General features: G+C 44.5%; 3 protein-coding genes across 3 annotated transcripts; all 3 read right to left on the bottom strand.

Annotated features, from left to right (window-relative positions):
- Positions 1-1980: 1980 nt before the first annotated feature.
- LOC118593833 (PRAME family member 12-like) lies at positions 1981-3574 on the bottom strand. Its single transcript, XM_036203425.1, has 3 exons — positions 3485-3574; positions 3085-3324; positions 1981-2883 (listed from the first exon to the last, which is right to left on the bottom strand). Exons 1-3 carry the CDS (start codon positions 3572-3574, stop codon positions 1981-1983), a joined length of 1233 nt encoding a protein of 410 aa, XP_036059318.1.
- Positions 3575-9173: 5599 nt separating this feature from the next.
- Dppa2 (developmental pluripotency associated 2) lies at positions 9174-18327 on the bottom strand. Its single transcript, XM_036203121.1, has 7 exons — positions 18220-18327; positions 16746-16872; positions 15464-15612; positions 15319-15372; positions 13245-13506; positions 10450-10645; positions 9174-9372 (listed from the first exon to the last, which is right to left on the bottom strand). Exons 1-7 carry the CDS (start codon positions 18250-18252, stop codon positions 9288-9290), a joined length of 906 nt encoding a protein of 301 aa, XP_036059014.1. The 5' UTR covers positions 18253-18327; the 3' UTR covers positions 9174-9287.
- Positions 18328-33141: 14814 nt separating this feature from the next.
- Positions 33142-43813, bottom strand: Dppa4 (developmental pluripotency associated 4). The gene is made up of 8 exons (XM_036203226.1): positions 43781-43813; positions 42575-42588; positions 40267-40355; positions 39289-39452; positions 39149-39199; positions 37562-37869; positions 34971-35174; positions 33142-33175 (listed from the first exon to the last, which is right to left on the bottom strand). Exons 1-8 carry the CDS (start codon positions 43811-43813, stop codon positions 33142-33144), a joined length of 897 nt encoding a protein of 298 aa, XP_036059119.1.
- Between the last annotated feature and the right edge of the window lie 26899 nt (positions 43814-70712).

Here is a 70712-nt window from a genome sequence, read left to right as displayed (position 1 = left end):
CAGCAATGTCCAAAGGAAGATTGTTTGGTGACAGAGACAGGCATGTTAATCCTGTGGTAATTTGGAGCCAGGCAGGCCCTAAGGCTGACGTCACTGGACAGAGCTCCAAGTCAGTATAATAGATGGGTGCTATTATGGGTCAACGCTGATGGATGGGATTTGCTCAGAATAGCACAATGCACCCAGCTCTTGGGGGACAGTGAACATTTGTCATTAGTGATTAATCCTTCGAAAAGTCCATTTCGAAGAAGCTAACAGGGCTCTCTTTTGCAAGTCTTTTTCCTTTGAATATCAGGTGCAGAAGAGGCATCCATTCAGAAAATATTTACTTTCTTGTTCTATGTAAAGTTTCCTTCAAGGCCAGGTGGTAGTGGTGCACACCTTTAATCCCAGCACTTGGGAGGCAGAGGCAGGGGATCTCTGTGAGTTCCAGGCCAGCCTAGTCTACAGAGCAAGTTCCAGAATAGATTCCAAAGCTACACAAAGAAATCGTGTCAAAAAAAAAAAAAAAAAAGATTTCTCCAAGTATTTAAATCATGAACTGCCTGGTAGATTAGTCCTAGCTCTCAAGCCTAACCTGTAATCCACTTACTTTCTTTTCTTCTTTTTTTTTGGAGCTGAGGATCGAACCCAGGGCCTTGCGCTTGCTACTGAGCTAAATCCCCAACTACTTCTCCTTCTCCTCTTTCTCCTCCTCCTCCTTCTTCTTCCTCTTCTTCTTTTGAGACAGTGTTTCTCTGTGTGGCCCTGTCCATCCTGGAACTCACTTTGTAGACCAGGCTTACCCCAAACTCAGAAATCCACCTGCCTCTACCTCTCAAGGTCTGGGAACAAAGAAGTGTAACACACATCCCCCCCCACACAGATTCACACACTTCTTTTTCTCTCCTTTTGTCTTTTTCTTTCTTTTGGGAAAGAGTCTAGTTCTTATTTTTCATTTTATTTTATTTTCAGCAAAGTCTTACTCTTTAGCCATGGCTAGCCTGAAACTCACTATGTAGATCCAGCTGGCTTCAACTTGAAATGATCCTCTTGCTTCTGTCTCCTAAGCTCTGAGATTGCAGGGGTGTGCCACCACACCAACCAAATTTCTCCTATAAAGACATACTCTGCTGGTGTTTTTAGATGACAGCTTCTATAAATGTCAGAACAGTCCCTGAAGAAGATTAGACATTAATATATAACATATTCTAAAACAGTGAATGGCTTCTCAAAGGGCTCAGGAAATGCAGGTGAGTTTTAATCTTTTTAAAAGATTTATTTATTTATTATGTATACAGAAGAGGGCCCCAGATCTCATTACAGATGGTTGTGAGCCACCATGTGGTTACTGGGAATTGAACTCAGGAACTTTGGAAGAGCAGTTGGTGCTCTTAACCTCTGAGCCATCTCTCTAGCCTGGTGAGTTTTAAAGCATGTAATATATTGCAAGTGTCTAGGAGGGTTAGTAAAATTTGGTGGCCTTGAAGATGAGATATCAGTGATACTAAAAAGAGAGCCCTGTTATGGTTACACAAACTGAGGTGTTCCGTTATTGTTTGTGCTCATTTCTAGTGGTTATTCCCATAACACTCGGAAGGTGAAAGCAGGCAGACCAGAACTTCGTGCTCCGATTCAGCTGCTTGTTGAGTTCCACGCCATACTGAGCTACAGAAGACCCTGTATCCAAAACACAAATGGCTGGGTAGTGGTGGTGCAAGTCTTTAATCCCAGCACTCAGGAAGCAGGAGGGAGGTGGATCTCTTTATTTACTTTAGAAGAACCAACTTTTATTTAACTCTTAAGTCACTTGTCCCCATGGTCCCATTGTTCTCCATGTCAAGGTTCCCCTTACAAACTAATGAAATGCTATATCATATTCCTAATCCCCTCTCACATAATGTTCTGTGTATATTTGATGAGACACCCATCATTTGGACTTCACCTCCCGGTGCCCAGAATGGACCCTGCTCTATCCACCCACAAAGATAAGTCTGGTCTCTAGTCATAATACACAAAACAGGCACCAGCAGCAAAGTAGACAGATTTGGCCTGCCTTATGGCCCTGAGAATATCCATGAGCTCAGAACAATGACGGGCAAATCTATGCTTGAGAACATGACCCGTGTCATCATAGCTCTCCAAAGGGGCGGGGTACATCTCCAGGAGCAGCTCGCTCAGATTTGCTGTGTGGCGGAAAAGGTCATGAAGGACAGCCATGGATATGTCATTGTCAAGGAAGTTGATCTTACTGAGCTGGGTACACTGGTTTAAGACAGGCAGGATGGCACTGAGCTGGGAGACCTTCATTCTGCAGCCTTCCAATTCCAGGGTCTTCAGAGTGGCTGCAACTCTCTCCAGAAGAATACAGAGGGGCCCAGTACTTAAACAGGACAATACCACACTGCTGAGGTTCAGGTGTGTGAGCTGATGTAGGTTCAGACTCAGGGGTAGATGATTCAAGTCTGCCTGTGAAAGCTGGGAGTGAGTGATGGACAGAGTCTCCAAGGGGGTCTTCAGGCACCTTAGCAAGGTTTCCAGGTTGTCTTTCAGAAAGTAAATGCCATTCAGATAGAGATGCTGGAGACAGTCCAGGTTGGGGAACTGAGGACCAGGCTCTGTGACACACTTCTTCATGTCTGGTAGAGCAGAGTTACCACTGAAAGCAGTCTGGCGGATTCCCAGGAGAGGGAGTTTGCAAAGATTTCTCAGCTGCGCCAGGCAATGTGAAAACCAGGCCTGGCTTCCCTGTTGCCACCAGGAATTCAGTTCCAAGTCCTGGACACAGTCTCTGTCTAAAGTGTTCAGGATCCCTATGACAGTGTAGACGTGTGATGCTCTGATCTTCAGCTCCCTGCAGTACAGTTGCACTGAGCCTTTTCTCCACCTGGCCTCCTTGAGATGCTCCCCACAGAGGTCAAAAATCAGCCAACACCCTCAAGGGCTGCTTCACCCCACACTCTGCCTCCTGTTCCTCTGTAGCGTCTTTCTGACTCAGGACCCGTGGAGTTAGCTGACATCTATGCCTCCAGTCTGTTCATCCCAGAAGTCCTGGTGTATATCCTGCAAGTCAAGCACTTGGAGTTTCCACCTCCTGGGGCGCACCTTCTGGGTCTCCAGAAAATCCAGTGCATCCACCACAGCCTTCAAAGTCTCCATGTGGGAGATGGTTGGCAGGGCCCCCATGGAGAGGCAGTGAAAGGGCCAGGCTGCCACCATGGCCCTCACAAGGTTGGTCTGTCTGCCGGTGATGGCCTCCTTGAACAGTGGCGGGAAGAGCTCCATGGGCAGGTCCTCCAGAGCAGAGATGGCCAAGGCCTCATCCTTCAGGAGCCACTGCACTGCCTGGTGCAAGAATGTGTCATGGGCCAGGTCACGAATCCTTGTAGATCCTCAGAGTCCAGAATCTTGAAGAGGCCAGAGGCTGGCTGTGGTGGCTCTTCTGTTCCCAGCAAGGCCAGAGAGTGACTCAGGCTCCAGGACTTTCTTCTCCGGCTCCTCTGACCCTTTCATAGGACTTCCCACTCTCACCTCCTCTTTGTAGTCCCACCTCCCAACCATGAGCTGCACTCTGATTGGTGGATTCCATCTCCATCCTGTTGATTCTATTTGAAATTTGGCATTACGTAGATTGATTGAATCATGTCTCAGTGTGGGAAAGAGAAAGATCCCAGGCTATTGTCAAGGTCAAGGGATCTTCTGTGGTACCTCTCCACAAACTCTGAGTTCTAAGATTTGTTTAGTTGATGATTTAGGAGTTTCTTTTCAGAGAGGGTCTCACCATAGTTTATGCCTACCTGAAATTTACTCTGTAGCCTTAGCAGACTTCAAACTCTCAGAGTCCCTCTACCTCAGAATCTGCCTGTGAAATAAGATTATGGAAGAGAGTGACTACCCTCTGTTTGTTCTATGTAGTTCTCATTATGAGTCAGCTCTAAAGTAATCTATTTCTAACAGACCGACCACATAAACCTAAAAACACCATAATCAAGAGGCCTGTGTCCCTGTCAAAATCATGAGTCTGTCTGGATTCAGAATCTGAGTTGGAGGCTGTAGCAAGCATCTGCTGACACAGATACTAATTGACTGGAGCCAGGTGATGGCACACACCTGTAATCCCAGCTCTCAGGAGGCAGAGGCATGAAGAGCTCTGAGTTCAAGATCAGCCTGGTCTATAGAGTGAGTTCCAGGATAGTTAGAGCTACACAGAGAAACCATGTCTCAAACAAACAAACAAACAAACAAACAAACAAAAAACTACCCCAAAGGGTGGGGCAGTGAAGGAGTAGGCTGGAGGATAGTTGGAGTCCGGGAGAGTGGAGGCAGGCCCTGGGTGGTAGATTTCCATAAGTAGAGTACTTGCAGAGCTTGCATGAGGCCCTGGGATCCTTCCTCAGCATAAACCAAAGTCCATAAACCAGGCTTTGTCCTTGTTGGCAGCAAATAGAAGGAGGCTATTTCTGCATACTGAGAAATAAAAGCCAAGGGACAGGTCTTTCATTAGGGGGATCAAGAGCACACAGCTGCACACATGTCTCAATGTGTTGGAAACAAAATGGTGTGCAGTTGGGTCAGACCACATGGGCCTAGATTGACATGGAGAACATGGGACAGCTGAATGTGGAGTCATAAAGCCTCTACAAGAATTGGAGTTGTAAACTAAAAGTCAGATCCTGGGGCCTGGATGCAATCCTTCTACCCTCTTCCTTAGTCATTAGCCAGTTCCCAAGTTCCTGGTCAGGACCGTCAGGTGACTATAGGGATGCAAAGGTCCTGTGAAGTCTGAGCTCTTGTCAAAGTAAACAGAAGCCATTCTGACACCCTGCGGGGCTTCTGTTACATCCCAATTGTTACATCCCAATTGTTACATCCCAATTGTGTGGCTTCTGCTTGTACAAAGTTGTCAACCTCAACTGGCATCTCTTTAAATTAGAGGCCGGCCTAGTCTACAGAGTGAATTCCAGGACAGCCAGGGCTATGTAAAGAGATCCTGTCTCAAACAAACAAACAACATACAACAAAAACAAACAAACAAAGCAGAGAGGTGCAGGCAGGGGGATTGCTACAAGTTCAAAGCATGTCTGGTCTTCACAGCAAATTCCAGTTCAAACATGGCTGTATAGTAAGATATACTGTCTTAAAAGAGAAAGAAAACAGGGGCTGGAGGGATAGCTTAGCGGCCAAGAGTGGTGGCTACTCTTCCAGAGGGTTCGGGTTCAATTCCCAGCCCCCACATGGCAATTTACAGCTTTCTGTAACCCCAGTTCCAGGAGACCCAATGCCCTCTTTCTGGCACCAGGCATGCATGTGGTATACAGACATACATGCAGGCAAAACTCCCACACACTGCTGGGGGTGGCGGTGCACGCCTGTAATCCCAGCACTTGGGAAGCAGAGGCAGGCATATCTCTGAGTTTGAGGCCAATTTGGTCTACAGAGCAAGTTCCAGGACAGCCAGGGTTACACAGAGAAACCTTTGTCTCAAAAACACAAAAGCAAGAAACAAACTGAGTTAAAAATAGGGAATTATATTCATATATGGATATCAAGTGACTTACCAAGTCACAAAACTGTATATAAATTCCCACATCATTCAACACACCAACAGCAGAGGTTTAGTTCTGGCATACTCAGAGGTGAAGACTGTGGCTACAGTTTTTGTTTGTTTGTTTTGTTTTTGTGTTTTGTTTTTAGCTTACAAGAAATGAAGTTGTGTTGTGATGTCTTTCAAACCAACTTTGCTTTGTCTTTTCTGTCTCCAGCTTAGTCCCCATCCACCCCATCCTCAGGGCCTCCTTCCCACAGGGCCTCCTTTTCACATTCAAGTTAAGCACTTAGGCTTTTGCAGCAGGCCTGTGTTTGTTTCACAGCCTCCACATGGTGTCTGGACAGCCTGTAACTCCAGCTCCAGGATTTCCGAAGCACGCCTTTAGCCTACATGAAAAAGTATAGATTTTCTTTGGTTTGTTTGGTTTTTAATCTTTCTGAGACTGGAGCACCCACTTGATATAAATAGGAAGTGTTTTGTCCTGGTCATATTTCCTCAAAACTATGACATAGTATTTCTTTTCTTTTCTTCCCCCCCCCCCCCCAGACAGGGTTTCTCTGTGTAGCTTTGCGCCTTTTCCTGGAACTCACTTGGTAGCCCAGGCTGGCCTCGAACTCACAGAGATCCACATGCCTCTGCCTCCTGAGTTCTGGGATTAAAGGTGTGCGCCACCACCGCCTGGTCTTTTTTTTTTTTTTTTAAGATTTATTTATTATGTGTACAGTGTTCTGCCTGCATGTATACATGCAGGCCAGAAGAGGGCGCCAGATCTCATTACAGATGGTTGTGAGCCACCATGTGATTGCTGGGAATTGAACTCAGGACCTCTAGAAAAGCAGTCAGTGCTCTTAACCTCTGAGCCATCTCTCCAGCCAGACATAGTATTTCTTAGAAGATATCAGGACCACTAGCAGAAGAGTCTGAGAAGTTGGAGGCTAGTCTGTCTACATGGTGATTTCCATGCCAGCCAGGGCTTCAGAAATGAGATCCTATGTCAAGAATTAGGTGAGGAAGAGAGGGACTTGGAGGGCAGAGGAAGGGGTAACCATAATCAGGATGCATTATGTGACAAAGAAAGTCTATTTTCTTTTCTTTCTTTCTTCCTTCCTTTCTTTCTTTCTTTCTTTCTTTCTTTCTTTCTTTCTTTCTTTCTTTTCAGAGCTGAGGACCGAACCCAGGGCCTTGTGCTTGCTAGGCAAGCACTCTACCACTGAGCTAAATCCCCAAGCCCCAAAAGTCTATTTTCAATAAAAGGAAAAAAGATTAAAAAGTAAGATTGAAGGGTTGAGGATTTAGCTCAGTGGTAGAGCGCTTGCCTAGCAAGCACAAGGCCCTGGGTTCGATCCTCAGCTCAAAAAAAAGAAAAAGAAAAAAAGAAAGAAAGGTAAAATTGATGCCAAGAATTTGTATCCAGCATTGTTGGAAGCATCTTTGCTAACTAACTCCACAGCCCTAGAAGAGTGAGAGTGGGATTGGAAGAACTGAATCCAGTACTAGATATAAAGCAAAGAACAATCAGACTGCAACCCACAGAACCACGGAGGCTACATAGCAGGGGGGACCCTAGGAAGACTGTGGCTTATAAGTTTTGGTTTTACTCAATCAATGGGTAAGCCTCAGTGAAACATTTCATTATTAGGCTAAGAATTTGTACTGTATCAAGCTGATAAAAGAAAAAAAGAATGAATGAATGAATGAATAAATAAATAAATAAATAAATAAATAAATAGAACTGAATCCAGGCTTTACTTGGATTTACTTGAGTTTTGTTGCTTGCATTCTTGAGAGAAAGTCTCAATAAATAGCTCAATCTGGCCTTTAACTCACTGTCATTCTCCTGCCTCTGTTTCGCAAATGTTAGGATTGCAAGTGTGAATCACTAGACTAGCGGAAGGCACTTTTCTTTTCTTGAGACAAGATCTCCCGTAGTCTAGAAAGGCCTGGAATTTTTCTGTGTGGTCAACCTTGACTCCTGACCTCCTACCTCCACCTGCTGAGTGCAGGAATTACAGGCATGGTCTGCCATGTCAAAGTTGAGGCAACTTTTGAAGCTAGAAAGTTAAGTATAGGAATCCATGTGTTTCAAAGACAATATTTAAATGGTGTCCTATTTAAAAGGTCAGGAAAAGCCAGATTATTGACATTCCAAGGAGAAAGATGGTGTTGGGAGTACTAACGATGTAGTTTAGCTGTTAGAATGCTTGGCTACCTGACACAAAACTAGGGGTGGAGCTCTGTCACCATAGAAACTAGGTGCCATGACTCACACCTGTAATCCTAGTACTCAGCACTCAGGAAGCAAAGCAGAGGCAGGAGGATCAGAAGCAGTTTATGAGACCCTGTCAGAGACATCCACACCCATGCTCTCAGGAGTGTCTTATGTTCTTTCTAATCGCTTTCTTTCTTAGCCTTCATGCTTAAGCCCACATTAAAATATATTTAATAAACACCCAGCAAAAGAAGCTACTTACCCAATAGAGAGCATGCCTGAAATAGAATTATTTGGGGGTGGGGGGGTGAGGTGATCTCATTGTAGCCCAATCTAACTTCAAACTCACAGTAATCCTCCTGCCTCACCTCCCAAGTGCTAAAATTGCAGGCATTAGCCATCATGCTCAGCTGGAAATAGAATTACCCTTTGAATAATCACTTGGAGAAAATAGTAGTTGAGGCAGCAAATAGCTAAGGGAACCAAGGACCGTGTGGTTTAGGGCAAGAAAACTCTAATTTCTTAGATACATTATCAAAATTATCAGTAAAGGGATAATTGCACCCATAGACTTCTTTTGTAGAATTCTCTATGGAACATGAATTACAGATATTAACAACCTGGTTGGACACCATGAAATGCACCAATATAATCACTGTCTTGATGAAATACACTATTGAAAAGACAAGGGATATTTCTAATGCATAGTTAAATTACAATGAAAGGCCTGACAATCATGTCTCAAATAATAAACTCTGGAAACAGAGTTCACCATCTTTAACCATCGGGGAAATGCACATTAGACGAAACTCATCCCATTTGGAATGGCTACCAGCCCGAAGAAAAAGGACAACAAATTCTAGAGGTGGGAGGGGAGAGGACCCTTCATATTCTGCTGGTGGGAGGGCAGATCTGTGACACTATGGAAGGCAGCAGAGGTTCCTCAATCCAAAACCAGAACTATCATGACTCAGGTAGCCCACTTCTGAACACATACCTGAAGTATTTCATGTCCATAAACCAGAGAGACTTGTCCATCCCTGTTTACTGTCACATTTAATCACAATAGCTGGGAGATGGAAACAGCCTCAAGGTGCAGCAAATGAGTGGATGGAGGAAATGAGGTACACACACACACACAGTGAAGTGTTATGATTATTTTTTTAAAAAATGGAAGATTGGGGATTTAGCTCAGTGGTAGAGCGCTTGCCTAGCAAACGCAAGGCCCTGGGTTCGGTCCTCAGCTCTGGGGGAATAAAAAATGGGGCCTGTGAGATGGTTCAGTGAATAAAAGCACTTCTTTGCTGTTCTCTGAAGTTCAGTTAGGCACTTTCTGTAAATAATGAGACTAAGTTGCTTGAAGACTGGGAATTTTATTTTGTTATAAGACATCTTTCCACTCAAATTGTTCTCTGGACCCCGTGAACAAGATAGCATTGAGCAAGTCCAACCCAGGGATGGATGTCCAGTTTCTGCAGAGATGGATGTCCAGTTTCTTAGCCATTGTAGGGCTCTTCCTTTCACCTCAGAGCAGAAGATCTTGACATCGGTCTAAGGTGGCAAATTTGGAGACAGCTTTTTGTATTTCTTCGCAGAGCGTTTCTCGCTTGCAAAATTTCTCAACATCTTCCGATTGCTGTAAGAGAAATGTGCGAAGGTGGTCAAAAGTTGCTAGGGGGAAGATCCAAGACTTTTCCCTTAAACAAAGATAAAAGTTGGGTGTGGTGACACACACCTTTAATCCCAGCACCAGGGAGGGAAGGCAGAGGCAGGTGAATGGATTGTAACTGAGTTTGAAGCCAGCCTGGGACCTTGTCTCAAAACCCAAACAAACTGAACAAATAGAGTAAAGAATGCATTTTATTTCAGGAGCCCCTGAGACGGTTTTCCTGACTCCTGGGAGTGATGAGTGATGAGCCATATACAGTCAAGTTGGCCCGCACTCTCAGGGTTCACATGTTTTGTACTCATGGATAGATGTTGAATTCTAGAGTCTAACACAGGGCTGGCATATATCCCTACAGGAAAAGCTGCCTGCCAGGGATTCTGAGGACCTGATTTCGATCACTTCTGTCTGCCATGACGCTTGTGCCGTGGCGTGGCATGCCTGTGTAACCCGATCCCAAACAAAAGAAATGAAACTAAAATCAAAAGCAGTATTTGTAAAACCAATCAATATATACTTTCTTTGGGTCTTTGTAGCCATCAAGAATGCCTCTCTACCAATCAGGACAACAGGGTGTCCTTGCTCACCCCGAGTTTCCCACAGCTACTCCAACCACAACTTCTTTACTCACTTCTTTTTCAGCATGGATTGTTCTATTTTTTGTACCTCCAAGAAATAGACACCTAGTAGGTACTAATGTTCATGCAGTCTCATATAGGCTGGCCTCTATGCCCATACCTCTGGTTTTATGCTGTGCTGGGGACTGAACCCAACCCAGGCTCTTATTTATGCTCAGGCAAGCATTGTGTCCACTGAGTTACATTCCCAGCCACTTACTCTAGTTTTTGGACTACTTGCCTAAAATTAAAGTGAAGCTAAGGTCTCCACTTGTCAGGCATGTTGCTATCCCCGCTTTCACCCGATTTATGTGGCAAATAAGATAACAGGGTGTTTGCTTTTTGGTTTCTATTTGGTTATTCAGAAGAAATTCACCTAAATGTCTTGCTTTTTCTGTTTCCTATGCCTAGAGAGATACTTGGGAGTTACCTGTGGACGCATTCAGGACATAACAGATTGTCTTCCACTCCTGGGGTTGGGAAAACACAGGCTGGTAATAGAAAGAGACAGATCATCCTCTGGGGAGAGTCTGGAACCCAGGCATGACCGGCGTGCATCTGCAGGTAAACCCAGCCTGCCTTATCTGCAGGGAGCATTCTGCCGTGGACAACACACCACCTGCATCCTGAGAAGTAGGAACAAGCAAATAGAGGGGAGGGAAGGTCAAGACAATGCTCCATGATCTCTCAGAAAACTACTCTTAAATTGGCTATCTTTTTTTTTTTTTTTTTTTTTTTGCCAGAGCTGAGGACCCACCCCAGGGCCTTCACGCTTGCTAGGCAAGCACTCTACCACTGAGATAAATCCCCAACCCCAAATTGGCTATCTTATGGTCTGCTAAAAATCAAATGCATTATGATAGCTTATAAACTGTCAAAACTTTCACATAACGTGCACAGGGAAATTTAAGTATTGAGAAAAAATAAAAGGAAATTGAGTGAGATGCATAGAAAACATGCCAGATGACAGTTTCTAAACACAAATTATGGAGTCCAGAGGAATCTTAGATACTTTGAAGAATCCTTTGTGCTCAAGATTTTGCTAAATGGTTCACATAATAATATATTATTGAGACTTGTATTCCACTTTCTTTCCAATACTAGAGATTAAATTCAGGACCTCATTCCCACTAGGCAACATTTTTACCACTGTGCCAAGCTTCCCAAACCCTTGCTTTTCCTACAGGGGAGATAGCAAGGACTTATTATTAAATACCATTTTCCCCAATAAACTGACCCAGGTATTCTCACACAGACCACTTATCTATAACAACTACATTGTATTGATCTGACTTAAGGAGCCATAACTGGTAAATCAGGGGGGGAAATTGCATACACGAAATTGCCTCAATGCATACATGCATACATGCTTTGGAAAAAATGCAACCAAGAAAGTGGAAGACCTATAAAAAGACTTTTAAGGCCAGGCAGTGATGGCTCACAACTGTAATCCCAGCACTCAGGAGCAGAGGCAGGTGGATCTCTGTGAGTTTGAGGCCAGCCTGGTCTACAGAGCTATTCGTTCCAGAGAAACCCTGTCTCGAAAAACCAAAAAAAAAAAAAAAAAAAAAAGAAGAAGAAGAAGAAGAAGTCCTTTTAAAAAGCCTGAAAGAATTTAGAAGAAGACTTCCACCACGGCCCTAGACTGGGAAAAAAAAATTGTAAAAATGGCTCTCACCAAAAACAAACTAGAGATTCAATATACTTTCCAAATTTTTCAATGTCATTCTTCACAGAAACAGGAAAAAAAATTCTAAAACTCACATGGGAGCACAAAAGGACCTGGAGAGCCAATACAATCCTGAACAAAACAAATAATGCAGAAGCATCTGATTAAGATAGACTACAGGCTGGGCGGCGGTGGTGCACACCTGTAATCCCAGCACTCGGGAGGCAGAGGCAGGTGGGTATGAGTTCGAGGCCAGCCTGGTCTACAGAGCTAGTCCAGGACAGGCTCCAAAGCTACAGAGAAACCCTGTCTCAAAAAACAAACATAGATCCCGACATAATAAACCCAGGAAGCTATAGCCACCCGATTTTGACACAGATGCCACAAATACGCATTGGAAAAAAGCGTCTTTGCTGAATGGTTCCTGAAAAATCAGATAGCCACATGTAGAAAAGATCTGCCTTTCTGTACAAAAATCAACTCTGTATAACAAAATTAATATCTAGAATATACAGTGTTCACTATTACCCACACATCTTCCTTTTAAACAAGGTCTCCCTATATAGCCTTAATTGGCCTGAAACTCACTAGAGACTGGCCTCAAGTTCATAGATAGGTCAGCCTGCCTGTGCCTCCCACATGCTGGGATTACATACAGATGCACACCACAAAGCCAAGTTTTATGTGGTGATAGGGGTGTAATTCAAGGCTTCAAACACACCAGGCACTCTACTGACTGAGCTGCATTTCCAATCCCTATGAATGCCTAGTGTAGGAAAGGAAGGTACACTTTATTCAGGCTGATATCACATTATTAAGTTCCCCTCTTGGATACTGGAATCCCCATATTTACCAATGAGACAGTGTCATTAGTCCAAGTAAGATTTTGGTATTCATCAAGAGGAAAACATAAGCCAGGCAGTGGTAGCTCACGCCTTTAATCCCAGCACTTGGGAGGCAGAGCCAGGTGGATCTGTGAGTTCAAGGCCAGCCTGGTCTACAGAGCTAGTCCAGGACAGGCTCCAAAACTACACAGAAAAAGAAAGGGGGGAAAAATAAAAGGAAAAAACGAATTCCTATGTGAATCAATTTTAGAATTCATGGCAGTCATTCTCAACCTATGGGTCATGACCCCTTTGGAAATCTCTATTTCCAAACATTTCTAAAAGTAGCAGAACTCCAGTTATGAAGTAACAATGAAAATAATTTTATGATTAGGGGTCACCACAACATGAGGAACTGTATTATTTAAGGGTCACAGTGTTAGAAACTTTGAGCCCCAATGATCTAGTTTTGCTTCATTTTGAGATGTAGTCTGATTACCCAGGTTAGTCTTGAACTCACCATAAAGTGAAGAATGATCTTGAACTACTGACCCACCGGCCTCCACCTCCCAGGTGCTGGGAACACACATATGCACCACCCTACCCTGCTGATCTTCAGACTTGTATTATAATATAACCCCGGATACTTTCTAGCCCTTCTGTCCCATGCTGATGTTAACTAAGCAGGCTTCTCAAGCAAGAGCAGTCCTCACACCTTGCTGATGGTCTTACCAGTGGCTGGGGGCAGAAAGGCCTTTACATTAGAAGGAAGAGGTTGTCGGTTCACAGTTCTAGGCTGGGTGGCTCTCATGGCTATCCTTCCCCAGGCTGCGAATACGGACTCCCTTTCTGAAGTTATCACTTCAACTATACCGGTCTCCTCTCTCTGCCTACTACTCTTGAGATTTTCAGGCTTGGATCCTTTCGTGACAACAGTCTTGGGTTTCCTGGGAAGAGGCTTCAGTCTGGCTTCAAGAGATGTATCGGGAATGTGCTGAAAAAGAAATGCACCAGTATTCAAAACGGCTTTTTGCAGAAAGGACTGGTTATACCCTAATTTCACCCTGGCTTGAGCAAGTATGCAAATTTTAAAACGATACTCTCTATTGTGTGGGTTCAGCAGGGAGAAAACTCTGATGTTAAAAGCTTAGATCCGGCCGGGGCGGAGGTGGCGCACGCCTTTAATCCCGGCACTCGGGAGGCAGAGCCAGGCGGATCTGTGAGTTCGAGGCCAGCCTGGGCTACAGAGTGAGTTCCAGGAAAGGCGGAAAGCTACACAGAGAAACCCTGTCTCGAAGAACAAAAACAAAAAAGCTCAGCTCCAGAGAAATGGCGAGCACAGAAGATTGGGAAGATCACTGGCCTGGAGGGAGCATTCCGGCAAACTGCTAATAAACATTTGTTTCCCCACAAATGCCTATAACCACAGCTCCTAGGGGGAGTGCCAGATACAGGGAGAGAGACACTGCCCGCTTCAAAAGAGTAGGCACATGGATAGGACACCAAATGCCCTCCTCTGGCCTCCATGTGCACAGGTACATGGATCTGCACACAGGGGAAAAAAAAAAGGAGATACAAGCAAGATCATAAATTCAAAGCCAGGCTCTACTACATGTTAAGATAGCAAGGTCCAGGCACTTAGTTGTGGGATTTGGTGAAGGTGCTTTGTGTTTTGTCTATTTATTTGAAACAGGGTTTCTGTGGATCGGTCCCGACTGTCTTGGGAACTAGCTCTAGGCCAGGCTGGCCTTGGGAACTCAGAGATCTTCCTGTTTTTGCCTCCCTGCTGCTGAGATGTGTGCCACCACACCCAGCTGGTGGTTTGTTTTTTTGTTTCTAGTCTCCCTCTGTAGCCCAGGCTGGCCTTGAACTTGATGTCCACCTTCCTGTCTCAGTCTTCCAAGTGATGGGATTACAGTTGCTGCCCATCCAGCTCTTTTTGGTGTGAGGCAATAGTAAAACGGTCTTCTTGGCCTAGAATCTACTATGTGGCCAAGATAGACCCTCTTGTCTCCAGCCCCCAGTTCTGGGTTCTTAGTTTTGTCATATCCAACTGTAGCACCCAGTTACAAAAACAAAAAACATGGTAAGATGGAAAGTTGTTGTGTAGTAGACAGGGGGCTTGAGTGCTTTTCTAAACAACCCTACTTTGACTGCACTCAATTCAATAAATCATGTGGGGCCTAGTGGTGCAGGCCTATCATCCCAACAATTAGTACCTATAATCCCGGCAGTTGGGGGTCTGGAGTAGCAGTTTTCAGAGCTCAATAATCTTAAGCTACCTAGGGAGTTGTAGGGCAGCCTAAGACACTTGGAGATCTTATCAAGACAAACCGCTAAATGTAGTGCCACACATCCTTAACTTCAGCATGAAGAAGGCAGAGGCAGGTGGATCTGAGTTCCAGGCTGCCCAGGTAGCAGCACAGTGAGACCTTGTCTCAAAAAACAAACAAGCCGGGCGGTGCTGGTGCATGCCTGTAATCCCAGCACTCAGGAGGCAGAGCCAGGCGGATCTCTGTGAGTTTGAGGCCAGCCTGGGCTACCGAGTGAGTTCCAGGAAAGGCGCAAAGCTAGAGAGAAACCCTGTCTCAAAAAACAACAAAACAACAAAACAAAACAAAACAAACAAAAACCACACACACAACCAAATATGTAGTGGAAAATGGGAGGTTGAGTTCAACCACACATTTGGTCCCTCTAATGTCAGTAACCATGCCTTAGAGGAGAAAGGTTACATGCATATAGAAGTTTTAGTGAGCCCACAGGGAGAGCCCACCTCCATTCCATCACCATATCCATTACTCACGCATTGCTGTTTCGAATATGAGTTTTTCTGGAGTCTCTTGTAAACGTCAATTTTCTAAGGAAATGAAGAGAAAATAGTTAAAACTCCGACCAAGCTCCACATACTTAGTCGGTAGAGCACAGAATCCCAGTGTGAGGGCACTCACCTTCCCATCTGTACTCAGGTGGTGATAGCGACACCATTCCCGAAGAGTGTTCCGGGACACATCATTAATGGGAGGTAGCACAGCTGGCAGGTGGGGCCCTTGTAGGGATACTGGAGGTTTGCTAGCCTCAGAAGCTGGCTCGGGGGGCACTGAGAAGAGAAGAGACAAAGCAATAACTAATACAGGTGACTGCTCACAAGCCAGTTTGCACCTGTAAAAATGAGGAATGGGGTTGGGGATTTAGCTCAGTGGTAGAGTGCTTGCCTAGCAAGCACAAGGCCCTGGGTTCGGTCCTCAGCTCCACAAAAAAAAAAAAAAAAAAAAAAAAAAGAGGAATTCACTTGACCAAGATCACACACTCCTTAAAACAGGGGACCCAGAACAGCAACCCACCCTAATATTCTAACTGCTATGCTTTCTTTTCTTAAGATTTTGTCTTATTATGTTTGTGTATGTGCCAATGTGCATTCTAGACAACTCAGGTATTTGTTGTTGTTGTTGTTTTTCCTTTTTCTTTTGTTTTGGTTTTTTTGGTTTTTCAAGACAGGGTTTCTCTGTAGCTTTGGAGCCTGTCCTAGACTAGCTCTGTAGACCAGGCTGGCCTCGAACTCACAGAGATTCACCTGCTGCTGCCCCCCAGTGCTAGGATTACAGGCATGTATCACCACCACTTGTTTTGTTTTTATCAAGTCAGGGCTTCTCTGTGTAACAAACTGGTCTACAAACCCGGAGATCTATCCGCCTGCCTCTGCCTCACATGGGCTGGGATTAAAGGTGTGTGCCCCCACCGGCAACACCTATTTCCTACCTTAAATAAGACAGCTCGTGGGGCTTAGCAACTGAGCTAGGTGAAATTTTCTCCTGGGGAATTACAGTGAGGTTGAAGAAGCCTGCTTGCCTGCCTGGCCTGGTGGTGCAGGCCTTTAAGCCTTTAGTCCCAGCACCAGAAAGACAGAAATGGGGGATTTTTTTCTGTTGAGTTTGAGGCAAGCTTTATCTTCATAGAAAGCTCCAGGCCAGCCAAGGCAGCACAGTGAAAAATTAAGTCAAATAAAATGAAGTCTACTTTCCTTGGCTTTCCAGAGGCTTACTGAGAAATCTACCTCACATCTACATCTACATTGTTTTCCCCAAGATTATTCTTCTTTTTTTTCTTCTTCTTCTTCTTCTTCTTCTTCTTCTTCTTCTTCTTCTTCTGGTTTTTCGAGACTCTGGAGTGCTGGGGTTAAAGGCATGCACCACCGCCCCCCAGCACACCCAGAATTCTTCCGTTTGACAATACCTGCTGGCTGGAGGCCTATGGGTGAAGAAAAAATTGATTCGGTCGACAGTTCAATGGTGGGTTCCTCCGTCACTGGGACCAGCGTTAAAATCACATTTTCTTCGTCAATTTCTTCGTTACAGAAGCTCTGCAAAGAGAAGCAGTGAGGGAGTCCGCATACTTACAAGACAAGCTTAATGAAGTCATTGTTTATCTACCATCTGTGTCTGGGTGTTAGGAAAGCAAGATGCCCAGAAGGTGGAGGAGTGTGGCCACTGTGGGGGGACTTTCTATACCAGGGTAAGTAATCTCAGTTGTCCTCTTTTGCACTGATATATACCTAGTCTCAGAAAAGAAATGACTTAAGCTGGGTGGTGGCGCACGCCTTTAATCCCAGCACTGAGGAGGCAGAGCCAGGAGGATCTCTGTGAGTTCGAGGCCAGCCTCGAAACCTGTCTCGAAAAACAAACAAACAAACAAAAAAAAAGAAAAAGAAGAAGAAAGACATGAATTAAGACTATGGAGCAGTGACACTTCCTTGAGGAAGTTCTTGAACATTCTACAGACCGTGTCACACCCCTCCCCTTCAGGAGAACTCTCCTCCTCAACCTCTTTACTTCCAAACTTGATTTACTGATTTTCTTTTTTACATTTATATAGCATCTTTTCAAAGTACTCCAGACACAGATTTACTTTTGCTACCTAAAAAACAAACAACAACACCCTTTACTTCCAAACTTGAATTACTGATTTTTTTTTTTTTTACATCTGTATAGCACCTTTTCAAAGTACCCAAAACACAGATTCACTTTTGTGACCTTAAAAACAAACAATCAAACAAAAAGCAATGCCAGGCATGACATATGCCTTTAATCCCAGTACTTGGGAGGCAGAAACAGGCAGATCTCTAAGTATGAAGCCAGCCTGGTCTACATAGAGTTCCATGACAGCCTGGGCTACACATCAACAAAACAAAAAGTAGACATCACCCCACTCTGGGGATGAGGTCTAAAAGCAGTAGTGAGTTGGCCTGGCTAATTCTGCCTTGTAGCTTGTTACAGTGGCCCCTATCTGGCCCAGGATCACTGAAACCTACATCCACCTGGCATTAGAGATACCGGGAACTGGTTACTTCTCATTAAAAAAAAACAACAACAAGTCTACTTAAATATATATGTGTTTTTAAACGTATAAGTTGTCAAAATTTTTCACTTAATTTTAGTTCACCCTTCCTAGAGATTTTTAATTAGCTACAGCATTTTTTGTCGAAGACAAACTTACAGGTTACTATTTCATCTAGGAAACAGTTTCACTTTGCTCCCAGGAGATACATAGTGTCAAACATGTGGAAAGAAAGTAACAAGCAAAGAGGCTCCCAAGATGGAGGCTTTGAACCCGAATTGATTCCTCCAAGAAGGAAACAAAAAGTGAGACCTGGAAAGACAGCGGAAAAGAACTCCCGGAGAAAATGAATTCTCTTAGAAAGAAAGGTTACCTTGTTGTAAGCATCCTGGCTGCACTGTGCCATTTCCACGCAGACTTCAGGGGAGACAACAAAAGCTGCAAAAGTAAGGATGTCTGCAGCTCACTACTGCTAACCTGAGCGTTCTTTTACAGGTAAATGCCGCCTCCTACTTCCTGTCGTCCAAATAGGCTCTTTCCCCTCCTCCGCTCTCCACCCCTTTCGTCTTTCACAGTGGCTTTATCAGCTCCACTGATCTCAGGAGATAACTGATGGTACACAGCGGAATTATTAAGTCAATCAAAAGCCCACATCACTCCCCTTTTTTAAAAAAAGCTGGATCTGAGTAGCTTTTGAGCTACTCATGGTGTCAAACGTCTGTAATCCCAGTTTTCTGGATGCAGAAACAAGAGCAGGAGGATCATAACAACCCCAAGTCTGCTTGGACTGCAGAACAAGAGTCTCCTGAAGGGTGGTGCATGCTAGTTAGCCCAGAGCTAGATAGATAGCCTGAGCCAGGAGAAACGTTCAGTTCCCCTCAGCGTCTGTGAAATCCTCTGTCTTTAAAGGAAGGAAGATGGAGAGATGGCTCAGTGGTTAAGAGCACTGGCTGTTCTTTCAGAGGACCCAGGTTCCTAGCACCCACATGGCAGCTCATAACTGCCTGAACCTCCAGTTTCAGGGGATCCAACACCTTCACACAGACAAAACATGAATGTGCATGAAATAAAAATGAATACATGCTTTTTAAAAGGAAGGTAGAAACAAAACAAAACAAAAGACAGCCCTCCCCCTCAAAAAATATTTAATTTATTAAGGGATTGTCTGTAAATCGAAATTATGAAGCCCTACCTATCTCCTGAATCACTCCTTTGAGGGTGTGCCCCGGGAATCTGTATTTCCCTGATTTCCTCAGGTGCTTCTCCTACAGTCTGGTAGCTCTGCCCAAATCAAGCTTTGCTAGAAATAGCTTTGGAGACAGGTCCATAAGAGCTCACACTCCTTGTCCCTTGTTGGGGACAGGCAAGGACTCCTCCTTCCCATGTGGGTGCCAGAGCTGCTTTGAATGATTAAGGTGACCCAGTGGCCTGAGGTGGGTGGCATGGAGACAAAGCCTTGCTATTGTCTTTATTTTGTCACTTTGCCTCGACCTCCCAAATAGTGATTACCAAATACAGTGGTTACAGGGGACATTATGTCCTCTTCACATGCTAGAGTTCTTTCTCTCCCCCACCCCTTTGAATTTTCTTCATTTCTTTTTTTAAGAATTAAACCAGGCTTCGTGGACTGAAGATACGGTTCAGTGGTAAGAGCACTGATTGATGTTCCAGAGGACCCAGGTTAGATTGCCAGTATCCACACAGCGACTCTCAACTGTCTATAACTCCAGTTTCAGGGGATCTGAGACCTTCTGGACTTCAAGGGTCCTTAGTGGTGTACATGTATACATGCAGGAAAAATACCCATACTTATAAAATGAAGTTTAAATTGGAACTTAAAAGACAAACTACTAGCCCGGTGGTGGTGGCACTTGCCTTTAATTCCAGCATTTGGGAAGCAGAGGCAGGCAGTGGGTTCGAGGCCAGCCTGGTCTACAAAGTGAGTTCCATGACAGCCAGGACTGTTACACAGAGAAAAAAACAAAACAAAACAAACAAAAAGACAAGCTACCTTTTCGATAAATCTGGGTGTGGTGGTACACACCTTTAAACTCAGCACTCTGGAATCAGAGGCAGGCTGCAGCTTGGTCTATGAAGAGCTCTAGGTCAGCCAAGAATTCAAAGTGGGAATGCTGTCTGAAACAAACTAAATAAATAATTTGGACAGGTTTATCACATTAGAGCTCCATGATCCCCTTCCAGGGCACCAGACCAGCGAGCTCACCCAGGACAGGATGTGCCAGCAGCTAAGAATGGTAAAGAAATGAAATGCCTGGATTAATGACCAGGACTGGAAATGAAACTGAACACCTGAAAACGCTTTGCCTTCTCTTGGCCTGGGTGTGTCAGTGCACGCCTTTAATACTAGCACTGGGAGGCAGAGGCAAGTGAATCTCTGTGAGTTCGAGTTCTAGGACAATCAGGGCAGTTACACAGAGAAATCCTATCTTGAAAAGCCAATAACAGTAATAATAATAAATCAGTCAGGTATGATGGTGCATATCTTTAGCCCTAGCACTCAGGAGGCAGAGGCAGGCAGATCTCTGAATTTGAGACTTGTCTATTCTACATCAGGAAGTTCTGGACTAGCTAAGTAGCTAGGGCTACACCCTGTTTCTCTCTCTCTCTCTCTCTCTCTCTCACACACACACACACACACACACACACTCACACACTCTTTTCTGAGACAGAGTTTCTCTGTGTAGCTTTGGAGCCTTTCCTGGAACTCACTCTGTAGCCCAGGCTGGCCTCGGCCTCGAACTCACAGAGATCCACCTAGCTCTGCCTCCCGAGTGCTGGGATTAAAGGCGTGTGCCACCGCCACCTGGCTAGTTTTTATCTTTTTTTAAGTTTCCACTTTTTTGTCTTTTGTGGCCATTGCTAGACTGGCCGATGCCAAAATGAAGTTCAATCCCTCACTGACTTCTGACTGGAGCAAGAATTGCAAACAGCCTTTCAGTTCACCTTCTCACATCTAGGGGAAGATCATGTCTTCCCCACTTCCCACAGAGGTGAGATGGAAGCATAATGTTCTGTCTATGCCCATGCGAAAAGATAATGAAGTTCAGGTTGCTGGGAACACTACAAAGGCCAGCAGACGGGCAAAGAGTTCCAGGTGTACAGGAAGAAATACATCATCTACACAGAAGGAGTGCAGAGAGAAAAAAAATTAATAGCACAACAGTCGGTGTGGACATCCACCCCAGTGAGGTGAATATCACCAGACTAAGCTGATAAAGAAGAAAAGAAAAATCCTGGAAAGGAAAGCTGAGTCTAAACCTGAAGAAGGACGAGGCAAATACAGGAAGAGATGATTGAGATGTGGGATTAGAGGAACTCATGCACAACTTTTTCATTAAAGACTGCTTAAGTGGGCTGGAGAGATGGCTCAGCGGTTAAGAGCACTGGCTGCCCTTCCAGAGGTGCTGAGTTCAATTCCCAGCAACTACATGGTGGCTCACAGCCATCTGTAATGAGATCTAGTGCCCTCTTCTGGCCTGCAAGCATGCATGTAGACAGAACACTGTATACATAATAAATAAATAAATCTTTAAAAAAAAAAAAAGACTACTTAAGTAAAAATTAAAAAAAAAAAAAAAAAAAAGAATCCACCAAGTGGTGTTAGCTCACACTTTTAATCCCAGCACTCACTCAGGAGGCAGAGGTAGGTAGATTTCTGAGTTTGAGACCAGCCTGGTTTACAAAGCAGGTTCCAGAATAGCCAGCGCTACATGAAGAAACACTGTCTTGAAAAACAAAACAGCAACAACAACAACAACAAATCCTTTTCGTGTGTGTGTGTGTGTGTGTGTGTGTGTGTGTGTGTGTGTGTGTGTGTGTGTTGGGGGGGGACGCATATCAGTGTGTATTTCTGGCTGGCCTGGCACTTGATGTGTAGACCAGGCTGGCCTCAAACTCTCATAGTTCCACCTGCCTTGACCTCTGCACTGCTGGGATGCTAGGATTAAAGGGAAGAGTCAAGCCCAGCTAAGGAGAACCCTCCTAAACTAAATAGGATAGCTCAGGTTGGAGGCAGCAGCTCATTCAAGGCCAGAATGATCTGTCTGTACAGTGAGTGAGTTTACAGTAAGCCAGGGCAACATAAGAACCTCTTTCAAACACTTCCCATATCCTCACCTCTAAAAGAAAGAAAAGTCAGATTCGGGGCTAGGAATGTAGGGCTGGTAGAGTGCTTGGCTAGTGTACATGAAATCTTGAGTTTGGTTCCCAGCACAACAGCAACAACACTAGAATAAAAGTGGGCATGGTGTTGTACATCTATAATTCTGGTACTTGGGACATCTGCGTAGTTTCAGACCAGCCAAGACTACATAGGGAGACGTGTCTCAAGGAAACAGTGTACTGAGTTCTTGGGTTGGGCTGGGGATGTAGTTCAGTGCTATAGGACATGCCTAGAAGGCACAAGGTTGCAAGTTGGATTCTCAGCACACACACACACACACACACACACACACACACACACACACACACACACACACAAAGAGGAGGAAGAAGAAGGAGGAGGAAGGAAGAAAGGAGGAAAGAAGGAAGAGAGGGAGATAAATGAGCTATCTTCTTTCTGTACTTGGAGCTTTTTCCCCAGGATTTTTCCTATGAGACAGGATGGTCTGTTAAATAAACCAGAACAGAAAGATGAACTCATGTCCACTTGAGGTAGTAATAGTTTGGTGATAAAGATTTTTAGATTGGTAGGACACTGTAGCTCACTGGGTATTTCCCTAGCATACATGAGAATCCCAAGAAGCTTGCAGATAGGTGTGTTGACTCGGGCCTGTATTGGCAGAAGCCTGCTGTCTCAGTACTTTGGAGGTCCAAGTATGAAGTTCAAAGTCATCCTCTGTTACGAAATCAAGTTCCACATTAGCTTGGGCTAAATACACTACATGAAATCTTGTCTCAAAACAACCAACACTTAGACTAGGCTAAGCACATAGCTCAGTGGTAGAGAAGGGGAGCCACCACCATCTCTAATGTACTCAACAGATGTTAAAGCACTATTAAAATTTGTTTAAAATTTAGTTGGGCAGTGGTGGCGCATGCCTTTAATCCCAGCACTCAGAAGAGGTAGGTGAATCACTGTGGGTTCAAAGCCAGCCTGGTCTACAAAGAGAGTTCCAGGACAGGCTCTAAAAGCTACTTGTCTCAAAAAAACAAACAAACAAAATAATTTTTTTTTTTTTTTTGCTTAAAATTCACCATTTTTAGTGTAAATAACCAGTCATTTTTGTTTGCTTGTTTTTTTGTTTTTGAGACAGGGTGTGCTACCACATCCAGTTTGTGCAGTGCAAGGCATCGAACCCTGGGTCTCCGGGATGTCAGGCAGGCACTCTAACCATTGAACTATATCCCTCTTCCCCTTAACTTGATGTTGAACTGCATCTGCATCCTCTTGACTGCCGGTCTGCTTTGCCTACAAGGACCCCAGCCTCATAGTGCCTCAAGGCCCCGAGCCCTCTGGCTGCCATTCAGTCTTCTAGTAATTAAATGCCATAACCTGGCCGTATTATTTCAGGGTTCATTATCCCCTAACTGGTATGATAGCCCAACACTGTGAATGCCTCACCTACCATCAGAGAACATTCTCAGCTGTGCTTGGTCCCTTTCCAGCACATTCCTAATAGGCCTTCTCAATACTTCTTCCTATGTGGCTGTGCAAAGAACATGGCTTCCCAAATGTGACCTTACATCTCTGTCTTTTGTTTGTTTGTTTGTTTTTGTTTTTGTTTTTGTAGACAGGGTTTCTCTGTAGCTTTGGAGCCTGTCCTGGAATAGCTCTGTAGACCAGGCTAGCCTCGAACTCACAGAGATCCACCTGCCTCTGCCTCCGGAGTGCTGGGATTACAGGCATACGCTACCACCGCCCGACTTTTTCTTAGTTTTTTTATCGATGTAGAGACACCATGACCACGGCAACTCTTACAAAGAAAACATTTCATTGAGGCGGTGGCTTATAGGTTCAGGGGTTCAAGCCCATTATTACCATGATGGGGGAGCATTTGGGCAGTTGTGGTGCGGCTATATCTTGACCAGAGGGCAGCAGGAAGTCGACTGTCACCCTGAAGGAAGCTTGAGAGAAGAGACCTCAAAGCCCGCCCCCACAGTGACACACCTCCTCCAGCAAGACTACACCTACTTCCAGAAGGCCACACTCCCTAATAGTGCCACTCCCCTTTGGGGCCCATTTTCTTTCAAATCACCTCAATCTCCATCCCTCCACGCCTGTTTTCTTCAGCCTCATCATTCCTTCATCTCTCCTTCACCTTTACAACTCAAGTATTTCTACATGGATCGGCATTGGTTATTGTTTTCTCTGGCTACAAATCCTCCCAGCATTGAATTTGCTCCTTCACTATCTCCTAGGATTCTTTTTTTTTTTTTTTCAGAGCTGAGGATAGAACCCAGGGCCTTGCGCTTGCTAGGCAAGTGCTCTACCACTGAGCTAAATCCCCAACCCCTCTCCTAGGATTCTTGCTTGTATCTAGATCCAGGAGAAATGGTGCCCAGTGGAATAAATTCTTGCTGGTTCGTACTTGTATTCATAGACCAGTTGCTCTCCCGTTCAGTTGTTTGTCAATTGTTAGGTGATTGTTCCCCTAACTCCTGTCTGTGCATATCAGCTGCTAATGTTTGGAGAATATTCTTTCCTCTTTTGCTATTCCAGAACTTTCGCAGTTAGTTATACAGGAATTTAGTTCTAAGATACTTACCTCATCCTGGAAGAGAACTCAGAAGTGTGTGTGTGTGTGTGTGTGTGTGTGTGTGTGTGTGTGCTCAAGGTCAAGCATGCTTGCTTGCTTGAAGTGTGGGCTAAGTCAGAACATCACTAAGTCCCTTAAACTGACCTTGAATGCAACAACCAGACAAGTCTTAACCTGTGATTCTTCCCAACCTTTGTGAGTAGCTGAAATAATAGGCCTGAGCCATGAGGCCCAGCTGAAAATTACTTTTTTTTCTTTACTTTCTGAATAATTTTGTCTCCGCTAGCTAGTCCATTAATGATTACTTGTAGTAGAATATTATTTTAAGGGGTGCTACTTTTGTTTATGTTGCATTTGTTTGACTCTGTGAAGCTGTGTCACTGTGCCTGTCTAAAACACCTGATGGTCTAATAAAGAACTGGCCAATAGCAAGGCAGAAAAAAGGACAGGCAGGGCAGGCAGGCAGAGAGTATAAATAGGAGATAAATAGGAGAATTCTGGGAAGAAGGTTTGGAGATCTCAGGTGATGTAGCCAGAGAAGGAGGAAGACTCCAGGGGCCAGCCACCCAGCCACACAACCAGCAAGCCATGGAGTAAGAGTTTGATACAGAAGTAAAAGAATGGGAAAAGTCCAGAGGCAAAAGGCAGCTGGGATAAGTTAAAGAAAGCTGGCTAGAAACTAAGCCAAGCTAAGGCTGGGCATTCATAATTAAGTATAAGCTTCTACGTGTGATTTATTTGGTAGCTGGATGGCAGGCCCCCACAAAAAAGAGTTAAAAAAAAACCCAACAACTATTACTGTCAATCATACCTCCACCCCCACCATTTATCAGTATCCAAGTCAACTTCTGTTCATCGAGGGCACTGCACAAACATCGTACATGAACATGCAAGTAATACCTTTATACACATAAAATAAAAAGAAATAAAATCTCAAAGCTGTTTTCTGTTTTTAAATTTTGAATTATTTTTTTTTATATGTTCGATGTTTTGCCTGCTTGTATCTATGTGCACGGAATGTGTGCCTGGTGCCATGGAGGTCAGAAGACGACGTCCGTCCCCGGAGTTTGAGTTATGGATGGTTGTGAAGCTCTATACAGGTGCTGTGAGGCAAACTCAGGTCTCCTGTAACATCAGAAGTGCTCTCAACCCATGAGCCAACTCTGCAGGCCCTGATGTTTGTTTTCCATAGAAGGTCTCATATAGCCCAGGCTAGACTCAAATTCTTTGGGCAGCTGAATTTCTTTCTTTTTTTAATAATTATTTTATACCAATATAGATATGTAAATACAACATCGAGTTCAGTGGTCCTTCAGTATTTTCCACTTAAATGTTTGGTTTTTTTTTTTTAAACATAAAAACAGATAATTCCAAAGTTCAGAGTTATTTGAAACTGGAAAATATTTTCTCTGTAGAAAATAGTAAAAATGATAACATTTCCCAATAAGCCCTTTTAAGCTAAGTAACAGCTGAATTATAAATATTGATTAGATTTTGGGATACAGAAGAAACCTGTTTTTATCTATTCACAGAGCTATGTTTTGCTTAAGCTGTGTAAGTGAGGTTCCTATTCATCTTCCCCTTCACTGTTTGACCTATGGTAGACATTTTTCTATAGGCTAATCCATAATCTAAAAAGATTTTAGCCTTCCCTCCTGAAAACACAGCCAGCATATCCTTTCATCAGCTTGATATAGTACAAATTCTTATTCTAGTAGTGAAATGTTTCACTAAGGCATGCCCAGTGATTGGGCAAAACCAAAACTTATTATAAGTCACAGTCATCCTAGGGTCTCCCCTGCTAGGTAGCCTCCCTGGATCTGTGGGTTGCAGTCTGATTGTCCTTTGCTTTATATCTAGTATTCACTTATGAGTGAGTACATACCATGTTTGTCCTTCTGTGTCTGGGTTACCTCACTCAGGATGATATTTTGAGTTCCATTCATTTGCCTGCAAATTTCATGCTGCCATTGTTTTTCTCTGCTGTGTGGTACTCCATTGTGTATATGTACCATATTTTCTTAATCCATTCTTCAGCTCTGGTCACATGATGTCTTCACATGATAGACTATATTCTTGAACCAAAGTGCACTCTTCCTTCCTTCCTTTTTAAATTTATTTATCTATTATGTATTATGTATACAGTGTTCTGTCTATGTGCCAGAACAGGGCGCCAGATCTCATTACAGATGGCTGTGAGCCACCATGTGGTTGCTGGGAATTGAACTCAGGACCTCTGGAAGAGCAGCCAGTGCTCTTAACCGCTGAGCCATCTCTTTCTTTCTTGAGTTGCTTTGCCAGGGCAGAATGTCAGTGTCTGAATGGGAACCATAGAATGGAGAAGGAAAAAACAGGGACCTTTCTCCTTCTCTAGAGACATCACTCACGGGAACATCACGGTCAACCAATTTGAGGACTTAAAAGACTCATTCTGGCCCTGCCAACAGAGTGAGTTCTAGGACAGCCAAAGATACAGAGAAACCCTGTCTCAGAAAAATACAAAACAAAACAAAAAAGCCGGGTGGTGGTGGCGCACGCCTTTAATCCCAGCATTGGGAGGCAGAGGCAGGCGGATCTTTGTGAGTTTGAGGCCAGCCTGGGCTACAGAGCAAGAGCCAGGAAAGGCCCAAAGCTACACAGAGAAACCCTATCTCAAAAAACCAAAAAAAAAAAAAAAAAAAAAAAAAAAGATTCAGAATGACAACTACAAACTATAACTCCAAATTTGCCACCAAATTAACCCACTGTAGAAAGGACCTTAAAATAGACTCTAGGGCTGGAGAGATGGCTCAGAGGTTAAGAGCACTGCTTGTTCTTCCAAAGGTCCTGAGTTCAATTCCCAGCAACCACATGGTACCTCACAACCTTCTGTAATGAGATCTGGCGCCCTCTTCTGGCCTGCAGGGATACGTGCAGACAGAACACTGTATACATAATAAATAAATGAATGAATGAATGAATGAATGAATGAATGAATAAGTAAGTAAATAAATAAAACTTTAAAATTGACTCTAAAAGCATACGACTTTTTGCAGACTATGGAGGTGTTTTTAAATCAAGTTCTGTGTTTTTCTCTCTGACTTTAGATGTTCCTCATCCTCAGACGTCACTTTCCTACTCAAATGTGAAAGAAACACTAGAGCCAAAGGCTGATTTTGAACTCTAATGTGTTCAGCTCAATGGGGATGCAGTAAAGAGGCAATTGCTGGATGCTTTAAAACAAACTTAGTTCGAGGGGTGGAGAGGTTATTCCGTGGTTAGGAGCTTTGGCGGTTCTTGCTTATGATCTGCCTCCCACTCTCAGCAAACTCATAACAGCTCATGACCATCTGTAACTCCGGTTCCAGCTCATACAGCACCCTGTCTCCCGGCTTCTGTAGGCATGAGGTAAGGACTCAGTCCTAAAAGTAAATAAACATAAAAACGAAACAAACTGGGAGGCAGAGGCAGGTGGATCCCTGAGTTCAAGGCCAGCTTGATCTACAGAGGGAGTTTCAGGACAGCCGGGCTACCCAGAGAAACCCTGTCTCAAGAAAAAGAAAGAGAATGCCAGGTGGTGGTGGCACATGCCTGTAATCCCAGCACTCAGGAGGCAGAGGCAGGCGGATCTCTGTGAGTTCGAGGCCAGCCTGGTCTCCAAAGCGAGTTCCAGGAAAGAAAGAGAGAGAGAGAGAGAGGGGGGGGGGGGAGGGAGGGAGGGAGGGAGGGAGGGAGAGAGAGAGAGAGAAAGAAAAAGAGAGAGAAGAACAAACAACAAACCCCACAAATGGTTAGGCTAGTGATACACCTGTGTGAGTCGTGTTCACGTAACGTGTATGACACGGTGGGTTCAGGAAATGGTCATCTAGCCTACTCCTAGTCTCTCTGTGTTTGGAGGTGGAGACAGGGTTTGAAGTTGTGCCCTTGGCTCCTTTTCCACTCACTCTTCCTGTCTTTGCCTATTCTTGCCTGTGGGGCAGGCTCAGATGGAGGGACGCCGGCACGCTAGGCTCTGGCTCTAAACCACAGAGCCGTCGCTCCAGTCCCTGAGTTGATTTTAATACCGATTTGTAAGTAATTTACAATTCTCGACCTTCCTGCGGTGTTGTTTGTTTTAAGGGAGGGGCGAGCATTTGTTATTTTCAGTGCTGGGGAATGAGCAGCCATCGACGGAGCATTAATTACAGGGTTAGACCTCTGCTCTAGGAGACTGCGCGCGGATACAGAGACTCAAGGAAGTGCTGGCCTTCCATCCTTAGCACCATGGGGGGTCGGGGTGTGGGGGGGGGGGTGGTGAAAAAGCGAAAGCTTCAGGTGAAACTTCCCATGGAGGTACAGGCAGGAGAATCAGAACCTCAGGGTCATTCTCCCCATGACAGACTTTATCTCAAACAAACAAGACTGTGATTTGGGAACTCATTGTAAAACCTTTCGTCTTTGTATGAAGAGGAAGAAGTCAAATGGGAACCTGAGGCAGTGTAGAGAGGGCAGGAGGTGCAGCGGCCAACTTGAAAACAAAAGTGTGAGGTGTTGCTGCACACGGGTTCCAGGCATCCCCGGAACTCCAGTCAAAACCATCCAGCTTGCCTGCTGAAACACTTTTCCCACTAGCCAGCTCCTGGACTTTTTAAGGCATTCCAGGCAAAAGATAAGGTTCTAACACAGAGTGGTTAGAAGTGGGAGGTGGAGGTTGCTGGAGGGGATTTCTAAGATAAGGGAGGCAGAAAATGGAGAGGAAAGGCTTGAGGGTCAGCTTAAGAACTCTAGCTTGTCCTCAAAGTGAAATGACCTCCAGGAGGCTCATACAGTTGCGGTCTGACTTCATTTCTAAGGGGATCTTTTCATATATTCAATTGAGTATATTCCCCAAGTTAAATTCTCACAGGTGCGGTGGCAGTCTTTAATGCCAGCACTTGGAAGGCAGAGGTACGTGGATCTCACAGAGAGACCCTGTCTCTATCACCCCTGACCAAAAAAAAAAAAAAAAAAAAAAAACAAAAAAAAAATTCCAGTGTATTAGTTGATACACCTGTTAAGTAACCTGTGCTCCCCATTAGCCAATTGCTAATATTAGTGCTTTTATTTTAAAATTTCTCATGTGCTGTAGTGTATATGTGGAGGTCATAAAAAAAAATAAAAAAAACAAAAACAAACAAACTTAAGGGTTCGGGATTTAGCTCAGTGGTAGAACACTCTCGAGGCCCTGGGTTTGATCCTCAGCTATGGAAAATTAAAACAAAACAAAACAAAACAAAACTTTTTTTTGACTGAGTATGGTGGCACACCTTTAATCCCAGTGCTCAGGAGGTGGAGGCCGTTGGATCTCAATGAGTTCAAGGCCAGCCTGGTCTAAAAAGAGACCAGAGCTGCCACAGAGAAACCTCGTCTTGAAAAATAGAAAACAAGCTGGGCGGTGGTGGCACACACCTTTAATGCCAGCACTGGGGAGGCAAAGCCAGGCAGATCTCTGTGAGTTTGAGGCCAGCCTGGTCTACAGATCCCAGAGGTTCCTACAGAGGTCATGGAGAGGAGCTGTTTACTGGCTTGCTGTGTTGTTGTTGTTGTTGTTTGTTTGTTTTTTGAAATGGGTTCTCTGTAAGTAAGTAGTCCTTGTTATCCTGGAACTTGATTTACAGACCAGGCTGGCCAAAAATTCAGAAATCCTCCTGCTTCTGCCTCCCAAGTGCTGTGATTAAATGCATGCATAACTACATCTAGCCACTGAACAACTCACAAATTGGTTCTTTCCTTGGGGACTACGTGGGTCTTGGGTAACAAATTGAGGTAGTTAAGCCTTGGTGACATGTGCCTTTACCAGATCCACCACCTCACTAGCTCAATATTATTTTAAAATATTTTCTGTCTTATACACATTCTATATAACTATGCTGAGGAGGACTTTGAACTTCTGATACTCCTGCCTTTGCCTCCTGGGAGTACAGGTGAGGGACACTATATAGGTCACTTATTGAGTGTTGACTCAACACAGGGCTTCATGCACACTAAACAGAATTTCACCACCAATGCAATACATCCCCCTGCTATAATCCCAGTGGCTGCCATTGCATTTGTAGATGGCCTGAGCTAAAAAAAAAAGGCAAGTTCAAGACTAGCCTAGGCTAACACTGAGACCACCTCAAAACAAAGGAAAAATGAGTATGTGAGCTGGAGATGGCTTGATGGTTAGTACCCTTGCTGCTTTTCCAGAGGACCCAAGTTTGTTTTCAGCCCCCATGTTGGACGGTTCGCAGCTACCTGTGTAACCCCGGAGGATCTGATGCTTCTGTGGGCACCCCGCTCCCCGCTGCACACACACTTAAATTAAATGGGTATGTAACACACCGGCAAATTCTTTGCAGCTTTGTGAGTTTTACGTAGGGATGTGGTGGTTTCCCAAGAACCTGCCACCCCAAATAAGACTCAATAATAATGGTAGTATGGTAGAGAGATTTTATAAAAGGGGTAAACATGATATTTGAATGATGTAAGTTATTAACCTACTTCAGAAATTCGGGTTTATTTAAGAATGTCAGAAACAGAAAAACAGGGAGCCTACTAGGCTCACCCAGTAATTACTCTGACTAGAGATATAATCAGGACTGATTGCTTCATCATGATTGGATTCACATTAAGTCTTTTTTTGCAAAGCAATTATCAGTAATAACTGTGCACGTCCCATTGTATCACTTCAGTGACATTTTTTTTAATCATTCCTACTAATGTAGCAGCATGCTTGAAGAGACTTGGGGCAGGGCGGGGGGGCCGGACACTGTTAGGTGATTAGTGGAACCAAGGATTGAATCTGGGGTCTCATGTATGTTAACCGCCTTTGCATGAGTTATTTCCGCCCTTTCTACTGAGAGTCTCACCACATTGACCAGGTTGGTCTTGTATTCTCCATGTAGCCAAGGCAGGCTATGGACACATGACACTGCTGCTGGGATTTCAGACCCTCACCAGTAATCTTAGTTCATACTGTAGTTTTGATGGAAAAGCTCCATCTGACAAGATATTTTTTTTTTTTGGCATAATGTTGAGTATTTTACTAAACTGTTAATTTAAAAAATAGCCATACCTTGTTTTCCATTTCCCACCACTCCATGACTAGGGATACTTGGACACATTACCCTTAATGTCAGGGAGGGCACAGGCTTTCTTCATCAAGACTCATTTTTCTCTACCATCCTGACTTTAGCACCTACTCTCAGAACTTCCCATGCTCTTTCTTTCTTTTCTTTTCTTTTCTTTTTTTTGGTTTTTCAAGACAGAGTTTCTCTGTAGCTTTGGAGACTGTCCTGGAACTCACTTTGTAGACCAGGCTGGCCTCGAACTCAGAGATCCACCTGCCTCTGCCTCCCGAGTGCTGGGATTACAGGTATGCGCCACCACTGCCCGGCTCCCATGCTCTTTCAAAGCTGAGGAAAAAAAAAAAAAGCAGAGGTCTGAGTGTGCCAGGTTTCCTCCTTCAATTTACAGGCAGGCATGCCACACACACTTGTGGATAGGGACCTGTCTTTGTGGCTGGATTCTAACATCTAGATGCAAAACTCATCTCGACTTCCCATGGGCATCATCAGCACACCAGCCAACCTCCTGTCATGGACTTCATCTGAGGCACATGGAGTACTGACCTCTAGCTCCATGCCCATCTCAGAAAATGGGAGCAGAAATGGGGATATCACATCATCAAGTACAACAAACAGGGGTCCATCAGTAGATGACAGACACCTGGACAGAACCAAATGGTCTCGCAGAATGCTTCTTCCCTAACCTGTACTAGGGCAGCCAAGCAAGCAAATTCCTTGGTCATTCAACACCTTTATGGAATGATCATGCATGCCTGGCATGAGGGTCCACAAAGGAGTGGTGGTGTTCATTCCCTTTCACACCCTGAGCAGGGTGGATAGTTAATGGAAAGACTTCCTGCCAAGATGATACCACCACCCTGCCTCCCTCTGCTCCAAGCATTGTTCCAGAGTCCTTTCAAATATGATGTCCAGAGAGGGGAAGAAGGGATTCGGGGAGAAAGTTAACCAATCAAACAGAAAAGAGACAAAATCAAAAACCACAAACCAGATTTGGTGTAATATTTTGCAACAGTAGAAAACACACTTCAGGACTACACACTAACATAATACAACCCAGAAAAGAGGGCATGTGGAGGCTACGGGCACAAGCTGAGTCTTTACAATGGACCACAGGACTGGCCAAGACCTTGTTGTGCTGGAGACAGGACAAGCAGTACTATATCCGAGTACTGTATCTGGAGATGTCATATTCCTGCCCCAGGACCTCCTGGCAGCAAAACCTGTAGGACACTTTCTCATCTTCACACAACAGGAGGATGACTTATACCTAGTCATCCCAATGAGCAGAGGTTGAACCATTGCGTCTTTGTGGCTTCACTGGTTCTTTTCTCAAGCTGCTCGAACTTCAGCAACAATTAGCGCACAATGTCCCACAGTTTCTGCATGATATGGGCACCTTCCAGGGCATAGATTCGGGTTTCCATCAGTCTGTCTTGGCTGCAGTTCTGTACACCACTCCACAAGAGTCGGTGATGACAGCAGCTAGTCCAAACCTAAGATATCTTCCCTTTATCCATGGAGGCTCTTATTTAAGACCTTGTTCCTAGAAAACAAATTTATCCATGGATTCATCATTCATGCACTCATTTCCTCCTTCCCCACCTCACCCCCACCCTCCCATAGCACTGACAGGGTCTCATGTAGATCAGGTTGGTCCTGAATTCCCCATCATCCCTGCTTACACTTCCCAAGTGCTGGGATTACAGGTATGTCATATACAGATAATAAACCAGAACCAGGAAGAATCACCAAATTTCAACCTTTCAAATAGACAAGATAGGCTGGGTGGTGGTGGTGGTGGTGTGTACTTTTAACCCTGGCACTCGGTAGGCAGAGGAAGGTGGATCTCTCTGAGTTTGAGGTCAGTCTGGTCTACAGAGCAAGTTCCAGGACAGGCTCCAAAGCTACACAGAGAAACCCTGTCTTGAAAAACAAAAACAAAAAACAAAAAGACAGGGAATGTACACATCACACATGAAACCCTGAGCTTGATCCCCAGCCCCGAATAAACCAAATCATAATCCCAATCCCATAATCAGAAAGTTGAGATAGGGGGCTGGAGAGATGACTCGGTGGTTAAGAGCACCAGCTGTTCTTCCAGGGGTCCTGAGTTCAATTCTCAGCACCCACATGGTGGCTCACAACCATCTATAAGAGGATATGATGCCCTTTTCTGGTGTGCAGAACACTCATACATAAAATATAAATAATTCTTGAAAAAGAAAAGAAGGGAAGGAAAGAAGGGAGGGAGGGAGGAAGGAAGGAAGGAAGTTGAGACAGGAGAATCAGAACCTTAAGGTGCCTTCAGCTCTAAGTTCCAGGTGAGCCTGTGCTCCTGGAAATCCTGTCTCAAAAGTAAACAAAAATGGCCAAAGAACGTAAAGATCAGGAGCGGTGCACATTTAATCTGCAAACACATTACCATGACTTCCAGGCCAGCCAGGGCTACACGGTAACATCCAGTCTCAAAATAAAAATTTCAAATTGCACTAAGGATGTAGTTCATTGGTAAACATGTGGGTTTAAGTCCAAGATCCACAGAACAAGAGAATGTAAAGATCGTGACTCTATCCCCATGCAGGCCCTGGCTGAGAGTGGACCCTGATATGCTCGTTCCTCAAAGTTTGATCTTGTCTTAGCAAAAGCAAGCAAAACAAAACAATCCCCTCCATTCTATTCACCTTAAAAAAAAATCTCATTGAGACTAACTAAGCAAACATGTTGATTTGAGACAAAGACTGTGTAGATCAGGGTGGCCTTGAATTTGTGGACTGTCCTGGAAGCAGTGTGCGCACCACCACAGCCAGCTCACAGTTGACGGAAACCTTTTCAAAGGACCAGTTTCCTTCAACATCTTATATCAAACTCCTGTGCGTGTATATGAAGATGTCACATAGCTCATGTGATCAGGGGCAACTTTGGTGAACTGGTTCACTCTTTCCTCCTTATAGATCCTGGGAGTAGAATTCAGGCCATAAGCCTTGGCTGTGGGACACCTTTATGAACTGAGTCATCTCTTGGCCCAACAAGAGAACTCTGAACCCAGCCTAGCTACACAAGGAGACCTTGTCCTAAAATACAACCAAAAAGCTATCAGCTAGGCTTACTGGTATATACTTATAATCCCAACACTTGGGAAGCAGAGGCAAGCAAACTGTTGCAAGGTGGAGATCAGCCTGATCCACATAGCAAGCGTAAGACCCGTAAATCCAGAGCTATGGAGGTTTACTTACGTGAGCAAAGTAAGTAATATTCAAAACACAGCTAACTAAAATTAACATATCTTTTCCTGAGGTAACTCCAAGCCCCCACTGTCAGCGTGTGAGCACAGCGTTTACCTGTGAACACACTTGGGGCACAGCATGTTGTCCTCCAGGTGTGGGGGTGGAAAGTTGCAGGCTGGAAGCAGGAAGAGGGCAATCACTTTCCCTTTCTTCTCAGGGACCCAGGCCTGTCCGGCATGGAACTGCAGCCGAACCCAACCACTTGAGTTTGCAGGAAGGCTTCTCCCATGAACCACACACCACATTTCCCCTGTGGAAGTAAAGAGATTTAACACGAGTACATACTCAGGCACAAGCCAAGCGTGGTGGCACACGCCTTTAGTCCCAGCACTCGGGAGGCAGAGGCAGGCAGATCATTGTTAGTTCGAGGCCCCCCCTAGTCTACAGAGCAAGATCCAGGAAAGGCACAAAGCTACACAGAGAAACCTTGTCTCAAAAAAAACAAAAAAAAAAAAAAGAAAAACATACTCAGGCATAAGACTGATCACAGCCTTTCAGCTTAGACTTAATTAATGCCTCTATGAAATGCCAGCCCAGCTGGGTGGTGGTAGCACAAGCCTTTAATCCCAGCACTCAGGAGGCAGAGGCAGGTGGATCTTTGAGTTTGAGGACAGCCTGGTCTACAGAGCGAGATCCAGGGAAGGCGCAAAGCTACACAGAGAAACCCTGTCTCGAAAAACAAAAAAAAGAAAGGAAGGAAGGGAGGGAGGGAGGGAGGGAGGGAGGGAGGGAGAGAGAGAGAGAGAGAGAGGGAGGGAGGAAGGAAGGAAGGAAGGAAGGAAGGAAGGAAGGAAGGAAGGAAGGAAGGAAGAAAGTGACAGCCCTGAAATAAGCCTGGGAATCCAACCTTTATCTTAATCCATCTTGTTCTGTGCTACAAAACTGTGCAAGAGACCTTCAGGCTTTACAGATGGAGCTCAATAATACAGTACGTGCTTAGCCTGCACGTGTCTGATCCCAGCACACCACACATGCACCAAACAAAACTCCCAGATAATTAAAGGCTTTTCATGGCACAGGTCTAGGGGCATCAACCTTTTGTTTTGAAATAGGGTCTCACTATGTAACCCTGGCAGGCCTAGAGGGTAAGAGATCTACCTGGTTCTGTCTCCCAAGTGCTGAGGCAGAGTCCTCTACAAGAGCAAGTGCTCTCAACCTCAGTCACCTTTCCAGCCCTCAACTAAGACCTTGACACCCATTGCATCACGCTAAGCATGATCATCCTTCATTGCATTTCCTGTTATTCTCACGACGTAAGCTCTCTATTGTTATTTTGAAGTCTCATGTAACCCAGGTTGACCTCAAACTCCTGATCCTCCTACTCAGGTGCTGGGATAATAAATAGGCTTATGATGTCTTGTCCTGGCTGGTTTTGTGTGCCAACTTGACACAAGCTAGAGTTATCAGAGGAAGGAGCCTCAGTTGAGGAAATGCCTCCTTGAGCTCCATCTGTAAGGTATTTTCTCAGTTAGTGATCAACCTGGGAGGGCCTAGCCCAGGTGGGAGGTTGCCATCCCTAGGCTGCTCATCCTGGGTTCTATAAGAAGGTGGGCTGAGCAAGCCTTGGGAAGCAAGCCAGTAAGCAGCACCCCTCCATGACCTCTGCATCAATTCCTGCCTCTGGAATCCTGCCCTGTTTGAGTTCCTGACCTGACTTTTTCTTCAGTGATAAACAGCAAAGTTGAAATGTAAGCCTAATATACCCCTTCCTCCCCAACTTGCTCTTTGGTCATGGTGTTTCATCACAGCAATAGAAACCCTAATGAAGAGATGCCTTTTCTGACTTACGTCTATTTTACAACGAGAAACGGAGATGGTTAGCATCGCCTACTTAACAGACAAAGAGACCCCCAAGCCCAATCCCAGAGAGTTCTTTAATGCAAGGGGAAGAAATGACACCAAAGTACATCGCTTCTTGCTTGGTATATGAATAATTTGAAGTAATTCTCAAAGTGTGGTTCCCTGGATCTGCATCCTCATTATTGCTTGGGTAGCTTTTAGAAATGTAGACCAGGGGTTGGGGATTTTAGCTCAGTGGTAGAGTGCTTGCGCAAGGCCCTGGGTTCGATCCTCAGCTCCACAAAATAAAAATGTAGACCCTCAGTTGGAGACAGGGGTGGTGGTGAATACCAGTAATCTCAGCAAGGGCAAGCAGAAGTTTCCCTGGGTTATGCTTTTAAGCTTCTTATCTCAAGCTGGGTGGTGGTGGCGCACACCTTTGATCCTAGCGCTCTGGAGGTAGCGGCAGGTGGATCTCTGTGAGTTCAAGGCCAGCCTGGTCCACAAATCGAGTTCCCGGACAGCCAGCTGTATAACACAGAGAATCCCTGTCTTGAAAAACAAAACAAGTTGGGTGGTGGTGGCCCACGCCTTTAATCCCAGTACTTGGGAGGCAGAGCCAGGCGTATCTTTGTGAGTTCGAGGCCAGCCTAGTCTACAGAGCGAGATCCAGGAAAGGCCCAAAGCTACACAGAAAAACCCTGTCTCCAAAACCAAAAAAAGAAAGAAAAAAAAAAAGAAAAACCAAACCAAACCAAAGTTCCTTATCTCAATAATCCAAATGAATACGAGCTCTCAGGCCTCACCCCAGATGGGTGGGGTCCAGGAATCATGGGTGGTTGTGTCTGGTTCTAATATTTGACTTACCATAATTCTCTGATGTTGCCGTGGACGGCACTGCCTCATTTTTCTTAGCATTGGCTGCAATTCTGGACCAAGATGCCAACACGGCCTCCGAGGCGGTTGTCGTCACAACAGTGGTGCTGACTTCTTCATAGAGGACAGGAGGATCAGTAAGGGCAGGTACCTGCTCCTCAGGTACAGGTACAGGGACCACTTCAAGGGGAACTGTCATCTGAGGACAAGGCACTTCGCCCTCCTCTGTCTTCATTTTTTTCCGAAATGTCTTCATTCTGGCCTCTTTGGGTGTCTCAGGAACATTCTTTAAATCGGGCTAGGATATTATAGATAATAATGGGAAATATTAATAGCTACTAAGACAACTCAGTGAGTAAAATATGGGGGAAAGACCTGAATTCGAATCTCTATAATCCACGTAGAAAAAAAAGGCACACAAAGTGTCGGACATCTATAATTCTATTCCAATGCTCCTATAGCAGAATGGGAGGTGGAACAGGAGACTACCTAGCCAGCTAGGCTAGCGTATCCATTAGCAAATAACAAAGAGACCGTCTTAAAACAAAGGAGAAAGCAAGAACTGATATCAAGATTAAAAGGTGAGCAGAAATGTGGCTTTGCGTGAGGGAGGTATTAGTGACAGTGTCAATTCAGTTAGACAGAAGGGATGATTAGGTGACCAGATCAAGCAAAGCTGGAGAAACTGCACAGTAGCAGAACACATGCCGAGCATGTCCAAGGCCCTGGGTTCAATGCACAGAACTAAAGGAGACCCAGACAATGTGGCGACAAGAGTTAGTAAGAACACACTAGGTTCGCTAAAGCTTCTAAGTGTTCTTCAGTTGAGTCCAGGGTGGATGCCTGTGGTCCCAGCTACTCAGGAGGTGAAGAGGCATCACTTCACTCCAGTAATTAGAGACGAGCCTAGGCAGCACAATGAATCCTAGTCTCAAAATCAAAAGGCCAGCCGGGCACTTGGGATGCAGAGGCAGGAGGATTGCTACTGCCAGTTTCAGGCCAGCAAGGACTACATTTCACTACTGTGACACCCTACATCAAAAATTAACAGAAATAAGGGAGTGATCAAAGTATGGTGGCACACCTGTGTAACTATGAGCCTGAGAAAGGAAGTGCTTGAGGTTTGGGATAGCCTGGGCTACATATAGACTCATCAAAAAAAAAGGGGGGGGGGAGGAGGGACTGGAGTGAGGCTCAGTGGTAAGTGGTAGAACATGCATTAAAACCCTAGATTCATTTTCCGGCACCAACAATGAAAAGGACCTTACTTAGTTTTATTACTTCGTGTTCTCTCTTCAAATTGGGGGTAGGGGGTCAAAGGGGGCCAAGACAATTCAACTTATTCCCTGATGAGGAAAGTCGTTTAGTGGAAGAACCAAAGCTTTCTCTTTGCCATTCTTCCTCAAAGTACAAGGCCACATGTTGGGCACGGAGGGCGGGCGTTGCGTATCTATCTAAAAAGCTGACCAATGGGAGGTAGGCAGACCTTGAGTTTGAAATCACTCTGTTCCACACACCCACTGTGAGGTGAGCCTGGGCCAAACACTAAATAGTAGTCTCAAGAAATAAATAGTTACCATTTGCTCTGGGAAAGCCCTTGCAAGGAGTCGTTTATAAGCATCTAATTTCTAAGACAAAAACAACAACAAAAGAAGAGTTGTTAGTGAGAAGTTTGGTTCCACTCTCCCACTCAGCGAGAGGCCGACACGGGCCCCACCTGGCCTTTGCTGCTCAGCTTCATTTCCTGGCACCACGCCCGCAAAACATCTCGGTGAATCAGGTTCACTGGGGGCAGATGGGCTGGTAGAGGAGGAATGGGTACCTTCCTACGCGTGGGTCTTGGAGTCTCAGCATCTCCCGCTTCCTTCTTTGGTGTACAATCTGAGGGACAAAGGGAATAGCAACCTTTTTTTTCCCCAGAGCTCTATAGAATTTGAACGAAGCACACAATATTTTTGGTTCTTTACGTATGTAGCAGCCCCCTAATGTCGAAAGAGGTGCATGCTTAAATGATCCACCAAAGATCATACAGACTACAGAGGACACACCTCAAAGCCAAGCCTGGGCTTTCAAATCTCAAATCTTTGCTAAGCCTAAGTGAACATGCCTAGGCTTGCTCCTCTGAGGACCCTCCAAGGAAGAATGCAGTTAGTTGGTGACCATTCTGTCCCAGGGAACGGACTAACTAGATCTGAGGTCATCAATACTCAGTGCTGCCCTGTCCTTTTACTACAGAAGGCCAAGCCCAGCCACAGCAGCACTCCAGCCTCTGGGTTCACACAGTTACAATTCTGTAAGAATCCTAGACCACATCTCACGGGACAGACACACTGTACCGACGGTAAGCCCCATTAGAGTTTCTGCAGATCACTACCCACCCCTCCACCACACCACTTCAAGATTAGGTCTATCCTCACTGTTTTAGGATAACATGTGCAATGGGCCCTTAATCCTTGCCTATTACCCCTAACCCTCAAGCAAAATCAGAGCCAAGTATGTGATGGGAGTCAGATGATGGAAAGGACTAGCTTTGGCAGGTGGGAAGCATCTTTCTTTGGAAAACAGAACTCAGTTAGACCCCAGAGGAAGTACAAAGCTAGCCAGGCGCAGACATTTTTCATCCCTTTTTTATACTTAGGGAAGATTAAGTTTCTTAGACAAAAGGATGCAGGACTAAGCATTTCCACACTCTTACCATTATCTTTCACTGTCTTTCTCTGTTTTTTCGCTGGCGTCTTTGCAAAGGACGTGCTTGGTTGACTAGACATCTGGCAGTCCAGTTCCCTTTCTCCTGTGCCGCTCCGCTGTGGACAGGAGTCAGACAGTTATCCGCTGTCCTGAGCCAGCACATCCCCTTCCTTGCCCTAAACTAACTCACATTTAAGGCTCCCCAAGAGGTCACTGCATGTGACTGCCAGTGTGAATTCTCATGGGGCATCATTTGAATAAGCAGTCTGACGTATAAAATAGGGAAGCAATGGTTGGGGGAAATGAGAGGTAGCCAGCAAGAAAAACAGGCTTGTTGGCAACACAATTTTAACCCTAGTACCAGGAGATTCTTTTTTTTTTAAAGTTTCCCCTCAAGGGTTTCTCTGTGTCACAGCCCTGGCTGTCCTGGAACTCACTCTCTTCAGGCTGGCTTCGAATTCACAGAGATGCCCCTGCCTCCGCACCAGTGCCAGGATTAAAGGCGTGCATGACTTGTGAGTCCCTTGGGAGAGTATCTTAAGGAAGGAAGAAACGCTGCAGTAATTGCAATCTAGCACCTAGGCTGCAAAAGCAGGAGGATTACCAACAGTTAGAAGCCGTAATGAGCCTCAGGCCAAGTTTAGGGGACAGAAGGAGAAACTCAGAGTACAAGGTGAGGTACAAACAAAAGGAAGAGGAAGGAAGCCACAAAGCCAGAGTACTGGTCTGCTCTTGGAGTCAGGAGCCTGCCTCCTACTCTATCTCTCACCCCAAAGACTGTTTGCCCTCAGTCCTCGGTTCTAAACCCATCCAAATCCTACTTCAATGATCACACCTCACCCCCTCAGCCCCAGTCAAGCGTTACTTTGGTTGGATTCTCTTTCCAGACTAATCAACCACACACTGCCTGGTTTCTACTTGCCAACTACAATGTACTACGAGTTAACTCCATCTGCTTCTGAACTCCACAAGAGTAGGTCTTCTTTCCCTTTCATTGCTGGCACTCAGTCATAATAAACATCCACTGATTTAATAAAGGGAACAAAGAAACCGCAAAAGACAGGTAAACACAGAAACACTGAAAAGTATATAATGGACTAAGGAAGTCCACGCCTTTTCTTCATGTAATCTTCATATCACAAACATCATACCACAAGGGCACCTGCTCAACTATATTCACAGCAGCTTTATTCATAATAGCCAGAACCTGGAAACAACTTAGATGTCCCTCAACCGATGAAAGGATAAAAAAAAAAATGTGGCACATTTACACAATGGAGTACTACTCAGCTATTAAAAACAAGGATACCAGGAAAACTGAAGGCAAATGGATGGAACTAAGAAAAAAAAAATGAGTGAGGTCACCCAGACTGAAAGATAAACATGGTAAGTACTCACTTGTAAGTGAATACTAGCTGTCAAATAAAAGATAACTATGTTGCAATCCACAGATCCAGAGAGACTAGGTAACAAAGAAGGTTCATGGGGGAGGGAGGCACCTGGATCTCCCTGGGACAGGAAATAGAAGAGATTCCATAAGTAGACTGACGGAGAGCGGTAACCGGAACTTGAGTGATCAGGCTGGGGAGTGGATAGAGGCGGAGAGGACTGAAAGAGACCACTGAGAGGGAGGGCATTTTGGGATCAGGTTAAAAACCTGGCACAAGGGAGTCTCCGGAATCTACAAGGATGACCCCAGCTAAGACTCCTAGCAATAGAGGATAGGTAGCCTGAACTGGCCATCTCCTGTGACCAGGCAAGACAAGTGGAGGGAGTAGAAAACCAACCCAGCCATGTAACCTTTGACTTCATCTTCCTGCCTATGGTATATGCTGGGGTCAAGAGTGGCCCTTAGAGATTGAGGGAGTGATCAACCAATGACTAATCTAGCCTAAAATCCATGCCAGGAGACTGAGCCCACCCCTGACACTGCCTGGAGCACCAGGACCCACAGGCTGGATGACCCGGAGATCTAGAATAGAACCAAACATGACCGGAGGAGAAAAAATGTCAATGCAATGATGCCTAATGTTATTCTGCTATACACATAGCTTGGTGCCCAGCTCAACTGTCCTCAGAGAGGCTTCACCCAGCAACTGATGGAAACAGAGACCCAGAGCCAAACATTAGGAGTTCGGGGAATCCTGCAGAAAAGGGGGAGAAAGGATTGAAGGAGACAGAGGGGTCAAGGTACCACAAGAAAACTCACATAATCAATTAACCTAGACTCACTGAGACTGAACCCACAACCAGGGAACCCGCAAGGGACTCACCTAGGCCCTCTGCCTATGTTTTACAGTTGTGTAGCCTGATGCTCTTTGGGAGATTCCTAACAGCGGGAACAGAGGCTATGTCCGACTCATTTACAGGCGTTTGGGAACCCTACTCCTCGTATTGGGTCGCCTTGCCGAGCCTTCTTAATACATGGGGAGGCGCTAAGTTTTACTGCAACTCGATACTCACGGGAGACCCGCCCTTTCCTAAACAGAAAGGGAGGAGTGGACTGGGGGGTGGAAACAGAGAAGTGGGTGGGGGAAGGGCTGGGAAGAGAGGAGGGAGGAGACTCTGAGGCTGGGATGTAAAATAAATTTATTTTATAAATGAATAAACTGGGGGGGGGTGCATGGCTTTAATCCCAGCACTTGGGATGCAGAGGCAGGTGTATCTCTGTGAGTAAAAGGCCAAAGTGAGTTCCAGGAGAGGAACTGTTACAGACAAACCCTGTCTCGAAAAACCAGTAAGTAAGTAAATAAATAAAAGCAATCCCTGGTCAGTTCGCTCTCAAACCTAAGTCCTTTCCAAGCCCCAACCCCCAAGAGCTGGAGAGGGAGACAAATTAACATTCGTGCGTTACTTTACACCTCAGTGCTTTTACATCTCAATCGGAACTAGCTTCATGCTGACATTCAAGATTTACGTTTGCATATCCTTTTCCCAAAGTATTCAGCTTTGGACCTGACAAAATTCTTACACTAAGAAAGCTGGAAATGGCAGGGGCTTGGGAAGGAGACCTGGAGAGCGCTCAGGAGTCTAGCTCCTGCAGTTAGGAACCAGCAAGGCTTGTCTTTTGGGTCTGCCTTCCGGGAATTCCTCAACCCTGAGGACTCTTGGATAAGATAAGGAGCCTGGAAGCCCTACCGCAGGCACGTGTGGGTTAAGGCCTCTGGCCCTCTAAGGGGTAAGTGGTGGCTCTTGTTCCTTCTGAGACAGACCGCTACCCAAAGCCTCAGCTTCATCTGACCAACCAACTTTTATCCTGTGACCACTTCTCTCCAGCCATGGTACTCTAAATTCCTTCCCAGCAAAACAGCACTTCCAAAACACAACCCCCTCTCCTAACCCACCTACAACAGCCAGGCCTCGTGTAAGGCTGTGTGAGCGGGCACGCCGCAGAGCCACACACCTGCGTGGAACAAATTGTAATGCTCGTTGTTTTCTCCCCAAAACAAAGTCTGGGGTGTGCTTAGAAAGAAGACGCATGAGACCCACCTATTTGGGAAGCCGACCCCCGAGAGAAAAACTGCCCTCACCTCCTTGCTTCCAGCACGCTCCATCTTCAAATTAGATGAACCTGCCGAAAGAAAAATCTTCCAGCTTCCAAATGACCTCTGGCCTCAGTCGGCTTTTGGAAATCTCCTCCTACTTCCTGTTGTCTTGATGCCCTCTTCCGTTCCCCAACCTCCTGATCCCACCCCCAACAATTTGTGATGCTAAAGTCTGGCCATGGCTGAGTGGTGAAGCCAAAGCCAATAGTACTGGGATTTGGGATTTTTCCTCTGAATTTTTTTTTTTTTTGAAGCAAGGTTCTACTGTTTCCCAGGCTGGCCTGGAACTCACTTATGTAGCCCAGCAGAGTTGGAAACCCCAGAGTTGTACTGCTCAGCCTCAGCAGACTGCTGGGGTTTGGAGGCGTGAGCTGCCACACCCTGCTCCTGGGAAACTAAAAACTGTAAATATTGTCGGGTGTGGCGGCGCATGCCTTTAATCCCAGCACTGGGGAGGCAAAGGCAGGCGGATCTCTGTGAGCTCCTGGGCCAGCCTGGTCTACATAGTGAGTCACTATCTCAAAAAAAAAAAAAAAAAAAAAAGATGAGGGAGAGAGAGGTGGAGAGAAAGCAAGCTGTAAATATTCCTGAGGGCAGGTGGAATTCCTAAAGAATTCCGAACAAGCTGTGTGAGCAGACTACCTACTTAGCAAATCAAATTACACAGCCCGGGATTTGATGAAAACAACCCATTTCTTGTCCCTTGTGAATTCCCTTTCTGTAAACCCCAGGGGGCTCAGTTTTTTACGGTGCAAGGCTCAACTCAAGGGCCTTGTTTCTGCATACTAATCCATCTACCACTGAACTACAACCCCAGCCCATAAAATTACAACTTTTGTGAAGTCCTCTCCACCATTTCCTCAGATCTCATGAAGTCCTGGCTGGCCTGGGGTTCACAGAGAGATCTTCCTGTCTCTCTGCTCCTGAATGTTGGGATTCAGGGGCTCCTCACTACACCTGGCCTGGGCTTGCAGTTCTGATCTTCCTGTCTTAGCATCCCCAGTACTGGAATTCAGGCCACCAAACCTGGCTTAAAACCTTACCTTTCCATCTGCCTACTGTTAATAGTTTTCAAAGTTCGCTGTGCGGTGGTGATGCACGCCTTTAATCCCAGCACTGGGGAAGCTGAGGCAGACAGAATCCAATGAGTTTGAGGCCAGGCTGGTCTACAGTGAGAATTCCAGGACAGCCAGGGCTACACAGAGACACCACCACCCCCCCGCCAAAAAAAGAAAAAAGAAGGAAAGATCATATTGAATTGTTTTTCTTTTCTCATTGTAATTGAAGAAAACATAGCTGGGTTTGGAGACATGGAAATTTATTTTGTGTGTGTGAGGGTCAGGGCATGCATGTGCCAAGGCTCTCCATTGAAGATCAGAGGGCTATTTCTACCACGTGGGTTCCAGGTGTTCAGAAAGGAGGGAAGTCTGAGCCAGGCTCAATGGCAGGGAATTGGTTCTCAAGGCTGAGATCATGGAAGAGTCGTTTAACCTCAAGGTGAGGTTTCTGATTGAAACCTATCTGGTGATTAGATAGGTTATAGACTTTAATGGAGAACCTATTACTATTATTCTGCTAAATGGACTTACTATTAAACCGTCTCCTAAAGATGTATCATTATATGAAGATCACGGAGCATCTCTGCACTGACTTAGAGAAGCTTCTTTTAGCAGTAGCCAGCAATTAAGCCATAGACCCAGATGTCATCAACGTGCAGAGACCAAGGGATTACGGAGTGCTCGTCCCTAAAAAGGGATAGCTGTGTCACCTCCCCTAGGGTAAAAGGGCCAAGGCAAAACACTCTACCCCTGGCTTGAACCTGAGCTCCGAGACTTGGAAATACACACACACACACACACACACACACACCCCACACCCCACCGCCATGACTCAGCCTCATAGAAGGCCTAGTAGTACTTGTGGTCTCATTACACTTTGCCACTAGCTCACCATGAATATGCCTAAGACCCAATAGAAGCTTTCTCCCGCCTCTGCTCAGCCCCACTGGTGTGTCTGCTCCCAGTCAGAGGCAGCCACCATTCTGTTTCTCCCCAATAAATGTGTTGCGGGAAGTTTGTTACACGGTGTGACTTTGTGGTATTCCCTGGCTCCTAACTGCCAAGATGCCCTTGCACCAGAAAAACCCTTACATCTACTCCTTCCAAGTTTCCGAGATCATGCAGGAAGATTCCTTCAGAAAGACTGTAGGAGCCAGAGAGGGTGGATGACTATAGTAAAATAACATTTTCTGGACTGAACAGGGCAGTTATACATATGAACTCAATGCCTGTGACAGGATGCATGAGACCCGAGAAAGATCAAGCTGGTCCAAATCCCAGGATGGATGGGGGAGGTGGTCACAAAATCACACCCCTAGCTGAGAAGCAATTGGCAACTGATTGTTGCTAGGAGACAGAGAGTCAATTTTCTTCCAGCATTCACCTCGTGGTCCAGTTGATCGCCATATGCACATGCACATATCAGCAATGCTGAGTGGATTCAGGAGTTAAAAACACAAAGTTGGGAGGTAATAGTGGTATAATGGTGTTGGAGGAAACACTAAGGAAACATAGGCAGACTCGAGGTGAGGGCGAGGATAGGCTGAACGTTAGGATAGGTTAGTAGTATTTCATAAGAATCTGTCGACGGGCAGTGGTGGCACACGCCTTTAATCCCAGCACTCGGGAGGCAGAGGCAGGTGGATCTTTGTGAGTTCGAGGCCAGCCTGGTCTACCAAGCGAGATCCAGGGAAGGCGCAAAGCTACCCTGTCTTGAAAAAAATAATAATAATAAAATAAAAATCTGTCAATAACAAGGGAGAAAGTAGACATGGATCTTCAGATGGGCAGGTGCATGGTGGCTGAGGTGGTTGTAAACTGAACTGCTGACCACAGAGAGGTGATAAGATTATGGTGTGTGGGGGGCAAGGAGAACAATAACTTTTTCTCAAAAGGATTGATTGTGTCTTGAGAAAACAGCATCTTCTGTTGTTGTTGTTGTTGTTGTTGTTGTTGTTGTTGTTGTTGTTTGAGACAGGGTTTCTCTGTGTAGCCCTGGCTGTCCTGGAACTCATTTTATAGATCAGGCTGGCTTCGAACTCACAGAGATCCATTTGCCTCTGCCTCCCAAGTGCTGGGACCAAAGGTGTGTGTCACTAGGCCTGACTTGATAAAAACAGCATCTTAATAGGTCATGCCAATGAAAACAGCATGTGGACAGTTGAGTCAGGACGTTTTAGAATGTGAGAGCAACCTGGGCTACATGTCTAGACCCTGCTTCAAAAACAACAAAATAAACGTAGCAACACACAGCAAATGGCTACGGAAGGACCACCAGTGTCTCTCTCAGCAGAATAAGTCAGCTGTAGAATACGCGTGTGAAAGAGGATTGCAGATTGGAGAGACGTGGGAGAATTTCTACTGTGTTTTCCTTTTGTCCTTCGCCGCCATTTTGTTTGTTGAGTTGAGTCTCCTTATAAGCCTGGGACTTGCTATGTAGACCAGGCTGGTCTCTTACTTGTGGCGATTCAAATGTCCTCTCTCACGTGCTGAGAGAACAGCAGGGCTCCCATATGTCCAGCTTGTTTGTGTTTATTTGTTTTGAGACAAAGTTTTCTTATAGCTTAGGATGCTAAACTTTAACTTGCCATGTGGCTGAGGCTGGCCTTGAACGCTTATTTTCATGCCTAAATCTCCTAAGCATGAACATGATCATTTTTCTTTCCTTTTATTATTATTTTTTTTTTTTCTTTCTTCTTTGGAGATAGACTCTTACTGTGTTGTTGAGTCTGGCCTTGAACTTGGAACTCCTAAACTCCAGGGCTCAAGCAATTCTCTCAGCTTTACAAGTGCTGAAACCATGCATACATGTCTCCAAGCACAGCTGTTTGGAAGAGGTATTACGTATTGATTAACTTAGGTTGTTGTTTTTATTGTTTTGAGTTGAGTTCTCACTGTGGAGTCCTGGCTGACCTGGAACTCACTATGTAGGCCAGGCAGAACTTACACTTGTATTGCTCATTCTGTCTCTGCCACCCACCTGAGTGCTAGACACTTGTATGCAGTGCACAACCATGCCTGGCTAAAAATGTGCTAATTGAATCAATGAGTGAAGTTCTTAAGTCTCTAGTTTACCTGAGGGTGAGTTTTCCCAAGCCTGTTGTAGTGTGTGTGTGTGTGTGTGTGTGTGTGTGTGTGTGTGTGTGTGTGTCCCCATTTCACAGGTATCTGTGAATGGAGGAACGTGGTAAGAGGTGTGTCTGTCCCATCAGGTAGGCTAGGACATTGGTCTAAACCTCTGGTGTGTATTCCTAGAAGGCCTCGGTCCTAAATTAACCTTATTGAAATGTCTACAGAGATCAGTTTAAATGCCCCATGATTTTATTGATCTGCAAAAGTCTAGAACAGGTCCTTCTTCAAGAGATTGGCTTTTTTTTTTTTTGGTTTTGTTTTTAGTTTTTCGAGACAGGGTTTCTCTGTGTAGCTTTGCGTCTTTCCTGGAATTTGCTTTGGAGACCAGGCTGGCCTCGAACTCACAGAGATCTGCCTGGCTCTGCCTCCCAAGTGCTGGGATTAAAGGCATGTGCCACCACCGCCCAGTGAGATTGGCTTTTATACCTCCCTCATGGGGCTGTTCCTGAGGGCAAGATGCAAGGGAGTCACCAGTATCTTGTTTGGACTGAATGCCTTTTCATAATAAACATTCACCATTCCTTAAAGAGAGAGAGAGAGAGAGAGAGAGAGAGAGAGAGAGAGGGATTGGCTTTAAAAAAAAAGATTTATTTATTTTTTTATTATGTATGCATGTTATATGCATACAGTGTTCTGTCTGTAAGTATGCCTTCAGGCCAGAAGAGGGCACACCAGATCTCATTACAGATGGTTGGAAGCCACCATGTGGTTACTGGGAATTGAACTCAGGATATCTGGAAGAACAGTCAAGTGCTCTTAACCACTGAGCCATGTCTCCAGCCCCCAGAGATTGGCTTTTTAACAAGCATACTAGAGTCTGGCCCACCTTAGTCATAAAGAATTCTACCTCTGGAGCTGGACACAGTGATGCCTACCTTTGATTCCAGCACTGGGAGGCACAATTTAGTCAGATTTCTGTGAGTTTGAGGCCAGCCTGGTCTACATAGTGATTTCCAGTAAAGCCAGTGCTACACAGTGAGACCATTTTTCAAACAAACAAACAAACAAACAAACAAACAACAAAGAAATTTCTTCCTTTGGGTTAAGGTGCTTGTTGCCAAGCCTGCTGCCTTCCATTTGATACCTGTGACCCACTTCTGTACATTGTCTTGCCACCACACGAATGTATCATGCTACACACACGAAGTGGGTGGTGGTGGTGCATACCTTTAATCCCAGCACTTGGGAGGCAGAGCCAGGCAGATCTCTGTTAGTTTGAGGCCAGCCTGGTCTACATAGTGAGATCCAAAACTACACAGAGAAACCCTGTCTCCAAAACAAACAAACAAAAAAAAAAACAAAAAAAGAAAAAGAATTCTGCCTTTTATTATCTCTATGGAAGAAGACCACTGCTCTTTTACTTTTTAATTTTAAATTCTCTTAAAACGTTTGTTTGTTTATTGCCTCTAAACCTTATAATCTGAGTTTGATCCCATACTATCATCCCACTTCCATATGCATGACATGCACACACACACACACACACACACACACACACACACACACACAAGTAAATATAAGTTAAAAAATAAGAGGGAGAGGGAAGAAGGCAGTGGAGGGTGTCACCTAAGATGTCTCTCTGTCTCTGGTGCTGGAGTTTGGAGCCCAGGCCTGGAACAGGTCAGCAAGCCCTCTACCTAGCTACTCCCTCCCTCTGCTGGGCTCTGCCTTGCAATTTCCCTATTAGCTTCCCCACCTCCCAATTAATTGTCCTCTGGAGGGAATCACTCCACATGCCTCCTGATTTCCCTTTCTGACCCTCTGAAGTGCTAAATGCCAAAGAAATTGTGCATCCTGGAGCCATCATTAGCACACACAAGATTCTGTAAACATTTGCAAAGATAACATCTTGTGGTTAACACATTATAAAGAGAACTTAAGTGTATCAATTATAAAACAATTGTCTAATTGTCACTTGTGGGAAGGGGTGGAGGACAACTCTGATTCAACTGAATAAGGCCTCAGGGCTCTGCTAGTGGCCCTTACAAAGAACAAAGACTATGCAACTGGAAGGAGCCCTGTGTCCCCACCCACCTCCAACCCCACTCCCCACCCCACCCCTCTGTGTGTGTGTGTGTGTGTGTGTGTGTGTGTGTGTGTGTGTGATGGTTACATGCCTCAAGCAACTTACACACACTCTTATGCAACACAGTAATTTTGTTTACAGGGCTTTTTGCTTTTTGTTTGTTTTGTGATTTTGTTCGAATGTTGTTGTTGTTTTATGAGCAGAGGCTCCCATGGTCATAGAGTTCTGCTATGTACTAAGGCTGCTCTTGAACTCGAGCGCATCCTTTCTCAGCCTCCCAAGTGCTTAGAATGACAGGACCTGCCACCAGACTGGGGTCTTCATTCAGTTTTGCCTCTTCCCAATCTTCCTTATGAATACCATTTTAAGAGGACGCATGTCTGATGTGAGTGATACTCCTTGGAATCCCTTTGATTTTGAAATGGCAATGGCTAAGAGAACTGGGGAGGAGAAGGGGGACAAAAAGACTAAATGAAACCCTTTACATACATAACCATCCTAGAATGTGAGATGCTCTGATTGAGAATCGCCCCCATAGGCTCATATATTTGAATGCTTGTCCCCTCCCCACCCCCCAGTTGGTGGAACTGTTTGGAAAGGATAGGGGTGTGGCCTTGGTGGAGGAAATACATCACTGGGGGTGGGCTTTGAGGTTTCAAACACCCACACAATCCCCAGTTATCTGTCTCCGCCTGATGGTTGTGTCTTAAGGGTAAACTCTCAGGTTCTACTCCAGCTCCATATCTCCCTGCCTTCTGTCATGCTCCCCACCACGATGGTCATGGACTCATCCTCTGAAACTGTAAACATACCCTCAATAAACTCTTCTAAAAGTTGCCTTGGTGAGGAGATCGCTTCACAGCAATAGAAAAGCAAATAATACTATGTGTTTTATAAAAAGTAGAGTAGTTTGCCTATACATCAGGGCACATACCTCTAATTGAAGCTCTTGGGAGGTTGAGGAAGATGGATTCCCACCAGCACGAACCATCTTGTGCTACACAACATAGGGGCTGGAGTGATGGCTCAGTGGTTAAGAGAACTTGTTGTTCTTCCAGAGGACCCAAGTTTGGTTCCCAGCACCCACATCAGGCGGCTCACAACCTATGCGGTTCACAACTGCCTCAACTTCAGCTTCTGGCCTCTGAATGTCCACACGTATAAATAAAACTGAAAATAAATCTTAAAAAGTAAATATAGGTGAATGAAAGCAGACTAATTTAATTCTCTAGTGTGCTTTCCTTTTCGAACCAAACCCTTACCTTTTGTTAACTTTAATTCACTTTCTTCTGGCTTTCCATTTTATCCCGATCTAAAATAAGGTGGCTTTTATGATACAAATTACCTTCCTTCTGAGCTTGGAGTATCCCCACGCACGGAACAGCAAGACAAACTCAGATGAGAATGATTGCTCATAACTGTAGCTTCAAAGAAGAGGCAGGTAATCACACTTTGCATTCATACTAGCTTGCCTTTCATCAGAGCACCAGAAAGGGAAGCAAAATGTGGCTGATGTTGTGTTATGGTTAAAATTGCTACCCATGCAATTTCCTTATTCCCGAGTATCACCCTTAAATAGTATACTGAGTTAAAGCACCTCTAGAATGCAGTGTGTACTGATTTTGAGCACAGCCCTTTTCTCTTACTTTCTATCCCTCTAATATCACTGCATCGGTGAACTGCCTGCTTCCATGGGATTGAAGTGTTTGTCATCATGGGAGAAAATCATAATGATTGGGGATAGAGTGACATTTTTCTCAGCTGCTCTCTAAATCTGTGGTGGCAATGCACTGAGATGAAGGTGGACCTAGAGTGTTCTGTGCATTCCCAGAAATTATTTAATCATAGTGTAAAGATATAGCCCAGGAAAGTATCGGAGAATGGGCCTGACTCTGTTGCTGAAGGGTGGCTTTGCAGGATGTGCAGTGGTGCATATGGAAATAGTTTCTTTCAGAGCTCTGGATTAGAAGATGATGGCTATTCTGTACACAGATGAGAAGCTCAGAAATCTTGAAAAACTACATCGATATTGACATTCTATTTAATTTTTTTTGGAGATTCACTAGCCTGTATTATTATGTAACCTGGCTGGCCTGAAACTCACTGTGGAGACCAAGCTAGCCTCAAACTTAGAGGGTTCTGCTTGTCTATGCCTTCCAAGTGCTGTGATTAAAAGCTTTCTTGGCTATCTGTCTGTCTGTCTGCCTGTTTGTCTATCTACCTACCTACCTATCTATTCATCCATCCATCCATCTATCTGTTTGAGACAGGGTTTCTCTGTATCCCTGGATCTCATTTTGTAGACCAGGCTGGCCTTGAACGCACAGAGATCTGCCAGCCTCTGCCTCCCAAGTGCTGGGATTAAAGGCATATGCCACCACCACTCAGCAGCCCTCTTTAAAAATATATGTATATTATTACTGCAGGTTGTGTGGATAGATGGGATGGTTGTATGTGTCACAATACATGTGTGGAGGTCAGAAATTGACTTTGTAAGGTGACTTCTGTGGGTTTCAGGGCTGGAACTCAAGTTGACAGGCTTCCCAACCAGCGCTTTGATGTGGTGAGCTCTCTCCTTAGCTTCTGACCTGCTTCACATGTTTCCTCTAGTAACAGTGTAGCACGAATTGTTAGAAGGTCTTGTTAATACAAACAACCCTGGAGCCAGGTATTGGGGTGAATGCTGGAAGATCAGAAAAGTAGAACAAGCCACAGCTTCCTCACCTTGCCAGTTCCTCAGCTGATCCTATTTTCTCTGGAAGCCTCTGAGTCCTCATCCAAATGGATCTCAGCTGAACTGCTGCTAAAAGCCTAAAAGCTTAACTAGCCAAAAGCTTCTAGTTTCTGGTTCTCACACTTTATATACCTTTCTGCTTTCTGCCATCACCTGGGATTAAAGGCTTGAGTCACCATGCCTGGCTGTTTCCAGTGAGGCTTTGAACTCAGGTATCTGGATGAATCTCTGTCTCCCAAGTGACAGGATTAAAGGTGTGAGTGCCACCATTTTCTGGCCTCTATGTCTGTCTAGTGGCTATTCTGTTCTCTGAGCCCAGATAAGTTTATTAGGGTGCACAATATTTTGGGGGACACAATACCACCATATAACAGTGTGATTTTGTTTATATTTTTGTTTTAAACTTTAAAATTGCCAGCTGGGCAGTGGTGGCACATGCCTTTAATCTCAGCACTTGGGAGGCAGAGCCAGGTGAATCTCTGTGAGTTCGAGGCTAGCCTGGTCTACAGAGCAAGATCCAGAACAGGCACCAAAACTACACAGAGAAACCCTGTCTCGAACCCCCTCCCCACAAAAAATTGTCTGACGGAGGTACCCTATTAGAAATAAATAAATAAAACAGTTGTCTGAGGACTGGGATATAGGTCAGTGGCAAAATATTTGCCTTGTACACACATACATAGATTTGACCCTAGTGTTGACAAAAGTAATAAAAATCAAAATTATTTCCAAATGAGGCTATGCATACATATTGCCTGAGTTACGGTATTAAGAGTTAAAAACAACACACAGGAATTACATCTCATTCGTAGAGCACTTGCCTAGCATTTGTGAAGTTTTAGGCTTAATCTGCAGTGCCATGAAACTAACAACAACAAAATACACAGCAGGTTACATAGTCTTACAGCTGCAATCCCAGGACATTGGCGGTAGAGGCAGGAGAAATGTTTAAAGGCAGCCTGGACTATATGGTTAACGATAGGCCATACTCAAGACAAAAAGAAAGGAAGGAAAAGAAAAATATCCATGTGACTTTATTTATTTGTTTATTTATTTATGAATTTATTCATGAATTTATTCATTCATTCATTCATTTACTTACTTACTTATTTATTTATTTACTTATTTATTTATTTATTTATTTATTTATTTATTTATTTATTTATTTATTTATTTGAGCTGAGGATCAAATCCAGGGCCTTGTGCTTGCCAGGCAAGCGCTCTAACACTGAGTTAAATCCCCAACCCCCATTATTATCTGATTAGTCATTTGTAGAAAGTTTTGTATAGTTGTAGAAAATGCTTACTTTTTCTAGGGATTTTGAGAGGGATGTTGAGACAGGGTCTTGCTATATAGTCCTGGCTGATTGTATGTGTCTCATTCTGTCCTGGACTGAACACGACAATTCTCTTACCTCAGCCTCCCAAGTGCTGGAATTACAACGATGTGCCATTGTACCTGGCTCTGAAAAGCTTTACCTCTGAAAATAAGAATGCACAACTAACACAATCCTGTCTCTGTCTCCATTCTTCTCTCCCACTGAGCTCTGTGTCCGTGTGTGTGTGTGTGTGTGTGTGTGTGTGTGTGTGTGTGTGTGTGTGTGTTCATAGAATCAAGAAGAAGGAGGAGGAGGAAAAGAAAAGAAGTGTTTACCTTTTTTTTAACTTCTGAGAATTCTGGGAAAATGCATGTGTGTGAGTTCGCAGAGGACAGAACAGGGCTCAGCTCTGGAGCTGGAGTCACAGGAGCTCCTGTGTAGATGCTGGGGCCTGACTCAGGCCCCCAGGAAAAGCAGCAAGTACTCTTAACTATGGAGTTCTCTTGATAGCCAAAAGGTGTTTTTAAAAAGTCCTTGTGGCACACTTGGAATCCCAGAACTTGGGATGGACCCAAAAATGGAAGCCCCAGGCAGTAACCTCAGGCTCTTGAGTAAATTTCACTCTGGGCCTGCTTCCTTCCTTCCTTCCTTCCTTCCTTCCTTCCTTCCTTCCTTCCTTTCTTCCTTCCTTCCTTCCTTCCTTCCTTCCTTCCTTCCTTCCTTCCTTCCCACATTCTCCCTCACTCCACCCCCCCCCCCCCCCTAACCACATTTTTTCTTGAAACAGGGTTTCTCTTTATAGCTCTGGTTGTCCTGTAATGGTCTACGTAGACCAGGCTGGCCTGGAATTCAAAGGTCCGACTGCCTCTGTCTCCTGAGTGCTGGGATTAAAGATTTCTGCCACCACACCCTTTCATTCTTTTTTTGAAGAGCACCTACTCTGTGCTTTGATTTTGTTTCTGAATAAATCATTTGTTACTCTGTTTTGTGTGTTTCCATCTTTGAACAAGATGCCAAGAATCTGGAAACATTTGGTCCAGAGGCTGCAGATATCATGAGTGGAATAGGTTTGGTTTTCTGTGGGAGACAATGTCCAGGGCAGAGCTTGTCACTTTGTCCAGAGCAGATGTTAGTTTTCACAAGTGATGAGAATGTTTGAATATATCAGTTGGGGTGTATACCACAAAGTGCCTCAGATGGTAATTTTTAGCATTTGGTGTTGCTGGAGGGTGAGCTCTGGACATCACAAATACTGAGAAAATATTCCACCTTGAGTGACACTCATTCCCTTGGTAAGTTTTTTGTAGGGTTAAAGACTGAACCTAGAACCTTCCGGAACTTACCAGGTAAGTGTTTTACCAGTAACCTTTATCTTCAGCTCACTTTAAAATTTTAATTCGAGACAGTGTCTCCTGAACTTTACAGGCTAGCCTTGAACTCACTCTGTGGTTCAGGCAAGTCTTTGACTTGTAACCCCCTTCTGCCTCAGCCTTAGGAACATCTGAGATCACAGGCAGCAGCAGCATTCCACATTGTTTTAATAGCACAAATATATAGTTTTAATTTGCCAGTTCAAACGAATAGGTAACAGAGTCACATAAAAAGGTAGAAATCAAGAGAAGGAATGTGGCCACGCTCTGTTATAAACTAAAACATCAGAGAAGAAAAATATGCCGGTGTTTGTTTTGTTTATCCTAATCCAAAGGAAAACAGGACTTCAGCCAGTGTGCGTAAACATTCTCTGGTTTTTTTTTTTTTTTTTTTTTTGCTTTTTGTTTTTGTTTGTGGAGCTGAGGATCGAACCCAGGGCCTTGTGCCTGCTAGGCAAGCGCTCTACCACTGAGCTAAATCCCCAACCAAGTAAGCACTCTTTCACTACTACAGTGAAATAGACCTTCTGCTTGTGTTGGCAAGACATTAGCAGGGGTCAAGGGTCAATTCCAACAAACAGGCTTTGTCTCCTATGCCCCTCCCCCCCCCACTGATAGGAATTTAACGATTAGCACATTGTGTTACAGAGAGGTGCTCCACGGTAGTTCTACTTTACGAATTTTGCTCTGCGAAGTGCCCAGAATAAGGGGGATTTGAAAGGGACTGAAAAGTGACAGTCGTGTGAGGCATCAAAAGGCAAAAATCTCAGGAGAAAGACTTACTAGCTATGGGGATGTGAACGTTGTTTCCGGAGAGGGGTTTAACTTTGGATACTAGGGGGATTAGCAATGTCACCTTTCAATCAAAGCGATGTGGCGAGGAGGAGGATGACTCCGAGCTTGTACGGTCTCAGCACTTAAAAACTGCATCCTAATCTGTGGCAGTGTTCTCGGGGCAAGGCCTCAGGTAGCACAGGTTGTTTGCAAACTTGCTGCGTCCCTGAGGAGCCAAACTGCGGAGTTAGAGGTGCGTGCCACCACTCCTGAGAACAACGGTCGGCGGGAGCTGCTTATTCCTGATGAGACTCAAATACAAGGACAAGGACTTTACTCTGAAGGCAAGGTTAACTATCTCCCTGCTAACAAAAACAGATAAATAAAAAAAGGACCGGAGAGGGAGAGGGGAGGGGTCAGGAGTTCAAGGTCATCCTCACTGAGACTGGACGGACTCAAAGAAAAACATTTCAAGAAAAACTCCATTAAACAAAAAATAGGAAGGGAGGAACAAAAGACTTGGCTTGGCACCACGTGTTTGTCATTATAATTATTCAGGAGCCCCCCCCCCCCCACCTCAGTGGGAGAGCACTCGCCTAGGCTTGTGTGGGACACTGGGTTTAAACCCCAGAACGGCAGCCACAAAATAAAATAAATAAGTATATAAATAAAATGAAAGGGCTGGAGAGATGGCTTAGAGGTTAAGAGCACCGACTGCTCTTCCAGAGGTCCTCAGTTCAATTCCCAGCAACCACATGGTGGCTCACAGCCATCTGTAATAAGGTCTGGTGTTCTCTTCTGGTCATATATGCTGTATACATAATAAATAAATAAATCTTTAAAAAATGAAAGAGACTGTCATGGCGGCACACACCTTTAATTCCAGCACTCAGGAGGCAGAGGCAGGCAGAGGTCTGAGTTAGAGGCCATTCCAGGACAGCAAGGGCTACACGGAGAAGCTATATCTTTTTTTTTTTTTTCCGAGACAGGGTTTCTCTGTAGCTTTGGAGCCTGTCCTGGAATAGCTCTGTAGAGCAGGCTGGCCTCGAACTCACAGAGATCCACCTGGCTCTGCCTCCCAAGTGCTGGGATTACAGGCATGCACCACCACCTGGCAAAATTACTTTTAAAAAGATTTACTAGCTGGGCGGTGGTGGTGAGTTCCAGGAAAGGTGCAAAGCTGCACAGAGAAAGAAACCCTGTCTCAAAAAACAAACAAACAAACAAAAAGAATCATAATGATCCTGTCCTCTGAAAGTGATGACCTCTAAGAATTGGTTTAAAGCCTCACACATTTAGGATTTTAGCTAAACAATATTTGCTAGTGAAATCAAACATGTTTTCAACAGGTGCTGGTGCCTATGAAGACTCTACCATCTGTCTGTCTGTGTGCCTGCATAAGTTGTTTTTGTTTTTGAGACAGGGTTTCTTTGTGTAACAGCTCCTGGCTGTCCTGGAACTCCCTCTGTAGACCAGGCTGACTTAGAAATCAGAGGTCTAGGGCTAGAGAGATGGCTCAGAGGTTAAGAGCACTGGCTGTTCTTCCAGAGGTTCTGAGTTCAATTCCCAGCAACCACATGGTGGCTCACAACCATCTATAATAGGATCTAGTGCCCTCTTCTGGCATGTAGACAGAACACTGTATTTGCAATAAGCCAAACCAGTTCTTTTATCTATTAATGCCCTTTGTTTCCTCCATCATCCATGAGGCATAAACATCCTTTTTTTCCCTCCTCTAAATAACCTGGGGCTGGTGAATTGCTTTTCTTTTCTTTCTTTCTTTTTTCTTTTTCTTTTCTTTTTTTTTTTTTTTTTGGTTTTCAAGACAAGGTTTCTCTGTGTAGCTTTGGAGCCTGTCCCGGATCTCTGTCTATAGACTAGGTTGCCTCGAACTCACAGAGATCCACTTGCCTCTGCCTCCCGAGTGCTGGGATTAAAGGCACGTGCCACCACTGCTTGGCTTCTTTCTTTTCTTAAAATTTATTTCACTTTATTTTATGTGCATTAGTGTGAAGGTGACTGATCCCCTGGAAGAGACAGTTGTAAGCCACCATGTGGGTGCTGGCAATTGAACCCAGGTCTCTTAATTGATGAGCCATGTCTCCAGCCCCCATCCATGAGCATTCTGTAGGAGTGGGCAAAGCCTGTGCTAAAGCTCTTGGTGATGCCTAGATAGATTTAGAAATAAGCTCCAATTAGAGCTGGTTCAGTCAGCCTCAGAACTTGCCTCATCCTTCCTTACAGGTAGAATGCAGTGATTTAATTGGGATGCTTTCAATAATGTGTGAGTGGAATGAGGAGGTCCTGAGTAGCAAGTACAGAGGACACTGAGGTCCTTATGGACAAGGAGGAAAAAAAGGAAGAAGTGGCAGTTTTTTGGGGAAATTTCAATAATGTTATTTCTATGAGGAGGCAGAGAGCAATACAGCTGGAGAATTAAATGAAGAGATCAGCACACAGATGGGTAGGAAAACAATGCACTGTCAACTAGGCAACATCTGGTGCATGTAAGTTAGCTCGGTTATCTAACTAGCTAAGCAAAAGTTCACCTAACAGATGATACCTGTATTTTTCCGCAAGGAGCAGGAAGGTAAAAGCATAACAGCCAGAATTGAGTTATGATCTACAAGAAAAAAATAGACAGTGTTAAAAAATAAAATATTTTTGGGCTGGAGAGATGGCTCAGTGGTTAAGAGCACTCACTGCCTTGCTGTTCCTAAGGACTCTTTTAACAGCACCTGTATGCAGGCGTATAACATTCAGTCTCAGGGGGATCGGATGCCCTCTTCAGGCCTCTGTGGGTACTGCATGTGTGTGGATGCACAGACATAAACTCACTCAGTCATTTGCACACATAAAAATGAATAAAATCTAAAAAAGAAAAAAGAAACCTCCTTTTAATCGACAAGAAATATCCGGCTGGAAGTGAAGCAATTGTAATTGTGAGAAAGCAGCTTATGGGAAGTATTGCTTCCCTTCACAAGTATGTTAGGTTCCTTTGGCCACTGCTGAACATTCAGCACTGAGAACAAATTCCCACACAAAGAAAAACACAAATAAAGACAATTAGTTAGGTTTTTTGTTTGTTTGTTTGTTTTTCAAAACAGGGTTTCTCTGTGTAGCTTTGCGCCTTTCCTGGAACTCACTGTAGTTGAGGCTGGCCTCGAACTCACAAAGATCCACCTTGCTCTGCCTCCCGAGTGCTGGGACTAAAGGCGTGCGCCACCACCGCCTGGCAACAATTAGTTTTTATTTATTTATTTTAATTATATGAATATATATGTAACTGTGTGTATATTTGTGGCACACACAGATGACCCTGACGTCCTTGTGGACAAGGAGGCAAAGCAGAGAAGCGGTACGTACGCTCTTTGTTTCAGGGCATTCTGGATAGCAAGCGCAAGGCCCTGGGTTCGATCCTCAGCTCCAAAAAAAAAAAAAAGAAAGAAAGAAAGAAAAGTTTGCAGTCTGTCCACTCTTTTGGGCTCCAACTGCCAAGGACAGTAGTAACTGGCAGTCCAGGAATGCTTCCTCCGGGTTCTTTTCCAATAAGCAAGTAGAGAACACTCAGGTTTGCATCCAAAGTGCATTCCCAAACTGTCCCGTGCTTCTTCTCTCCAGTTCTCCTTGGTCAATAACAAGTGGTTCTGTTCAACATCAGGAGTACTCTGCCACAAGTCAAGACACCGTGCCTCATTTACCATTCCCACCACTGATTCCGACAACATAATCCTTCGACACTTCACTCAAAGCATCCGCTGCTACTTCTGTGGCCAGGTGATTATTGCAAAGAGTACAAAGTTTGTGTTCACGGTCCGCGTCAATGAGCTTTTCACAGCCTGTGGCTTGGAAGGAGATATTCAGCTCATCTCGACATAGCCATCTGCCTAAAACAAAGAGCACATTTTTGGTTTTTGGAGAGTGGGTCCCGTGTAGCTCAGGCTAACCTCTGTTTTGCTATTTAGTCAAGGATGGTTCTGAACTTCTGATCCTTCCACAACTGTCTCCCAAGTGCTGGGATTATAGGAGTGTGACATCACACTTGCCTTCTGTGATAGTGTTTGGATCAACCAGGAGCTAATAATCGTGTAATTATGATTGAGCTGGTAAACTGTCCCTTCATAGTGAAGTGGTGGTCATCAGACATCACAGTGAAATGCCCTAATCATGTTTATAGTGATGGTGTGATCAAGCTCCTGTGCTTCCTTCCAGCCTTATTGAAATATGACATGTGCAGTTCCAGACTGTAACGAGTGCTTTATAATGCCACCATGCTACTACCTTATGCATTTACTGAATTATCCAAACTTCTTGCTGTTATTTTATGATGTACTCCTTTTGCTTACAAAAAAAGAAAAAAAGTGAGTTTGACAAGAAGTCAGCCTCAGGCAGGTCTTTTAAGAGGTATTCCAGAAGTCATTGTTATTATGAGGATGAAAACTTTAAGTATGTTTCTGCCCTTGGGGCCCTCCGGCGGGACAAGATGTGGACAGTGATATTGATTATTCTGACCCTGTGAGGGCTTCGGAGGATGTGTGCTTGTTTGTAGTTTAGCTTTGAACAAACAACCTTTAAAAAAAAACAGGGAAAAACCTAGAAACATTTGTAGAAAAATAAAGAGGAGGGCAACACGGACACACAGGGAATAGCAGTCATGCTGGCTCCCACCTGAAACCCCAGCACAGAGGAGGTTGAAGGCAGGGGGATTATTATTTGAGGCCTTTTACAAAAAAAGTGAAAACAGACTATAGAAAAAAAAAAAAAAAAAGCAAATAAAAACTCAAACCAAACCGAGGCAAAACAAACTCCCCTCCCCAAATACTTGGTTCCTTGACATAGGCCAAAAACCCTCTCCCCAAAACCTTGGTTCCTTACCAGCCTGCCATGAAGGAGCTTTCCGGGCTTGGGCTTGCGCTGGTTGAGACAGTGAGTGAACAGTGAGCAAATGTGAGGTTCTAGCACAGGACTGAAAACTGTGACCGTCTGCAAAGACTGTGCACTTCGGCCACACCCCCAGAAACCCAAACTGTTCTTAAACAGTGGAGAAAGGGATGGGGAGAGGTCGGTCAGTACTTACACAGTTCTGGTTAGAAGGTCTAGTGTTATGAGTTCAAAGTAGGACGTGTGTAGTAAAAACTTGCAGTAGGGGAGTCTTCAGGCTGAACCGGGGCAGAGATAAACGGGGCAGTTTGAGTAGTCAGACAAATGAGAAGAAGTTTTTCATTAAGATATCTCAGCAGGGCATGGTGGCACATGCCTTTAATTGCAGCAAACCTCGGAAGGTTTGAGAACAGTCAGGTCTACATGGTGAGTTTCAGGCCAGCCAGGACTACACCGAGAGACCCTGTCTCACAAACAAATTCACTGATATGCATACATTGCACACAGGTTCTCGGGGTGGTATTTCATTATGGTTTTGAGTAGGGATGGTGAACGCTTTTCATCTATTTGCTGGTCATATGAATGTCTTTATTTGAGAGGTTCCCGTTCATAGCTTTTGCTTATTATTTTTTGTTTGTTTGTTTTTGTTTTTCGAGACAGAGTTTCTCTGGGTAGCTTTGCACCTTTCCTGGAACTCACTCTGTAGCCCAGGCAGGCCTTAAACTCACAGAGATCCGCTTGCCTCTGCCTCCCTAGTGCTGGGACTAAAGGCGTGCGCCACCACCGCCCGGCTATTTTGCTTATTTTGTACATTAAATTTTGGTTCATATGGGGGTGATCTAGGTGTATTTGACCCTGTGTGAGACATTAACATGATGCTCTCTGCTGAGAAATTTGAGCTGGAGTCATGAATTCAGGAAGTGGACAATATTGTACACAAAGAGGATGTGAAAAAAGGATGTGAGGAGAAGTTGAAGGGTCAGCCCCCTCCAGAGAGCTGAGCCACAAGAAGACTGGACTGGGGAAGATGGGAAAGAATGGAGACAGGACAGGAAGAGAGATAACTTGGGCTGTTTTACCCAATGGGATTATAGATCGTGAGAGAAAAGCAACAGACTGGGACCACTGGGACGTCAAGGAGATGTTTTTATTTTTACTTTTGTATTTTGTTAAGATGGAAGACAATCGCCTTTAATCCCAGCACTTGGGAGGTAGAGCCAGGCGGATCTCCGTGAGTTCAAGGCCAGTCAGGTCTACAGAGACAGTTCCAGGACAGCCAGGCTACACAAAGAAACCCTGTCTCAAAAAACTGAAAAAAAAAAAAAAAAAGGGAAGACAGTCAAGAAAGTTTACATTATTAGTAAAGAAAAATGTACACCTTTGTAGCAGATGACTTGCATTATAGGATGACTGGCACAAACCTTAGCAGGCCAACATGGTGACTTACTATATTCTGGAAACACCCTGGACCCAAAACTTAGGGCTAGGTCTTCTATTGCTTTTTCTCCTTCCTCTTCTTCTTCCCTGCATGGGAGGACTAGTTTGGAGGTGGACCTTTTGCAGGTGGAAATGTCCTGGAAATCCTTCCCAAAGACTGATGTTTTGTGTGTGTGTGTGTGTGTGTGTGTGTGTGTGTGTGTGTGTGTGTGTTTTAGGGAGGGTCATTAGCGAATCCAGAGCTGCACACATGCTCAGCACTCTTTCCTGATGGTGCACTTCTAGCCAGAATGGTGCTTTTAGATTAAGAGAAAGGGACTGCTATGCCCAGTTCATATGGGTTTCCCAGACTTGTTGAGCAGCACATCACTAGAGGGTGAACTTGGCACACTGCCTTAGCCATGGTATGGGCATTAGCTGCTCAAGCAGAGCAAAGAGAGGACCAATGGAGGAAGAGGAGGGAAGATTTTAGAGCTATCAAATGGTGTGTAGTTAAGAGTTTTTTTGCCTGGCCCACAGTCAGGACAAATTTCTCTTATCCGCCAGGCCCATAGTCGCTCAGACCCAACCAAGAAATCCTCATTCCCGCCATACTGTAGGTCAGACATACACACCAAGTACCCGCCATAGTAGCTCAAACCGGCAGGCTGCCGCTAACTTGAGAGAGACAACTAGGAAGCTGTTTTTAGCTCCATTTTAGAATCTTTTTTATCAGGTTTTAGGTGGAAACTCTTGCCCCACGTTGGGTGCCATTTGTAGTTAAGAGTTTTCTTGCCTGGCCCACAGTCAGGACAAATTTCTCTTACCCGCCAGGCCCATAGTCGCTCAGACCCAACCAAGAAAGCACACAGAAACTTATATTGTTTACAAACTGTATGGCCGTGGCAGGCTGTTTGTTATTTACCTTTTCTATCTTAAATTAACCCATTTTTGTTAGTCTATACTTTGCCACATGGCTTGTGGCTTACCAGTGTCTTTATATGTTGCTTCTCATGGCGGCGGCTGGCGGTGTCTCCCCAGCCTTCTACTTCCCAGAATTCTCTACTCTCTTGTCCCGCCTATACTTTCTGCCTGGCCACTGGCCAATCAGAACTTTATTTACACAGAGCGATATCCACAACAGTGGTGCTCAGATCAAGGTCAAGGGCGATGAGTCCTAAGTGATCACTTCTTGAGAATGGCTGTCATGTTAGGGATTGTTTGCAATCACGTGACGACAAAGACTTCTTTGTTCACTCAACACTTACTTTGTGTGTCTCCTCTGCTTCGTTTGGTCAGATTGATTTCTTTCTTTGTCAAGTGTCTCCTGAACACTATCCCGATTAGTCAGGCACAGCAGATGAGGTGATGTCACAGCCAGAAAACCTTGTGACTGAAATTGTATTCTAGTGCAAGGAGGCTGAAACCAGAAAAATAAATTAGCCTGGTGTGTTATAAAGTGTAACATACTACAGAAAAAAACAAGACAAGGAGAGGGATTCACTGACGTAATGAAGGGATTGTATCTAAGGATGCCTTCTAGAGTTCAGTCCTGCTTCAGAATGCAGGGGGAAAAAACCAGAAAGAAACAAATGGGCTATTCTTTTCTTCTTCTTCTTCTTGTTCTTCTTGTTCTTGTTCTTGTTCTTGTTCTTGTTCTTCTCCTCCTCCTCCTTCTTATCCTTTTTCTTATTTTCCTTCTTTTTTTTTTTTTTTTTTTTTGAGACAGGGTTTCTTTGTGTAGTTTTGGTGCTTTTCCTGGATCTTGCTCTGTAGACCAGGCTGGCCTGGAACTCACAGAGATCCGCCTGGCTCTGCCTCTCTATTGCTGGGATTAAAAGCGTGCACCACCACTGCCTGGCTGGACTATTCTTTTAAATGTTGCTGGCAAAACTGTATTGTCAAGCTCTTGAATACTTTGGATACAGTGTTTGTCAAGGTTTACAAACCTTACGCTACAGCCTGATGAGAAAATCCTGCATCACAGAATTGAAATGTTTTTTATTTCGAGTCTGACACCGTTCAGTCACTTGTGTCCTTGTCTACTCACTCACTGTCCTTGTCTACTCACTCACTGAGCAGGCTGACTGGGAAGAGTCTTTGGGTCTGATGAGACAGCAGTTCCCAGAGCCACACTGAACACCCTCCCCACGCTTGGCCCTGTTTTGTTATGACATCACGAAGAATAAATCCCGCTCTTGCCAGGCTCCAAGCGAAGTTGAATTGTAATTTACAAGGCCATCATCACAACTTCTCATTAAAAATGAACAGAAGTTCTGCCCTTTTCAAGTGCATATGTTCTGTCTCCCAGTGTTTCTTAGCAAGAGCTAAAGGCCTGGCAGTGTGGGCTCAGTTCCTAAGAACTTGAAGCTGGATGCCAATTAGCTTTTTCTAGACAAAGTACATTCTATTGTTTTCTTACCCAAACTTAACTTCCTGCTTCCCTTTTGGTACAGAAAGTGCATATTGGGCTGGCATGGTGACACATACCTTTAATCCTAGCACTTGGGAGTCAGAGGTAGGTGGACCTCTGTGAGTTCGAGGCCAGCCTGGGCTACTTAGACAATTCTAAGATAGTGAGGGCAACATAGAGGGACTCTCTTTAAGAGAAAGTGTATGTTGAATGTGTGAAGATGGTATGAAATTTTGTGATCTGTTTAGTCATGCTGAGTTGTGAAGTATGTTATATAAAAAACAGAAGACAGGGACCTGAGAGAAGGCTCAATGGTTAAGAGCACTTATTGCTGTTGCAGAGGACCTAGGTTTAGTTCCCAGGCCCTACATAATAATAGTAGCTTATAACTTTCTGTAACTCCAGTTCCAAGGGATTTGATACCCTCTTCTGTCCTCTGAGGACACCAGACACATGTATGGTACACATACATACATGCAGGCAAAACATGCATACACACAAAATAAAAATAAATGAACCTTTAAACCAAACCAAAAGAAAGGCCATTTTCATTGTGGGGTATTCACTAGAGAAGACTCCTCCAACATGGGCTTCAGTCACCAGAAAGTCTTTATTAGCCTGATATCGACTACACTGGATGTTCTGGAGCCCAGTGTAGCCTCCAGTCTTTCTCAGGTGAGTATTTAACCACAAAAATCATGTTCTGGGTTCACATACTTCAGCTAACAAGAACAGTTACCCAGAAGCAGAACTACAGAAGCCAAAAAGCAGGGTTAGTATGCTTAGAACTTTCCCAGCCCTATAGATGTTCATGGACTAGGTCTTTGTTTTCATTTTGCCAAGTGGTGCTGTTGACATGCTGAGTTTTACAGCCTGAATAGCATTTCCATCATGGAGTCAGTTGTGCTAAGGTCTGGGGGGGGCTACTAAGGTCCTTATTTCCTTAGGTAGCATTAATCATACAGCCTTCCTGCCTTCTTTTTTTTTCTCAGAATCTGTGATATACTACTGTGGTCAACTGATTTTGTCCCATAAGTCTTTGTAGTCTCTCTCTAAATGGGAACAAGGCCTGGTGGTTAATCTTAGACCCATGGTGGTGGTGGTGGTGAATCCCTTTTAGAGTTGATAAAAGGAAAGACAGAGGAGGGCTAGTTTATGCAGATAAAAAGGCTTTGTCATTTTAACCTGTTTTTTGGAGGGTAAGGAGTTTCATGGTAATTCAAGTTCTTAAGCCTCAGTCTTTTCCTGTGTGTGTCTTTGTATGTGTGTTCTTTTTTTTTTTTTTTTAAGGTTTATTAATTATGTATACAGTGTTCTGCCTGTATGCCAGAAGAGGGCGCCAGACTCATTACAGATGGTTGTGAGCCACCATGTGGTTGCTGGGAATTGAACTCAGGACCTCTGGAAGAACAGCCAGTGCTCTTAACCTCTGAGCCATCTCTCCAGCCCCCATGACTCTTCTTTGGGTTAAAGCGAAGCAACCACTCCTTGCAAGAGCACCACACACTTGCTTTGTGCTCTATGGGCCTCCAGGCTTTCACTCTAGTTTCCAGTCCACTGCATATGATTTGGCTAAGGGATGCAGTTCTTCCCCATTACAGACTTTAACCACAGCACAATTAAAATGGAAACAGAAGGGAGAAGCTGGTTGTGTGGAACGTAGTCTACACTCCTTTAAATTGCTGGCAATGGTGTTTATATTCAGAACAATATGAACATATTAAGGAAATGAAGATGATAAAAAAAATCAGCCGGGCGGTGGTGGTGCACGCCTTTAATCCCAGCACTCAGGAGGCAGAGGCAGGCAGATCTTTGTGAGTTCGAGGCCAGCCTGGTCTACCGAGCGAGATCCAGGAAAGGCGCAAAGCTACACAGAGAAACCCTGTCTCGAAAACAAACAAACAAACAAACAAACAAACAAACAAAATCTGTCCTTTTTTCCCCAAATGGCACCCCATAGGATAATGAGGGAATGGATATAAAAATGAACAATGGTTGGGCTACATATGAAAACAGAATTCTGGGAGAGGAGTGGTAGCTTAGTGGTTAAATGCTTACCCAGCATGTGCAAGGCCCTAGCTTTAATTCCCAGCACCAAAAACAGAAATAAAAGGAAATGTTTTTTGAGATATAATGGCACTGTGGAGCCCAGGCTGTCTTTGATTTCCCCATTCTTCTTCTTCTGTTTGAATGCTGGCACTACATTCAGCTGTATCACCACATCGGACTTAATATTTTAAATGGTACAAATGTTTTCAAGTGTTCAATGAAGCCGACATATATCCAACAGAATTTCTACTAAAAAAGGAATTGCTTGATGCAACTAATAAGCCACTTCAAATTCAGGGAGTTTTGGTATGTTCTTCTTTCTATCTGGTATCTTCAACTACAAATGGAAATCGTAAAGTGAGCCTACAGCGTATGCCTTTAATCACAGCTATCAGAAGGCTGAGGCGGAAGGATCAATGATTCAAGATCAGCACGGGCTGTATATAACCTTACCTCAAAAACAAAACCAACTGGCCAACAAACAACACAGAAATTCGAATGCAAGAGATAGATGGATTAGTGGGAGAGGGCTCACTTAACAGGCTCCATTTTCAGGACCACAAACAAGCAAGCAAGCAAGCAAGCAAGCAAGCAAGCAAGCAAGCAAGCAAGCAAACGCACAAACAAGAACCCCTCTCCCAAATCCTCCTAAGCAACAACAACAAATAGCAAAAGCCCAGACTGCTGGTTCAGAACCTGCAGTCATCCACCCAGGAATCCAGTTCTGTTATCTGTAACAAACAGCTCAGAAGCCATTGTGTTTTCCATTGTAGACACTCACCTGGAGGCCCAGAGTTAATATGAAGATTATTTTAACTGAAGATATCAGAGATCCAGTAGATATAGGGGAAAAAATCTTGAGGCTTGGCTTATCAGACTGAAGCAGTGACTTCTGTGGACTCTGGCTACTATAAATCTCTTTAGGGGAGTTCCTGGCTGAGAAGGAAAGGCCACATGCACCTGCATAAACAAACATTATCTCAGGCATCCCTATAGCCTCTTAGTTTGTCTAAAACCCCATTCGTATTTCCTGAGGGAACTCATTTGTTTGCCCTTGAAGAGACTTTCTCCCTTCTCCCATTTCCTTGTTAGGCACCTACAGCTCTCACTTTAAGCAGTAATTGAACCTGCCATTTCCTTTTTATATGGAAATATTTTTTTCTTTTGGAGAAAGAATCTCACATAGCCCAGGTTGGCCTTGAATTCCTTAGGTAGCAGAAGATGGATGACCCGAATGGATTCTCCTGCCTCTATTTTCAAAGTGCTGGGATGATAGGTGTAGGACATCACATTTGGCTTGTAAATACCCCATCCCCATGCCATTAAGCTGATTTTTTTTTTTTTTTTTTTGTCAAGCTAGCCTGCAGTCTCTAGGTACTTCAGACAGGACCACAGAGAGCAAGTTTTTCCCTTGTAAGAAAGTTAGACTTGGCTGCAAGCCAGACTTCTGTCTCTACTAATAGTCCAGAAAATCAAACAACAATGTCTCTGATATATGGTTCAGAATGGATAGAGCCTAGCAACAGGCAGATAGCTTCACTTTGTATTTTCATTTCGGGGATTACCCAGAGAAAGGCAAATGTGTACCCTTCACCAACCGCATGGGATGCTCTGTTCCAGGTCTGCCCTGCTGCAGCTCCCCCATGTCCCCAGGCTATAATCAGGGTGCACTGAGCTTCTCCTCTGTTCAGGAAGGTTCTCTTTTCCTTTCTCTGAACTTTCACCAAGCTAGCTGTCTGGTACAGCTATCCTCAAAACTACGTATGATCTTCTCATTTGATTGCTCTTCATTTATTTCCAGTCAGATGCTTCATCCCCACAATTTAGAAATTTCTTTGGAACACCTTAATGAGTAAAGTATTTATTTGTGATGATGCTTTCTATACGGTCTCTATTTCTTTTAGCTCTTGACTGAAATTTCTGGATTTTTCCTTATATTAGTACAAAACCTCTTATTTCAAACAAATCAGTCTTAAAAATAACAGAGATAAACAAGGGACAGCTGCAGATAAGCCTCCTATTCTCTAAGCTCCTGAAGAGTCTCTACACACTGACATTGTATAAGAACTGAATATGGTTGTAAAGGAGATGAGAAAATTCAAGTGTAGAAATATTGGTCTGTGAAAATCAAGGGCTTAGTTTTCTTCTTCCCTTTCTTCCTTTTCTTCATCTTCTCTTTTGAGAGAAGATCTCTCTATGTAGCTCTGGCTGTCCTGGGACTTGCTGTGTAGACCAGGTTGGCCTAGAACTCATGAAAATTCACTTGTCTTTGCCTCCCCAGTGCTGAGATTAAGGGCCATCATGCTTCTTTATACTTTATTAAAGGAAATTAGGCTTTAGAAATTGCACCAAGTTCTCTCTCTCTCTCTCTCTCTCTCTCTCTTTGGTTTTCCAAGACAGTTTTTCTGTGTAGCTTTGCACTTTTCCTGGAACTCGCTTTGGAGACCAGGCTGGCCTCAAACTCATAGAGATCCGCCTGCCTCTGCCTCCCGAGTGCTGGGATTAAAAGTGTGCACCACCACTGCCCAGCCTTGCATCAAGTTTTAACTCTGAAGCAATCTTTGTACATTCTCTCTGTTCCTAGATGCACACACCATCACTGTCAGAAGAGAAAACAGAGTAAAGCTCAGGCTAGCTAGTGCTGCAACAATTAAAATGTCACAATGAAAGGCTGGAGACATAGCTCAGTGGTTGGATGTGTTTCTCCCATGAGTTAGGTTCTAGGTTCATCCTTTTTACTGAGAGAGAGAGAGAGAGAGAGAGAGAGAGAGAGAGAGAGAGAGAGAGAGAGCCATTGTATACTAGATGGATTGGCATTAAAAAGATGTATTTTTATTTTAAATTGTGTGTGTGTGTGTGTGTGTGTGTGTGTGTGTGTGTGTGTACACTCACAGAGGCCAGAACAGAGCATCAGATCTCTGATTCTTGTCCTCTCTCATGCCCATTCCCATGGTTATGAAACTCAGAGGCTATGAGTTTTTCAGTTTCTTTCGTGATAAAGCTAATTAAAGGAGGGCAATAGAGGGCATGGCCATCCCAAGCATCTCTTCATGAAAGCCAGTCCCATTTTCTGTGTGAATGAGTTCACCCGGTGGATGAACGTCCACGTCTGCTTTTAAAAGCATGGGAATTACCACCTTAAGCACTTGATCCATTTCTCTGGTGTAAAGCATAGCTGCTTGTCTGTGTCATCACAATGTGAGGCTGAACACACTTCAGCTAGCACATACAGCTTTGCTGAAGGGTTTCGGCTAGAATCACAATTCCCTCAGGCCTGATGCTTTAGGCAGCTGTTATGTACACAGCACAGAGAGAGGCTTTGTGTCGGGGCTTAGAAGGCAGTAACTCATTCGGCATCTTTAAAATGGCCAGAGTATTTGAATAAATGCAGCTTCACAGCAGCTCACTAATGTAAAATATCAGATGCGCCCAGAGTAACAGTAACAGCTTGGAGAGACTCTAATAGTCCCTCTTTAATTTTGGGCCTGACACCTGGCAACATTTGGAGCTATAAATAGAGTAACGGGGGCAGGGGGGGACCAAAGAGGTTTCCTGCTGCTTTCTCAACACATAGAATGAGAAGGACGACCGCGCAAAGCTACACAGAGAAACCCTGTCTCGAAAAACCAAAAAAAAAAAAAAAAAAAAGAATGAGAAAGACTTAGGAAATAAGGGGAAAAAAAATCCCATCTAGAAATGAATTAGGGCTCATTCTGCCGAAAGTTTTCTAGTTAAA

Source organism: Onychomys torridus, chromosome 12, assembly GCF_903995425.1.
Source record: "Onychomys torridus chromosome 12, mOncTor1.1, whole genome shotgun sequence".
Classification (NCBI taxonomy): Eukaryota; Metazoa; Chordata; class Mammalia; order Rodentia; family Cricetidae; genus Onychomys; species Onychomys torridus.
This window is presented reverse-complemented; position numbering and strand designations above follow the sequence as displayed.

Coding starts and splice junctions, on each gene's coding strand:
- Dppa4 (XM_036203226.1), bottom strand. CDS start 43,813: ATGGAGCGTGCTGGAAGCAAGGAGGTGAGGGCA. Junction 39,453..40,266: donor AAAGACAGTGAAAGATAATG/GTAAGAGTGTGG, acceptor TTTGTCCCTCAG/ATTGTACACCAAAGAAGGAA. Junction 35,175..37,561: donor GCAACATCAGAGAATTATGG/TAAGTCAAATAT, acceptor AAATCTCTTTAC/TTCCACAGGGGAAATGTGGT.
- LOC118593833 (XM_036203425.1), bottom strand. CDS start 3,574: ATGGAGATGGAATCCACCAATCAGAGTGCAGCTCATGGTTGGGAGGTG. Junction 3,325..3,484: donor GTGGGAAGTCCTATGAAAGG/GTCAGAGGAGCC, acceptor TTCTTGCACCAG/GCAGTGCAGTGGCTCCTGAA. Junction 2,884..3,084: donor ATTTTCTGGAGACCCAGAAG/GTGCGCCCCAGG, acceptor CTCTGTGGGGAG/CATCTCAAGGAGGCCAGGTG.
- Dppa2 (XM_036203121.1), bottom strand. CDS start 18,252: ATGGCACAGTGCAGCCAGGATGCTTACAACAAG. Junction 15,613..16,745: donor CATAGGCCTCCAGCCAGCAG/GTATTGTCAAAC, acceptor TTCTCTTCTCAG/TGCCCCCCGAGCCAGCTTCT. Junction 15,373..15,463: donor ACCTGAGTACAGATGGGAAG/GTGAGTGCCCTC, acceptor TCATTTCCTTAG/AAAATTGACGTTTACAAGAG.